Below are 71,630 nucleotides of genomic sequence, written 5' to 3' on the forward strand. Positions count from 1 at the left end.
CTGCAACCTCTGCCTCCCAGGCCAAAGCAATTCTCCTGCCTCAGCCTCCCCAGTAGCTGGGACCATAGGTGTGCACCACAATGCACGGCTCATTTTTATTATTATTATCATTTTTTAGTAGAGATGGGGTTTCACCATGTTAGCCAGGCTGGTCTCGAACTCCTGACCTCAGGCAATCCGCCCGCCTCGGCCTCCCAAAGTGCTGGGATTATGGGCATGAATCAGTGCACCCGGCCTGTGTATTTCAAAATAGCTAAGAGAGGACTTTTAATGTTCCTATCACAGAGAAATGATAAATGCTCCAGGTGATAGACACCCCAATATCCTGACCTGAACATTACATGTTACGTGCATGCAACAAAATTTCACGTGTACCTCATAGATATGTACAAATATGTATCAATTTTTTTAATTTTAATTTTTTTTTTTAAAGAAGTGTGCTAGAAAGCAAAAATTAGATACTGCACAGCAAGGTTTGAGTTAAGGGCAGTGCTGGAACACAGAACAAACCCTTGTGGCCATGCCTCTCAGCCAGGTCAAGGACCTATTCCTGCAGTTAACAGCTGGGAAGGCGTGGAACCTGGAAGGGGTAGCCTGGGGAGGGAAAAAGACCGCTTGGAGGTAGAGGGGAGGCCTCCGTTCTCACTACCCAATGGCAGAGATAAGGCGTTGGAGCAGCCAGAGAGGAAAAGTCCCCGTGACTCAGCTGCGCTCTGCCAGTGCGCATGCGCACATGTCGGTGAAGCCCCGCGCTGGGTTTGGGTCTGTCTCCCTCAGCCTCGCTGAGCTGCAGAAAGATCGGTATTCAGGCAGACAGCATATGCAGTTTGAAAGAAAGCAAAGTGCTTTGAAAGTGAAGGGGAGCGGAACATGCTACCCCAAAATCTGCCACTTTGGCATAAGGATTGAGTGGGGCTATCGGCAGTTGAGAAGAAGCAGATACAAGAGAAGCTCTCCGCCGTCCCCTATTTACCAAAAAGCAGGACACAAATTTGTCAAGGTGTGCCCCCGCCCCTCTCTACCGGGAAGGATGGAGTTAATCACCAGACACAACCCAAGCTCCTCCTCAACCTGGAGAGGGCACCATAGGAACCTGTACAGCACGTCCTGGTCCTGCTGAAGCCCTTCCCTTTCCTCAGCTCCCCATAGGGTGGCCTTCCCGCTCTGCGCCTCCCCAGAAACTCAAGCCCTTCTCTGTCTTGTCACTTCTCTAAACAAGCATTCTCTTGTGAGGTGCTACGAAAACTCGAGCTCTGGCCGCCCCTTGGAGTTACTCACTGCGGACTTTCCCACGGGTGTGCGTGATGCACGTGGTAATAAACTCGTGTCTGTTTTTCTCTTGTTGATCTGCCTCTGTCAGTCTCTTTTAGAGCCCCAGCCAGAGAACCTAGAGGGGTAGAGGAAAAAGATTTTCTTCTCCCTACAGAATCAGACAGGCCTGCTCTCGAATCCCAGGCATGCTGGGCACTCGCTGGGTGCTGCTGGCGGAGCCTCTTTCTACCTGTGTCCGACTGTCCTCATTGGCAAGCCGAAGGCAGCAAACACCGCCTGGAACAAGCCGGCTCTCCACAGGCTCAGCTGTTTGCATCCTCTCTCATCCCTGTCACTCCCTCATCTCTGAGGGTGTCCCGGGGACGCTGCTGCCCTGTGGGCACCTGGGACGGTTCTGCCTCATTCCCCCCACTCCTCATGCCCAGGGTGGCTCCAGGGGGCGTCCTTAGAGAATCTTTTCCCCATCCACACCCGAGCCCTCAAATTCCCCACACGAAGCTTCCAGGGCTGCTCTGTCCAGCTCAAGGGACTTCCCTAGGACCACCTCCCACCCAGAACCACCTCCCACCCTCCACTTCAGACCTTCTCATGCCTGCTGGGTTTCCTGAGGTCTAGCCACGACCTCAAATCTAAAGTCTCCCCTTTTCTCCATTCTATTCCCTTCTTTCTTTCCTCCCTCCCTCTCTTTTCCTTCCTTCCTTTTTTATTTATCTTACCTCCCCCACCTTCCCCCTCCCAGTTGAACACTTGCTCAGGAGATGACCTTCCTAGCTCTGATTGCATTTTACTCGCAAAGACCCTGCCCACTGCCTGTTTCTCCTCTCAAATCCTTCACCCTGGATTCTGGGAGGTTATGCCCTGGGGCAGGCTCTGCCTCTTTACCTCTGGACACTGTCGTGCAGTTGGCAACTCTAGTGGACACCTGGTGTGACACAGCAAAGTTGGGCAGATGGGTTCGTCTTTTCCAGGGAGCCCCTCACTGCCTGTCAGCTCCAGGCCTGGCTCGCCAGCCCTCTGCAAATCCACCAGGAAACTCACACACTCTGGTGTACTCCTGTCGCTCACGTTATCAGAATAGGTTCCTAAGACTGTGAGTGAGAGAGGGCAAGGCACCCAGGGCCACATGGAGCAGGGACACCACAGCAGGGGACCCGTCCAAGATAGTTTCAATGGTCATGGTAAGAAATGATCAGTGCCTGAGGAGTGGCAAGAGTGAAGAGAAGGGAGGGATGAGAGCTGGGAGGAAGAAGGAGCCACTGGAAGACAGGTGTGTGGACAAGCTCAGCAGCAGGCTCTGATCAGGGTGTTGTGTTAGAGGTGGGAGTCCAGCAAAGGGAAGAGCTGTTGATGGGGGAGATGGTGGGGTCGCTTTCAGGCAAGGAAGGACAGACATACCCGTGGGACACCTCGGTGAGGACATCAGGAGGTGGGGGATGGTGTCGTTCTGGAAATAAGCCCAACCGTACCCCAAGTACAGAATATTTCCCAAGGGTGCTAAGAAGACCTTCCTGCTTGGTCTCCTGGTAGAGAGCAGGTGTCTAATGGGGAAATCAGGGATGAGGCTGGATGAGGAGTCATGGTGAGGTGGGCAGAAAGCCCAGATCCGCGATCTAAAGACCTGGCTGCAGCCAGGCTCCCCACCTCCCCTGTGTCCTCAAAGCCAAGCGACAGATGCTCGAGCCTCATTCTGCCTGTCTACAGAAGGTGGGAAGAGCCCCTCCCTCATACCTCCATCTGGGGGAATGAGGAACTGGGAGGCCAAACAGACCACGAGTTCTGAAGGCAAAGCAGGCCTTAGGATAGAAGGGATAGCTTCAGAACAGGGTGGAGGCTCCAGGATGAAGAGGAGGAAGCTGAAGTTTCAAGACATGGATCATTGTCATATCATTTTACTCAGCATAGTTGCCTTGAGCAGCCAGACCCATCCATCCCGGAACCTGGGACAGGATTCTGTCTCTTCTTAATCACATGTGACAGCTTCACTGGACACTTGCTATAGCCTCTGAGTCCTCGTGGACCTGCTCCTTTCCTCTTCAGAAATTCAGACTTAAATCCCAGCTGAGGAAAGTCTTGTGAGAGACAGGTGTGCTCTGGGTCCTGGGACCCAGAAGGTCACAGGATGCGGCAAGGACCCACCAATGGGCTGGGGATGTTTCCTTCCACGGCTGGCAGGCTGAGACATGCCCTATCGGGGTGACCACACAACTCCCAGGCCCAAGTGTGACCAGGAGAATCTGCAGAAGGCACAGAACATGCAGCAAAACAGAGCATCACCTGCTCCTTCAGTCACTGGAAAACAGTGCCATCGGTGAGACCAAGATGAGCTGCCCACACTCCAGGTGCACAGAAGGTCAGATTGAACGACATCAGCCCAAAACAGCAGTGTTTGGTATTCACCCCTTTTCAGATCCCCAGCAAAGTCCAGAGGAAGTGGAAGTGCATGATTCAGGGCCACCCTTCACATCCCCCACAAGAGCAAAGGGGAAGTGGCCTTTGGTGACAAGGGACGAACATAAACCAGAGCTGCTGACAAACACTGGAACACTGGCACTGGAAAGGACCCCCGAATCCAGTGGTCGTCTGGACAGTGAGAGTATGCCCAGCAACCTGGATCCGATGGTGGACAGCACTTGCAGTCAGAGCCCCCAGTTCACACTGCACATGCCCCCTCGCTTCACCTCTGACCTTAGAGATCTCACTTCACAGACCCAGGCTCCATGCCCTTGACCCTCAGGGCTGTGACTGCCATCAAGCACTGAATGGTGCCGGCCCATGGTCAATGTAGTTTTTTCTTTTCCTAAGGCATCACTGCTCTCTTCCTCTCCTCTCTTTCTAGAGGCAAGGTTTCTCCACAGCCTTCACCCAGCACAGTAACAAAGGCCCAAGGGAGTAGGTTCCCCCTCTCCTGCCTGTGGCCAGCCAACAACTTTACCTCTCCAGGCTCAGCTTTCCACCTGCCAGTGAGTGGTGAAACAGACAATGTGTGCAGCAGCTTCTTTCAAAAATCTGACTGACTGTCCCACACTGCACAGTTCTCTAGCAATAGACGCTCCCGTTTCCATGTGATCTCAATGCCCAGGAATTCCCCAGCTGCTTTCCTGGGCAGGTGATCCTGAGCAGGTCAGTGTTCTGGCTGAGACACCTCTTGACAAAGTTGGCTTCAGACTCTAACCTGCAGCAGACTCCAAGCTCAACAACTCAGAATGAAAGAGGAAGTCCTAGGCATTCTGGGAAAACATCATTTCTGGAAAAATTCAGACTAGCAAGTGGTCTAAATAACGATAATGGATATGCTTATTACGTACAAATAATGAGAGACCAGAATTGTGATAGGGTCCCTCTCTTCCTGTTAGCAGTATTTTCAAATGCACAAAACATCGTAAAATGCATAAAATGCCTCTAAGCAACACTCCACTGCCATTTAGTCTCCCTCACTGATGCCATTTACATGTCCATTAAAGGGTTCTTACGCAACTTCTCCACGCCACTTCTGCTCACACGGGCGGTTTATGCTTTCTGCCTGCCCTCCTGGGCTCTGTGACATAGTCAGGAATGCAGTCTTTGTAAGAGTCTGTGCTGAGAAGATTGGTAAATTGCGTCTGGCAAATCCATGGAGATGCCTGCTCACACCTTGATTCTGTTGTTTTCACTGGAGCATCGCACACGCCCCAGGCCTCAGAGAAGGTCTTTCTTGCCACTCTTCTGTCCCAATGCCAGCAGGTCCCGTTGTTCAAAGAGCAGCTCAGAAAACAACTCATACAGAAAACAATGAGCAGTGGAAGGGGTGCTAAGAGTGAGCCCATGTGGTTTTCCTAACACCATTACATCTTTCCAACACCAATTCTCTGACACCAGCTGCGTGTCCAACAATTCAGTTCCATTCTGACACCGAACACCTGGAGTTACTCAGCCCCCACAGGGTGAGACTCCATCCCACAAGACTGTCCTCATTCAGACCCAACTGCAAATGCAATCTCCAGGACACCCACACTTCTGCCTGGCTGACTACAAATTTGGGGGTACCCATGACTCCCCCATAGGTTTAACAATGCACTTGAATGACTCACAGAACTCAGGAGGACACTCCTTATATAATTACAGTCATATTCTAAAGACACAAATGAATGGAAGAGGGGCACCAGGCGGGCTGGATTGGGAGTCACTGCACGGAGCTCCCATACTCTCTCTGGGTGCACCTATGTGTCCCCCAGCCCTGAAGCTCCATTAGCCTCCTGCTTCCTAAATTTTACTGAAGGTTTGTTATGTAGGCATCATGGTTAAATCATCAGCCACGGGCGACTGCACTCCATCTCCAGATCCTCCTCTTTCCCGGAAGGTCAGCAGACGGGCTACAAGTTTCTACCCTCTAATCCTGTGACCAGTCCCTCTGGCAAACAGCTCCATCCTGAGGCTGTCTTGGGGCCTGCCAGGCGTTGCCTCCTTGGAATAAACTTGGATATAGTCAAAGGGGCTCATTATGAAAAACAAAAAAACACTCCTGTCAGGAAATTCCAAGAGTTTTAGGAGCTCTCTGCCAGAACTAGGGACAAAGACCAAATATATATTTTCTATTTTGCCACACAGGCAGAGCTGGGTTCGCCTGGCTGATTCTGAAGGCATTGGCTCTCAGTGAGCATCAGGGTCCTGGTCTCTGTAAAATAAACATCCTGAGACATCCCAAATGCACCCAGCAGGAAGGCTGTGCACACCCAGGATGGCGTGAAAGGCCATAGGGTGCCAAATAAGTGTGCACCCAAACAAGTGGTCAGACAGCCCACTGTCCAGGATGAGACACCCGCTCCTGCCCACCAGTGCTGCTGGGATCAGAGCCCGAGGGGGCTCCCCTGCCCCACCGGTAGGAGTGCAGGATAGCGCCCCCACATTAGAGCACAGTTCCTAGTTTCTGTCAAGCTAAACATCCATCGGCCCTGTGACTCAGCAATCCCACTTGTGCATATTCACCCCTGAAGAAATACAAGCCTGTGTCTACAAAACAGAATTGTACCTGAATGTTTGTAGCAATTTTCTTCATAACAGTCAAAAAAAAAAAATCCTAGAAACAATGGGTGAATGGCTAAATGAATTAAATGAATTATGGTCTAATAAAAGGGAATGAACTACTAATATGAAAACCTGAATGTGTGAATCTGATCCAGGAATCCCACTCCTGGGTTTATAGCAGCACAATTCACAAAAGCAAAATCGTGGAATCAACCCAAATGCCCATCAAGTGGATAAAGAAACACAGCCATAAAAAGGAATGAATTAACAGCATTTGCAATGACCTGGATGAGATTAGATATTATTATTCTAAGTGAAGTAACTCAGGAATGAAAAACCAAACATCATACATTCTCACTGATATGTGGAAGCTAAGCTATGAGGATGCAAAGGCATAAAAATGATACAATGGACTTTGGGGACTTGGGGGGAAGAGTGGGAAGGGCTGAGGGATAAAAGACAACAGATATAGTGCAGTGTATACTGCTCAGGTGATGGGTGCACCAGGTTCTCATAAATCTCCACTAAAGAACTTACTCATGTAACCAAATACCACCTATACCCCAATAACTTACGGAAAAATAAAATGTAAAAAACGAACTCAATAAATATTTGAAGATTAAAAAAAATTAAGAAGCCAGACACAAAAAGGCACTTTTTTTTTTTTGAGACGGAGTCTCCCTCTGTTGCCCAGGCTGGAGTGCAGTAGCGCGATCTCTGCTCACTGCAAGCTCCACCGCCTCCCAGGTTCACACCATTCTCCTGCCTCAGCCTCCCTAGAAGCTGGGACTACAGGCACCTGCCACCACACCCGGCTAATTTTTTTGTATTTTTAGTAGAGACAGGGTTTCACCTTGTTTGCCAGGATGGTCATGATCTCCTGACCTCATGATCCGCCTGCCTCGGCCTCCCAAAGTGCTAGGATTACAGGTGTGAGCCACCACGCCCGGCCAAAGGTACATATTTTATGGTTGCACTTATACTAAATCTAGAATCATCAAAACTAATCCACAGAGACAGAAATAAAGCATGGTTGTTGGTGGCTGATTGGAAAGGGGTAGAAAGGAGCTTCTTGGAGGCTGACAATGTTTCATATTTTGTTTTGAGTATAAACAGTTGTAAATGATTATCAAAATTCTGCAAACTGAAGGCTTAAATCATGTGTGTTACTGTGTCAAAAGACAAAATTACAACAGATATAAAGATCTCAATTGGCTTTACTTATGATTCTAGAATCAGGCAACGCTTCATTCTATAAAATAGAATTAAAAGTGTTCCCATAATCTGGGCAGAGGAGGTTGGTTTTATAGACAGAGAAAGAGCTGAAAAAAACAGAAACAAAGGACAAAAAGCACATTGCTCATTTCAAGGTTACTTTCTTATAAGGTGGGACGTGGACAGAATAACAGAAAAATAGCAGATTAATTAACACCAGGTTGCTTCAGGTTACTCTGTTTTATGAGGATTGAAGGCATGAACTTCATCATCACGCCAGTTGAACACTGAAAGCGAACCTGTGTGGGAAATGTGGATGTTACCTCATCTGATTTCTCAGCCCAGATAATGACTCAGTTTCAGTTTTCTGAGCATGGCTGACTCCATTTTGATTTTTAGTCTGGCCTTTTGGGGCCTAATGCAGTTTAGTCCAAAACAATGGCCTCCTATAATTTTTGTTTGACAATTGTGTGCTGTACGTACTTCGATTTTTTTCAAAACTCTCTCAGTGGGGATCATGGGTCTAGGAACCATATGGAGGTCTGTGACTCATTGGGAAGGGGTGGCCCTGGCCTGTGAAGACCGAAGGGGGTCCATACTCCAATCCTACAGGCCCTGAACTCCAGAATTGAGTCAGATGTGGTGACTTGCTGAGGAAGGGTTTCGAAGCCCACACAGACACTGCTCTATCCTTGCCTCTCCCTGAATCCCCTGAAGGCAATGTCTATGCAGTGCATCCTCGGATCAGTATCCAGTGCCTGCCTCCCTCTAGTCCTGAGCTCCTAAATCAGAAACTTCTGGGGCATAGGGAGTCAAGCCATTCGTTTCACCTCTGTGTCCCCCAAGCCTGACAGGGGCAGGCTGACCAAAGGCGTTCTGTGAATGCAGAATTGTTCTAAATTGCTAAATACCAACATCAGCTATGGATGACTCAGAAAACCCAACCTTATATACCAAAGTATCCAGGTAGTCAACACACATTGACTATATTAGCCACATAATTATACCATTTCTACACCCCAGCGGTGCTGGAGAGGGAATGATTTCCTATGCCACACAACAGAGAGAGACAGTAGATGCAGGCCACTCACTCAGGAGTTTTGTTGTGAGGGCAGCAGAGAAATGCGGCAGGGACTACAGGGTGATGTTTCTTTTTTTTTTTTTTTTTTTTTTTTTTTTTTTTTTTGAGACGGAGTCTCGCTCTGTCGCCCAGGCTGGAGTGCAGTGGCCGGATCTCAGCTCACTGCAAGCTCCGCCTCCCGGGTTCACGCCATTCTCCTGCCTCAGCCTCCAGAGTAGCTGGGACTACAGGCGCCCGCCACCTCGCCCGGCTAGTTTTTTGTATTTTTTAGTAGAGACGGGGTTTCACCGGGTTAGCCAGGATGGTCTCGATCTCCTGACCTTGTGATCCGCCCGTCTCGGCCTCCCAAAGTGCTGGGATTACAGGCTTTAGCCACCGCGCCCGGCCCAGGGTGATGTTTCTTAATCTCTCTCTCTCTCTCTCTGCCCTCCCCCTTCTCTCCTGCAGGAAATTCTAATCATGTATGCATTTTATGAAGCAATTGATTAGGGAGAAAAAATGCCACCTGAAATCCTCTCTAATCCACTAACTTCTACTTTCTCCAACTTTCTTTTGCAATGAAGTACAGGGAGACGAGGGTTTCAGACCTGAAACCTTCAGACAACTCCTGCTTCAGACCTGTTGGCCCCAAAATAGACCTGCATTCAGCTGGCCCTGACAAGTCCCTTAGGTAGGTCAGAGCTGAGGGTCTGTACGATTTCCAATATCACTGTGGAAATGTCTTGCAATGGTTTGAGTATGTCCCCTCCAAAATTCATGTGTTGGAAACTTAATCCCCAGGGCAGCAGTGTTTGGAAGGTGGGACCTTTTGGGAGGTGTTTAGGTCGTGAGCACTGCACCGCTATGAAAGGGCTTGTGACAGTCGGTTCTCTGTCCTGCTCTTCTGCCATGTGAGGATGAAGCATTCAAGGTGTCACCTTGGAAGCAAAGAGACCAGACCCTCACCTGCCACTGCCTTGAGCTTCGCCTTCCCAGTCTCGAAGAGCTGTGAGAAATAAGTTTCTATTCTTTATAAATTACGCAGTATAAGGTATTTTGTTATAACAGTAGGAACAAAGACATCCCCCTCTCATGGGGTACATATATTGAACTTTGATTTTCCAAGTATACCACCCTAGGCATGTGAGTGAGACCCCAGCTGGGCAGCAGAAGCACCCACACCCCATGGCACGCCCCGTGGCAGCAGGAGCAAGATCAGCACTGGGGCCACTCCACAGGAAACAGCTTCTGGCCCCAGCCATGGAGTCCTCCAGTCTCAGCCCATCGGGAAGGGAGAAGAAACTGCGCTGAGCTTGCAGGCCTAAGTAAGCGTCCTGTGAGTGCACTACATTTATTGCAGGAACATGGCCCTCGAGAGGAGAGAAGGGCCTTCTTGCAAAAGACAAAGGACTAAAGCCGTCATTCAAGCAGTAAATAGAAATGAGATTGATTTTATAAAACACATGGTTACAAATCAATTGATGTAAGTTCCTGTAACAAATACGTATAGGGGCACCTACTGTAACTCAAGCATTGTGGTAGCCACCAGATAAAAGGGACTGAGTTGTATTAAACATGGCCTCCCAGGAATTCACAGAAGCAGGGGCGGAGGGAGTCAATCACACAAACAGCTGAAACTGCTCAGCCCTGTGCTTAGCATCTTGTGAGTATTCAGAAATATTAGCGGCACATGTAATCCCAGCACTTTGGGAGGCTGAGGCAGGCAGATCACCCGAGGTCAGGAGTTTGAGACCATCCTGGCCAACATAGTGAAACCCCGTCTCTACAAAAATACAAAAAAAAAAAAAAAATTAGCCAGGTGTAGTGGTGGGCACCTGTAGTCCCAGCTGCTCGGGAGGCTGAGGCAGGAGAATGGCGTGAACCCAGGAGGCGGAGCTTGCAGTGAGCCAAGATCACACCACTGCACTCCAGCCTGGGCAACAGAGCGAGACTCCGTCTCAAAAGAAAAATACAAAAATTAGCTGGGTTTGGTGGTGAGTGCCTGTAATCTCAGCTACTCAGAAGGCTGAGGCAGGAGAATTGCTTGAACCCCGGAGGCAGAGGTTGCAGTGAGCCGAGATCGTGCCACTGCACTGCACTCCAGCCTGGGGGACTGTCTCAAAAAAAAAAAAGAAATATTAGTGGTTACAATGAGATAATGATGATGATTACAATGAGATAAGGGCAACCATAGCAAATGGATGAGATTTTTCTGGCAGCATAGAAGATAAATGGCCATATCTATTGGGGTCGTTAGGGAAGGGCTCATGGGTGCTGGGATGCTCACACTGGTAGGCAGACAAAGAGACAAGATACAGAGGGCCGGGAGAATGTCTGGGCAGATTGCAAAGGGCCTACCAGTTCTCCTGGGTAGTCAGAAGCCCTTCTGGAGGACTGAGGAATACACCAAGGACCCAGAATCCTGGCCCAAGGACCAGGTCAGTTCACATTAAAGCTTGTGCTGGCACCATTGCTATAAACAATCTTCAAGAAAAGCTATGTTGTTGTTTTTGCCCAAGCAAGGGTCCCTTCCCATTTTATCATCACATATTTGAAGTGAATGTCAGAGATGAAGATTAATTAATTGCAAAGAAAAATTATTATGCAATGATCTGTACAATGTCCACCGTAAGTTTTACCAATTCCTTGAATTTCTCCTAATGGAAAACCATATAACAATTTCAAATGGCATTTTACCAGAGTCCAGGGGCTTTTCCAATTCATCTGCATTGTGGTTCCTCAAATGAAAAGGGTACACGAAGTAGAGATGAAGTGTTGGGTGTGTGATGTTTTGTATTTCGATTCCACGGATAGCTGACTCCATGCTGGTGTCCAGGATGGCCTGTCCTCCAGGTTCTCAGGCTCTGGAGTGTGCCTCTAGCACTCACTTCAGTGTGGATCCAAATCTGAGGATGGCTTTCCCAAGCGTGCACAAGCCCCTCCTTGGGAGAAAAAGAAGTGATCTCGATTCAGAGGCTGGATTCTTCTTGAGCTCCTTAGGCAGGTGTGAAGGTCGCTGGGGCCTGTTCTGACTCCATAAGCAAAAGCAGCAGTTCTCTGAGCGCCTGACCTCATAAAAGGATGGGCATGGTGGGAGACAGGCCTCTCCTTCCCTCTTCCTTCTCTTCCACTCATTAATCTTCCTGGCCTTTTCTAACTTCGTGCATTTCCAGAAGACAATACACCTGATGTGCAAGCTCAGAGCTTCTTTTGTTTGATTGGGCTTTGGTTTTGTTTCTAATACACTTTCTTCTGCAGGCAGAAGTCTAACTCCACTAATTTCTTCTAGGGAGCCATCAAGTGACATCCAACAGTGTTCATTCAGCATAGCAAGAGGGCTACAGACACACAGCCCAGGCCACAGGCAGTCTAGCCCACCCCACCACACTGGTTACAGGACAGAGCTTCTGCCTTCCAGCTCTGTGAGAATGATGGTGCCAAGGAGATGGGTGGTCAGGCAAAGCACAGCCACATGGAGGGCATGGCCTGTGCACCCTGCAGAGGTCATGGCAGGGCCTAGCTCCGGCTGCTGCAACTATATCACAAACACACACAGGAGTAGAGAGACTCTTGAAGTTGAAAGAAACTGAGAACTGCAAGACAGGACCACTTTATGGAGGACCTGAGATTCCGCTCAAGAAACTAGAGTAGGACAAGACCTACCATGCTGGACTTGATCACTGGAAACCAGAGAAGAGTCCATGTGCAAGTTAACTCGACTGGACTCCCAAATCCATGGCCCTTCGTTCGCTATACCCCCAGTCAAAACGGAGACAACCTTGGTCACAGGCAGTTATGCACTGCAGCTGACTTGTGCTAGCTTGTGAGAGCTAATGGTTAAATTTTCAGCTAGTTTTAGAGCTGGATGTTAAACAAAGCCATCATTAAGTTATTTTCAATTAAATACATTAGATAAAGTGTAATAAGTACCCCAAACTCATCACATCCTAATTATTTGACTACATTTTCTTTCCTCTTATCTCTGCTCTTGGTCATTTAGCGTCCATTGTACTGCACGGGGGAGATGCTGTCTAACATTGTGATTCTAGGCATCTCTTCCCAGCCCTTCACTCAGTGACATCATGTGGATGACTTGAAATCAGCCACAGTGGGGGTATTTATACCACAGAAATTGGCAAATGCTACATATATGTAAGGGCTTTTCCCCCGGACAGTTTTTGTTAAATGTATACCAGCCAGCACACTATTGCCCCAGAGCCTGGTGAGGGCTGCCTACATGACCCGCAGGAACTAGAAAGCTGTTGAAATCTTACACTGGGGAATAATATGGTTGTTCTGTGTTTTTTGAGCCACCCCCTGGCTGTCGTGTGGCAGAGAGTCAGTCAGCGGTCGATGGCACCGCATCAGAGGATAAATAGGCAGACCCTGGGGACCCAGCAGCCACTAGGGTGGTAGCAAGGGAGGTGGAAAGGGCAGGACTTCTGTTGAACTGGGAAGCACTAAAGGAAAACTAGGAGCAAATGCTGGCCCTGAGATTTTAAGCCTGAGGTATTGGCAGATGCCAATGTTATCAGCCAAGTTAGAAGCCTCAGAAGGCTTAAACCAAGGACCAGGACTGAGAAGAGATGAGCCACTTTAGGCTCTTTTGAAGCAGAAGAAACTGATGGTGTCATAACCTTGAAGACAGGGTGCAGGCTAAGAAGAGACTGGAGGACAGATGCTCACATGCTTAGCTAGCAAATCATGTCTGTGCCCAGTAGTTTTTACAATTTTACAAGCCTGTCACTCCCTGCCACTCTTAGAGCCTGACTTCATAAAAGGATGGGCGTGGTGGGAGACAGGCCTTTCCTTCCCTCTTCCTTCTCTTCTACTCTTTACCCTTCCTGGCCTTTTCCACACCACACCCAAAAAGCAGAGGTGTAACTGGGTCCACTAGGGCAGCAATTGCAGGCTCAGCAAGGAGCCTCTGGATCTGTGACCAGCACCGACCAGACAGGCACACTGTGCCAGGGTGGGGAGAAGTGGAGTTGCAATGGTAACCCCAGGCACAGGCCCCCCTGGGAAGAGGATATGGGAGGAAAAGGCTGCACAGGTGAGGGGTGAGCCTGGGGTCAGGCTCCACCTCCTCATAAAGTGTGCCCGGCCAGCCACTGGCTCTTGGCCACCCTGGGAGGGATGAGGTCAGCTTCCCACTCTGGCCCAAGACTGGGGAAGCAGAATACGCCTGGGTCCAGAGGTCGGGAGACAGGAGAAGAGGCCACACCTTTGTGGGCACACCTGCCAGCACTGGGACAGGGTCTAAGTAGGGTGGAGTGGGAGGCTGGGAGGAGTTCCAGCCAATAAAATGGGGTGACCCCAAAGCAGAGGCCTGTTGTCCAAGTGCAGCTGTTCAGAGGCCATCTGCCCTGGTTTGGGGTAGGAAGGTGCTTCATGTGTATGGTGTTCCCCCTCACCCTCCAGGCAGCCTGAGGCATTGGAGAATACAAGGCCAGAGCAGGAGGACTGGGCAGCATTCTGGGCCTGCTCCTTACTAGCTCCAGGGCCAGCCTCACACAAAGTGTGCCATTCACTTCTTCATTCAGTGCAAATATCTTCTATGTGCCAGGCCCTGAGAACACTGGGGTGAGCGGCCCCACAAGGTCCCTGCCCTGAAAGAATGCACACCCCCGTGTAGGGAGGCAGACAATGAACAGAAGTGTGAATGAGAACACACAGGTATGTCCCTGTGACTTGTTTGGTCATCTATAAAATGGGACCAGCGATGCCACCAGCCCTACCCACGCAACAGGATTGTGGGACATCACAGATGGGGCCTGCTGGAACTCAGGAGAAACGCCATGAACTCACCCACAGCTGCCTTTGCTCTCCTTTTTTTCTTATAATAAAATGTACATAACACAAAATTTACAATTCTAACCATTTTTAAGTGGCACTGGGGACATCTACAATGTTGTGCAATCACACCGTCGTCCACCCCGGGAACTGTCTTATCTTCCCCAGCAGAAACTCTGTCCCCATTAAATGATAACTCCGCATCCTCCCCTGCCACAGGTCCCAGCAGCCTCTATCTGACTTTCTGTCCCTAAGAATCTGCCTATTCTAGGTAGCTTCATATCAGTGTAAACACATGATACTACATCTGTCCTTTTGTGTATGACTTATTTCAGTGAGCTTCACCTAGAAGTGGGATTGCTGGATCCCATGGTGATTCTGTTTATTGTTTAACTTATTATTTTTAACTTTTATGGATACATCAGGGTTGTACATATGTATGTGGTACATGTACTATTTTGATATATGCGTACAATGTGTAATGACCAAATCTGGGTAACTGGGATATCCATTACCCCAAACATTTGTGTTGGGAATGTTACAAATCTTTTCTGCTCGGTATTTTGAAATACAAAATAAATTATGGTTCACTAAAGTCATCCTACTGTGCTATGAAACACTAGAACTTATTCCTTCCACCTATCTGTACTTTTTTAACCATTGACCGATCCCTCTTCATCTCTCCTCCCCGCTACCTTCCACAGTCTCTGGTGTCTATCATTCTTTACCTCCACGAGATCAATGTTTTTAGCTCCCACATATGAGTAAGAACGTGCAATATTTGTGTTTCTGCATCAGGATTATTTTGCTTATGTGTTTGCCTTTTGAATAACTGCTGCACTGTTTTCCACAATGGATATGCCATTTTTCATTTCCACCAGCAAAGTTCAGGGCTCCAGTTTCTCCCTGTCCTCACCCACTCTTGCCTTTCCCATTCTTCTGATAGCAGCCATCCTAATGCATGTGGACTGGCCTTTTTCTGTCTTCTATGTGTATTGTCAGATGGCATCCCACATGCATCCATCTCACACCTACATTGCTCTATAGCGTTCATTTATGGTGTGCTATTTCTGGACTATGCACTGCTTCTGTACTGTACACCAGCCTGTGTACCCTATACTTTAAGGGCAATGTAAGGCATTGCCAAAGGTAATCTCAACGAATTTGTAACTGTCTGTATGTTTCTTTCCTTAGAAATAGAGGTGACAGGAGCTACCAGCCTGTCTGGAAAGCTTGGTAATTTGTCACTCTCGGACTAGGGATTCTGAGGGTCAGTCCCAGCGCTGTCACACTGCCAATCTCCTCAGGCCCCAATCTGCCTCTCCTGTGCACCCCAGAGGAGGAGGCACAAACCAGTACCAGGGAGGACAGCAAGGCTCAGGGCAATGCACCCAGGCTTTGCTCTCATATTTATGGACCATCGTTCATTTTCAAAATAATTGGCACCAATGTGAATGGGTAAAGAACAAGAGAAAATAACCCAGGGCCCTGTAATCTGTCCCTGGCCAGACTCACCCAGTCCACATCCAATCCTCTACATGTATTAACCTCAAATAAAAAGTAACCTAAGCCCTAGAGCGGGACACAATCACAAGTATAATTCATATCTCAAAATCCAAGCAAGTGCCAAACAGCGGCCAACATTATGAATATAAATTCCAGCTTGTTCATATGCTGACATTCTAAAGTCTGACAAGAGTGAGCAAGAAGGTGTTTTTCCTGGCTAACAAGTTGCATGCCTTCAGATCTAGAACTTTTATAGAGGTACACTCTTGGGAACCTCGACAAGAGCTAAGAGTTTGGGAGAAGATGTCCATGTCCTTGCTAATGGATCATTTCCCTTGCCCAGCAAGTTTTCACCTCATTTTACAATCTCAGGGTGTCCGAGCTGGAAGAATGTTTGTGATGCTCATTGTACAGATGTGATCACCAAGGCCCAGAGGGTTGATCCGAGGTGAGCAGGCCCCACACCTGTCACTCCCAGGCCTGCAAGATGTATTAAGGGCAGCACCTGCCATTTCTCAAATGGGAGAGTTTAATTTGAGGTCATTGACAAATCTGTTCAAAGAAACTGACGTTTGAGTCCAAGCTTACTTGGCAAAAAAAAAATATATATATATATGTATGTGTATATATATATATGTGTGTGTGTGTGTGTGCATGCGTGTGTGTGTGCACTAGTGTGGGGGCTGAGACATGACACACCTTCCATAGAAATATGAAATATATCATTGTGCCATGGAGGACCCAGAAGGAGGGGAGTCAGGAGGGACTGGAAACTGGGAGGCATGAGAAATGGCCCTAGAAGATGGCACCATGGCCAGCTCCCAGGAGCACACAGCCTCCCGCCTCAAGCACAGGCACCCCAAGCTCCTAGGACAAGAGAGAGGGAATGGCCCCCAGGGAGGGCACACAGTCACCCCGAGTGGCTGTTCCACCTCTGCTCCATGAGTCATGTGTTCCTGTCACTCCAGGTCTCGCTCAGTGCCCTGGGCACCTAGACCAAAAGAGGCCCTGAGAGGATGAAGAGCTGAGTCCCATGGGCTCAGGTAGCACCAGGGCTGTCACTTTGTGCAAGCTGTGCCTGATGAGGAGCAGGGTCAGAGGGCAGAAGTCCCCCACATCTGATGGGCTTGGACTGGGATGCAGCAAGACTCCCCCAGGCCCCCACTCTCCCTTTGACAGGACAAGTGGGAGAGCAGCTGGCATGGGGGCAATAAATATTTTGAGCACAGGTGCCAGTTGCTTAGGCAAGGACAGAACTTGGGACACCCTCCTGAAGGAGGTGGGGTTGGGCACAGCCCCTCAAGCTGGTGGTGAAGAGTCCCTGGCCTGAGTGCATTCCTTGCCCTGGAGAGAGATTATCCTGCCTGTTCCGCAACAGCAAGAGAGGGCAGGCCCCAGGCAACAGGAAGGCCAGAGCAAACCTAGTGTGGACAGGGCAGCAGTGAGGTAGAAACAGCCCTGCCCCACCACTTCACAGTGACAGCAGGCCTAGCACCCGCACATTCCATCTTCATTTACAGTGACTGCAGGCCCAGCACCGTGCCCAGCACCCACATATTCCGTCTTCATTTAGTAGTGACCATGGGCCCAGCGCCATGCCCAGCACCCACATTCTGTCTTCATTTAATAGTGACTATGGGCTCCATGCTGTGCCCAGCACCTGCACATTCCATCTTCATTTAACAGTGACCGCAGGTCCAGCACCGTGCCCAGCACCGGCATATTCCATCTTCATTTAGCAGTGACGACGGGCCTAGCGCCGTGCCCAGCACACACATTCCGTCTTCATTTAGCAGTGACCACAGGCCCACCGCTGTGCCTGGCACCCACATATTCCGTCTTCATTTAGCAGTGACTGCGGACCCAGCACCCGCACATTCCGACTTCCTTTAGAAGATACTGGCAGGCGCTGCTCCTGCTTTGCCTACAGAGATGGTCCTTTGCTTTCCGGGCTCTAGGGACTACAGAGAGAACAAGAATGAATGGTATGATGCTGTCTCATCTAGAGAGAGGACCCACTGTGTGTTCTGACATAGGAGTCCCCTCCCAAGGGAGCTGCAACTGGCATTCGTGTTTCAGGAACAACACCTCAAGTCACGCGGTGCCCAGGAGAAGGATGCACCTGCTGCACAGGCTTTAGTTTGCTGAAAGCAGCCAAGGCTGAGAGGTAATTAGCAACACTAGGAAGGAGAGAGGCTGGGGATGGTTGGGGTTCCTTTCTATAAGTAACAGCAGCTTGGTCTCCCTTCTTGCAGAGAACCCAGAGAGGATAAAGACTGCTCTGGCGGAGTAATAAATCTTCTAAAGCTAACGACTTAAAATGCAGCGACTTATTATCTCCCAATACTGCAGATTGGCAATTTGAGGCAGACTCAGCTACATGGTTCTTTTTGTGCCTCTGCTGCTGGGCGGGCAGGGGCTGACTGGTCTCGGGGGTGCCTTGCAGTTGGGCCACCTCCCACAGTCTCCTCCCGGCTCCTCCAGCCAGCTAGCCGGACTTGCTCCAGAGGTAACTGGGTGGAGTTCAGGGAGAGAGAGAATGCAGGGCATGGAGGCCTTGCAGCCAGATGCAGGTCCAGAGCCAGCCCCTCATCACTCCCATGGCATGCTATTGGCCAGAGCCAGACACAGTCCAGCCCAGATTCAGAGGGGAGAGAAGCTGCTGCAAAGTCACGTTATAAAGGGTGTGGACGTGCGAAGGAGAGGACTGTGGCCACTTGTGCACTCTGCTGCCATAGGCCTATGAAGTGACCCAGTCACTGTCTTCAAGAAACCTCTGTATTTGCAAAGAGGATTTCAGAATTTCAGTGTGGAATGAATGCCAGAGAGCCTCTTCTGAATGTTTGGGCCTTTCTTTCTTTCTTTCTTTCTTTTTTGTTTTTTGTTTTGTTTTGTTTTTTTGGTTTTTTGAGACAATGTCTTTCTCTGTTGCCCAGGCTGGAGTGCAGCGGTGCGATCACAGCTTTCTGCAGTCTCAAGCTCCTGGGCTCAAGTGATCCTCCTGCCTCAGCCTCCCAAGTAGCTGAGACCACAGGCACATGCCCCCATGCTCAGCTAATTTTTTAAAACTTTTTGTAGAGATGGCGTCTCACTATGTTGCCCAGGCTGGTCTTGAACTCCTAAACTCAAGCAATCCTCCTGCCTCAGCCTCCCAAAGTGTCGGGATTATACAGGTGTGAGCTACTATGCCCAGCCATGTTTGAACCATTTAAAACTCTTGATACTTGCTCAGCTGGACAGAGTACATTGTCTTCCACCAGCTCTGTGATTGGAAACTAGAGCAGTTATCTGATTTGGAGAATGGGACAATTTTTATACTCCAGTGTTTATAAACTAAAATGCATACCCACTAAAAACAGATAACCTGACCTAGGCTAAGAGAAGCTGAGTGACTTGACCAAGGTCATGCAGCTGGTAAATAGCTGAAACTGACCAGCCCACCCACCCTGCCTTTTTTTTTTTTTTTTTTTTTTTTGAGACGGAGTCTTGCTCTGTTGCCTAGGCTGGAGTGCAGTGGCGCAGTCTCGGCTCACTGCAACCTCTGCCTCCTGGGTTCACTCCATTCTCCTGCCTCAGCCTCCTGAGTAGCTGGGACTACAGGCGCCCGCCACCACACCTGGCTAATTTTTTGTATTTTTAGTAGAGATGGGGTTTCACCATGTTAGCCAGGATGGTCTCGATCTCCTGACCTTGTGATCCACCCACCTCGGCCTCCCAAAGTGTTGGGATTACAGGCAAGAGCCACCGCGCCCGGCCCCACCCTGCTTTTAACAACCACATGACATGATACTATGGGTGCCTGGATCTCAGGAAGAGTGGCCCACTGACATTGGAAGCCACAAAGTGAACCTCAGGGGCTGAGACCTGCAGAGGGGGTATCTTGTGAGAAGTACTGGCTGCCCATCAGGAAGAGCGGCGTCCAGGAGCAGAGCCTTCAGTTTCTGCACTGGGGAGCTGCTGCTGCTACCTCACCTTCCTTCCCAATGAGGGACCTGGAAGGCACATGTGGCCACTGTGTTGTCATACCTGTGTTAAAAACAAAATTTAATCGGGAGGCCATTGGGCTGAGGCCGCTGCAGTGCCCCCCGATTCCTACGTTAGGAATCCACAAGCCAACTCAACATGAACAGTCATATTCTAGGCCTATCAGAAACTGCTGACTAACCCCTAACTGGCGACTTTCTACTAGTTAAGCTTAACCAATCAGAAATCACCAACTACTCTCTAACTAGGGACTTTCCATTGGAATGATCTGAATGAAATTACTGCTTCACTGTAAACAATCATGTATTTCCTTTGCCTTACTCCCACCTCTGCCTTTTAAAAGCCTTCCTCTCGCATGCCTTCCTCGGGGTCCCTAATTGCTTTCTATCTAGAACTGCCCAATTCATGAGTTGCTCATGAAAATCTCTTTGATATTTTATTATGTGCCTCAGTTTATCTTTGAACAACAGCAAGTGCTGAGGAGTGGTCCCTTCTTTATTCCTTTGTCTGGTTTTTCTCTGTGGGTTATACAGAACTGCAAGAGCAAAAAGACAAACTAGGAAAATCACTCTGTAAGCTATCAAAATATGTGTCCTAGATCTTTGTTTTTAAAAATAATCTCTAAAGCCAACCCAGACCTACACAGGCCACCTCTGGGGTGACTCTCAGGTCTCATGTGTGGGGCTCAAGCCTTCCTTCTGCCACAGGTTTCCTTGAGGCTCACAAATAAGAGCCAGTTTGCAAACAACAAAGGATGCAAAGGAAGGCTTACTGGGCACTGTCATGCCTTGGAGTTTAAAAATGGCAATCCCACCCTAGAGATGGTGGGGCTGAGCCCAGGGACCGTACACAGCCAGCAAGAGATAGCACCACAGCCCATGGTGCTAGGGTTTCAACCCTGCTGTACTTTACAATCATCTGGGGACTTTTACCACCTGCAATGCTCAGGCCCCCTCCCCAGAGACTCTGGTTTATGGCACGGGGGCAGCCTGCTTTATTATTTTTTTAATGTTTCCCAGTTGATTTTAATGTGCAGCCAGGACTAACAGCCACTTTTAGACAAGTAGTTTTCAACTCAACATGCCTGCACATTGTGTACACATTGAAATTACCTGGGGAGCCTTAAAAAAGGTACTAAGCCTGGGTCCCACCTCACTCATTCTGATGGAATTGGTTTGAGGTGTGACCTGGGCATCAGGACTTTTGAAAGCTCCCAGGTGATTCCTATGGGCAGTCAAGTGTGAGGCCCAATGTCTTAAGTGACACTTAGGTGAAGAATGAATCTGGGATTCTCAGAAAAGTTTTTTTGTTTGTTTTTTGTTTGTTTGTTTTGAGACAGAGTCTCACTCTGTTGCCCAGGCTGAAGTAGAGTGGCATAATCTCAGCTCACTACAACTTCCACCTCCTGGGTTCAAGCAATTCTCCTGCCTCAGCCTCCCCAGTAGCTGGGACTATAGGCACACACCACCACGCCCAGCTAATTTTTGTATTTTTGGTAGAGGCAGGGTTTCACCATGTTGGCCAGGCTGGTCTTGAACTCCTTACTCAAGTGATCTGCCCGCCTTGGCCTTGCAAAGAGCTAGGACTACAGCGGTGAGCCACTGCACCAGTTGAAAGCCCCCCTGCTCTGCCGCTCCCCTCGCCCGCCTGGGTGCTTGCTAACCCCAAGGAGTTCCATGCACATCATCCTCCAAGGTTAAGATCTCTGGTCATGGAGACAGACCCACATGCAGAGAAGCCCTGCAGCTGGCACCACAAAACTCAGGTCACCCAGGTCCTGCATGCAGCTGTCTTGAGGCTCCTCCCCTGCAGTCCTGCCTTCCTGCATCCCCGTCTGAGCCAGGAGCCAGGCAGGCTTCCCTGGAGACCCTGCCAAAGACTTTTCAGTTCCTGCTGGTCGATTTTCTGGGTCATGTTACCTTTTCAGGGCATTAGCAGCCTGGCTTCTGAGGAAATTGAGCTCCCAGTCCTCCAGGGGTGGCACAAAGTGGCTGGGAGGCACCAGCGGTCTAAAAAGAACTACTTGGGCCAAGCACGATGCAGAGGACCCTACCTGCAGTTTCCCTGATGGGCCCACCAGAACCAAAGCAAGAGAAGCAGGGTGATTGTTCTGGAGCAAAGGATCTCATCAGAATCTCCTAGAGGGCTTGTGAAACCAAGACTGCTGGGCCCCACCCCAGAGTTTGTGATTCAGTGGGTCTGGGTGGGGCCATAATTTGTCTTTCTAACAGGTTCCTGGTTGGGGTGATGCTGCTGGTCCTGGAAGTCTCCTTGGAGAACCGCAGGCCTAGGCTGCTGCTTTCTGCTTTCCCACAGTGTAGCTTTTTCTCTGGCATGAGCATTCTCTGCAAGGCTAACTAAAGCACTCTGACTTTTTGTGCTGAAGTTCCCCACCCCAGTCTTCAGCAGAGGCAGAGTGTGTGGAGGAAGGATGGAGAGTGGACGGGGCAGAATAGTGTCAAGGTCCTAATCCCTGGCACCTGTGAGTGTTGTGTTGCTGGAGAAAGGGAATTCAGGCTGCAGACAGAATTAAGGCTGCTAACCAGCTAACCTGAAGATATGGTGACTGATTAGCCTGGGTCATCCAGGTAGGCCCATTGTAATTACAATCGCACTCCCTTCCCAGCTGCAAGAAAGAGAGGAGCAAAGAAGCAGAGACTCACAGGTGAGAGTGACTGGGTCACATTTGCTGGTTTGAAGACAGAGAAAGGAGGCGGCAAACAAAGGAATGTGGGTCCCTCTAGAAGCTGGGAACAGCCCTACCCTGACAGACAGCAAGGAAACAGGGACCTCGGTCCTATAGGTACAAGGAACTGACTCTACCCACAGCCTGAATCAGCAAGGAAACATGAAAAGCAAAAAGGCAGAGGAAAAGTGAGAGCCTGGCTTTTAAAGTTGGGAACATACAGACAGGAGCTGACTTGGTAGGGTCAGAGCTGGGGGCATCAGCCCACATGGAAGGTCATGAGGGCATGCCCTCCACCCCAAACTCAGAATCGCTTGCCAGCAGCACAGAGAGGCAGCCTGGCCTCTCCCAAAACCTCCAGCAGCAGGGACCTCACCATGCTCCAGGTCGTTCAGGTCATCAGTTCCTGGCTCACACTGATGGAACTGCTGGAAACTTCTCAGCAGAGAAAGCTTTGAGTCTGCTACTGCAAGGCACGTAATCACTAACATGGGCCCATGTTTCCAGCAAGACTCAGACAAGCGCTTCAGTGACTGTGGGCGGCAAGGGCTGGAATGATCCTGGGCTGATTTCATCCTCTTGGGTGCTGAGGCCTCCCATTTGTGACTTGGGGTGATTCCCAAAAACACCTCCTCTGAGAAGCCTCCCTGGGTCAGCTCAGCCTGCTTATTTCTCCCTCGTGGCACTCAATTCACGTAGCCTTTATTGCTGTGAACTGTACAGGGCCTCATTCTTTTCTGCAGTATCTATAGTGAGACTTCCATGTATGAGCACTCTGAATATTTCTGTTGGCACACAGATGATTTCAGTATTTAGGTTAAATAAATCATTTAGCAACATGCGTATTAACTTTATGGTAAGAAAATGTTTTTCTGTATATGCATAAAAATATATCTAGAAGGATGTATTGTAGTATATTAAAATCGGAATGTGGAGGCAGTATTTTCTTAATATTTATGCCTGTTCCTTTTCTTAAATACTTTTTTATTTTTTTCAAAATAATACTAAGTTTAAAAAGTCAAGAAACAGTAAGTCTTAAAAAGACAACAGTAATACAGAGCTGTCCCATTTCACCCTTTCCACCCCCAGTTCTACCCACAGACAAACATTGTCATTAACACTTCTAGGAAATTCTTCTCACCTTCACTTTCATATTTTTGGTACTATATTCATGTTGCAATTTTTAATTGATTAGCTGTAGGCATTAACTTTTGAATTTCCCTTCACTAACCCTCTTCCCATCTTCCTAAGACATAATCACATTGAAGACCCCTTTTCTTCAGTTTTGGGAAATTTTCTTGCATGACATCTTTGAAGCTTTCCTCCCCCCATTCTGTTTCTGGAACTCTTATAGGTCAGCAGACTGGCCTTGAGAATAAATCCTATAATTTGTTTTATGGTTTCTCTTCTATTTTCCTTTACCTTTTTGTTCTACTTGATTTTAGCTTCTAACCATTCTGTTGTTTTCTGGTTTTATTTTATTTGGTTTTTTTTTGTTGTTTTTTTTTTTTGCCTGCCTTTAATTTTGAGATTCTTGTGGTCTGGTTACTTTCCATGGCATTCTGTCCTTGTTTTATAGATGTAACATTTTCTCATATATCACTCAGTATAGTATCTGTAGGGTATATTATTTTTTAAAGTTTTCTGTATGTGTCCTACTTTGGCTGCACTGCCCTCTCTGGGTCCCCTTTTTCTGTTTGTCCTGGTTTCTGTGCTTCATGTTGGATCCTTTCCTCAAATGCCAGCTGACTTTGGGCTGTCCTCATACCTAGGACAATGCTCTGAAAAACTGATTGAAAGTATTACATGTGAGTGTTGAAGATTTCAAAGACTTGTTGGCTTCACCAGGGGGTCATAGAATTTTTGGTCCCCCAAATGTTAGTATCCCTGTATTAGTCCATTTTCACACTGCTGATAAAGACATACCCAAGACTGGGCAATTTACAAAAGAAAGAGGTTTACTGGACTTACAGTTCCACATGGCTGAGGAGGCCTCACAATCATGGCAGAAGGCAAGAGGGGCAAGTCACATCTTATGTGGATGGCAGCACAAGCAAAGAGAGAGCTTGTGCAGGGAAACTCCCATTTTTAAAACCACCAGATCTCATGAGACTCATTCACTATCATAAGAACAGCACAGGAAAGACTCACCCCCATAATTCCATCACCTCCCACTGGGCTCCTCTCACGATGTGTGGGAATTGTGGGAGTTACAATTCAAGATGCGATTTGGGTGGGGACATAGCCAAACCATATCGCTGTCTTTTCTGGGGTTACTGACACTCTCCAAGAAGAGTTCTCTAACTACCTGGGATAGAGGTGCCCTGCTGCTGTTCTGGGGATGGGGACTGAAGAGCCACTGATTGGCACAAGTCTGGCTTCAATCCCTGTCTCCATCTTCTGTGTCACCCAGCCTGCCAAGGCCTGGTCCATCACCACTCAGTTCATCTGGAGAATAAACCTCTGGTCTGCATTGGATGAGGAAGCAGAAGGGCAAGGAGGGGGCAGGGAGGAAAACAGGGATGGGGGTCCCCAGATTGGGTGGAGCGGGAGAAGGAGATTGGGGTCTGACTGCTCTAGAGGTAGACTTTCAGCTATCCCCTCATTTTCAGACCCAAGCCCAATCTCTGCTTAATTTCTGGTGTCTCTGGGTGCAAAGCCCTTCAAGTGGGATCAGGTGAAGCACTCATTGCTCACAGGAATAGCCTACTGCCGGCAGAACCCTCCGTGTTCCGCAAAATCAGTTACCCCCCAATCCTTAACCAGAATTCCTGTCTGCTCTTATCTGTGTCCTCAGAATGAATGTTTTTAAAATTCTCACATTCTTTTTCAGTGGGGAAGAGCCAAATGCCGATCACTGAGCAACTATATGTATCTGGAAGTCCCTGAGTTTTCAAAAATAAGCCTGTTTTTGGTTTTGTTTTTCAGTTATGCCAGGAAGTATATATTTTTACTATGTGGATTGGCAATTTGTTGATGGCAGGTGAATGAACAGAGCCAAATAAATAAAACACAATTTTAACACTTAGGGAAGTTACAAATGACTTTTACTGACTAAATTCTCATTTTTCCTGATAGAACTTTAGCCATCTTTTGAGAATTATTTTAAACTGAAAAAATCAAATGTTCAGAGACATTATCACAAAAAGCACTGACACAGATGGGAGGTTGTAACTTCCCTCCAAAGTCTACTCAGCCCTACACCCCTTGAAGAGCGCAGCCCAGCCCTCACAGAGGATCCTTTGTGCTTTCTCCTGAGCCAGGCCCTCGCCCCTAGAGGCTCTGATTAATGAGGAAACCCCTTCCTCACAGCAACAGCAGAGGGGGACCCTGTCCACAGACCCTCGGTGCCTTCGCCTGAAATATTGCTTCCTCTGCATGTTGGAATCTGTTCCTGGAGGCACTGGGGACTTAACCTCTTGAATGCTGTGTACTTAATCTCCTGGGTCTCTGGGGAGGACTGACGTCAGACACCAATTTACAGAAGTCTGCCTTCATCTAGAAGGCCAGGCCCGGGAAGGTTCAGACTCTTCCGTGGCCAGACATTGTAAATCTGCCTCGCGACATCTCATTCCAGGAGACAGAGCTACCCGGCAGGGCCAGGAGACATTGAAGGATGTCCAATGAGCTTGCGCAGCAAAGAGGCAATCCCTGGCCTGACCCCGGCTGGCACAGCAATCCCTCACTCTGTCAGTGCCCTCTTTCAAGGAGGCTTAGTTGAAATGGAGCTCATGGTGATAAAGACCTCAGCTTCAGTGACTCACAAGGATCTGAAGGGTTCAACTACCTCTTTGTGAACAGAAAAACCAGTGCTCAAATAGTGTGGCTGCACAAGCTCACACTGACCTTTAGCTCCAATCAGGATTCACCTCCAGGTAATCTGGCTGGAAAACCACTGCACCATCCCCCTACCAGAAACCAGGTGGCAAATGACATCTGCTAAGTCCCCCATATGAGCTGCAGGGGGAGCAGAGCCAGCTGTTCCACAGCCCCATTGTGGAGTAGGTATCTCACCCGACCCCACACAGACCAATGCCCAGTGGACTAGGCAGTTCTAATGCCCTGGAAGCTAAAGATTGACTTGCTGGGCAATGGTCAGGAGAATCATGCACAATAACAGGGCCTTTCTGCTTTGCTGGGAACACAGGCTCTGCACATACTCTAGATACTGCCCACGGTGTGAAGCAGGAAACAGGGACTGCATCTAACTCAGAGAAGGAGGGAGAGGTGAGGGACAAAGGTGAGCCTGAAAATGTATCCACTGCACCTTGTTCCACGGTTGGCTGTGTGGCTTTACCTGCTTCATGGATGTTGGCCAATTGATTCTACGGAAATGAATCTAAATAAAAGGGCCCCCTTGGACAAGTCTCCTTCATTCATTCCATCATCTACCACCTCTGATTTTACAAATCTTCCCATCTGGTGGGAGATCCCAGCATTAATTTAGGGAATTCAGATACAAAGGGGCTGGGCACGGTGGCTCATGCCTGTAATCCCAGCACTTTGTGAGGTCAAGGAGGGAGGATCGTTTGAGCCCAGGAGTTCAAGACCAGTCTGGGCAACATGGCAAAACCCCGTCTCTACTAAAAATTTAAAAAATGTTGGGTGTGGCAGCACACACCTGTAGTGCCAGCTACTTGGGAGGCTGAGGTGGGAGAATCGCTTGAACCCAGGAGGCAGGAGCTGCAGTTAGCCAAGATCACGCCACTGCACTCCAGCCTGGGTGACAGAGAGAGACTCCATCTCAAAAAAAGAAACAAAGCAAAACAAAACAAAACAAAAAAAACAAAGGGATGAGTGCTGGGGGCTGGAGGGCAGGTAACGAACTCTGATTGTGGGGATCAACAACTGTCGGGGGGCAACTGATCTGGACTTTGAATAATGTGTGTGATGATGATAAGCAGAAGAAAATGTTGAGGGGGAAAAAAGGAGAAAGAAGTAACAAAAGAATAAGGAGAACATGACAAAGGTAACAGGAAAGCATTTGTCTGCATGGCCTTGGAGTCAGTCTGGAAGAGAAGGAGAAGGAGAAGGATGGATGCTGGAAGATAGAGAGGTGGTGCAGGGGAAGCTTGCAGAAAGCCTGGGATATGGATGAAGGAATTCAGACTTTAGGCAATGGAAAATGTCTGGGAGTCTTAAGCAGGGATGTAATGTGTGAAGACCTGCTATTTCCAAAGTGAATTCCCGCAGGTGGAGGACAGATTGGAGAGGGATGATGCTGGAGGCTAGGAGGCTCATTAGGAGACTGGGGCAGCATCTGTACAAGAAATGAGAGGGATGGGAGCCACAGATGAAAGATGGCAGATGTGGAGCAATGAGGATGAGGACTGGCAGAACGGAAGAGGAAGAAGTATTGTCAGAACTTATTTTGTTTCCAGATTTGGTGGCAAGGGTAATAATGAAACCAGTAGCCAAGATGTAAAGTCCAGGAAGTGGAAAGGAATTGAGGTGGAAAGAAGGTTTGATTTGGAATACATTGAGTGTGACACAGAGGTGACCAATAGGTAGGTGGAAATGGAGCTCATGGCTGAGGAGAAATGCTGGTGTTAAATCCCTGCTAGGAACAGTCCTTCTGCTTATGGTGCTCAGGCCACAGAGCTTCTTATCAATAACCAGGAAGAGAGCAGAGAATGGATGGGAGAGAGAGGGTTGCAAATGATGCCTTGGTGTATTGCTGAGTAACAGATTACCCTGACACCTGGCAACTTGAAATAACAAGCAGCTATTATCTCACAGTTTCTGAGGGTACCTGGGAGCAGCTTAGCTGGGTGACTCTGGCTCAAGGCCTCTCGTGAGGTTGTAGCCACGTGGTCAGCTGGGGCTGCCAACATCTGAAGGCTCAACTGGGGCTGAGGCATCAGCCTTTAAGCTTCCTAACATAGCAGCTGCTGGCAAGAGCCCTCAGTTCCTCACTGCATGGGCCTCTCTTCAGGGCTCCTCATGGAGGCAACTGGCTTCCCCCTAAAACAGCAACCCATGAGTGAGAGAGTGACCAAGGTCATAACTTTTATAACTCAATATTGGGACTATTGCTACCACTTCTCCTGTGCTCAGTCCTATAGGCAAACCCAGGTGTAATGTGGGAGGCGACCACATAAGGATGTGAATAACAGGAGGGTGGTTCATTGGAGGCTGCCAACCATAGATCACCAGCCCAGGAAACAGCATAGAAAGAGGACTCTGTAAAGGATGCACAGAAAAAAGAAAGAATGCAAGCCCCAGTGCATGTAGGATGACTACCAGAGAATAATATATAAGGGAGATTGTCCAGAAGGACAGGGTGGTTTCAAATGCTAAAAAGTCCAGGCAGTGGGAACTGAATGAGCATGGAAATTAGGCCACTGGACCTGGTGACCAGCTTCCAGGCTGGCATGGCCAGCCACAATGCTACAAAAGCAGGTAAAAGTCACCTCTTAGCAGATGGAGAAGTGGGTGGAAAATGAAGACATAATGGCAGGTCGTGGTAAAAGTAAACCACTTTCCGGAGTATTGGTGGTGATGTGAGGAGAGGCTGAGAGTGGTTTGCAGGGGAAAGCTGTTCTGTACACAAAAGGTTTGGCTAGTGGGAAGAGGAGGAGGGGAAAATTGGAAGACATGGGACAGAGACTTAATTGATGATCTAGAGTCCCAGAGGACATAGGAGGACAGTGACTGGAAGCACAAGCTGAGAGAATTAACTCCCCTTCCTCTAGTGGAAGGAAAGGACAGGTGAAGGATGGTTGCAAGGGATGCGAGAGGTATGCAGGGTGCTCATCTGAGGGTCTCTATTTTCTTCTGCTGACATTGAGTTGAGGGATGAGGTGGTGGAGGGGGTTCAGAAGAGATCAAAGGCTTAGGTTAGCTCTGGTGACTTGTCTCTAGGGACAGGCACTGGCGTTGAGTAATGCCCATGACCTTCCTGCTGTGTTGTGGAAAATTCCTCACTCCACAGCTGAAGAGTAGCACACACCCCTGTTTCATCCTCCCCTGACTTCTCATGCTCCCCAGAGCCACCCAGGCATCTAGAATTTGTGTGCTGCTATCAATGGTGTATAATTTATGTCCATCCCCTATGGCTTGGAATGTCTACAAAGCATGTATTTATAGTAACAGAAGCTCCAGGCAAGGCTGGGGGACCTGTGGTCTTGACTGCTGGGGGAGTTTATTCACCTGGACCACCTGGAAGGAAGATGATGCGAGCCTTCCCCAAATCCAGCATCAGCTCTGCAGATCTAGGAGCAGTGAGATCAGCACCTCTGCTTCTAGTCCTCCCAAATCTTCTGCCCTGAGGCTGTGGAGACTCTCTTCTCACTAGGCAGCTCTATGCCTGGGGCACCTATGAAACTGAGTGTCAGCAGAGGGTCAAGCCTTGGGCAAGTCCACCTAACCTCCCATGACTCTGCTCCCTCATCTGTAAAACGGGAAGAATAGAGTTATTCATATATCATTTAGCACACTACCTGGAATGCATTTAACGTTAAGCAAACACTAGCTATTTTTCACAAGCCCTGGAGGCCAGACATTGACTGCCAAGGGACTCGATTATAGTTTTATTGAGTCAGTCTGTCCTTCTATTGCTCCTGCACACAGACACTCTGCTTAGTGTACGGTGAAATGAAACAATATGGTGAATATGGACTTTGGATGAGCTCGTCCTTCCAAAGAAAAGCTACTCCCTTTAGCCCAATTTTCCATGGCCAGGGGTCCAGGCTCTGTCCCCAGTTTGGAGTGTTGGTTCAGTAGGTGGAATCCTATAACAAAACCTATGCAGGATTGGTCAGGGTGGCCAGTTTTCTTTGTTCTCTTATGATATTAGCACCCATTTCCTGGCACCCTCTCTAGACACAGTACATCTGACCCAGTAAGACAACTTCTAGACCCATTTTATAGATGAGGAAATTAGGACTAAGAGAGTAAGGAATGACTCAGGCCACACAGCTGCTAACTGTGAAGCTGGGCTTTGCTCCCCTCCCCTCCTCCCTCTTCCAGCCTCCTTCCCTTCATACATGGTTGCTCTGCCTGACCAAATACCCAAGGACCATGGACAAGAAAGAACTGGCAGCGAGGAAGCCCCAGCTGTGGTTTTTTGCATGCCGGGGTCCAGCAGAGATTGCCTTCCAGAGTCCTTTTCAACTTCTCAGAGCTCTTCTCAGAGCTCTCAGGGTTCTTTCAGGAATTGCAGATGCCCAGAAACACAGACTCCTGGGTCCAAATGGTTGAGTCAGTGTGTGAGAACTGTCTGGGACATCCTCCCCCACCCAGCACCAAAACAGGTTACAGGGCGTCACTACCTCCCGCAGCAGCTCAGCCTAACACCAAGTGGCGGTTGGGGAGCGTCTTCCCTTACGTTGAGCTAAAACTCCCCTACCCCAGCCTCCCCTCACTAGCCCAGATTTGGACTCCTTAGGATGCAATGGCAATTGTGCTTTCTTTGTGTAATATCCACATCGCACCATTTTCCCCTGGCAGCCGGGCCCCTGTCCACTCTGCTTCATGAATGCTGTAACTTGAGACTCCCTTCTCATAGTACTTTTCCGCACTTGGCAGGTTTCCACCTCCCTCACTGCCTTGGGGCTCTCTGTCCTTCCCTCTGTCCTTCCCCCTCCTCTGCCTCTCACAAGCCTGTTAGAAGCAGAGCTTCCCGGGTGTGTGCTGATTTCTCCAGGAAATGCCCCTTCTCTTTTTCCTCTGGGTCCATTAGCAACTGCTAGGTCAGACGTGGATGTCTGGGGCTTCACCACCATCTCTTCCAAGTTCTATTTTAGGCTGTGGCCTTTTGTTCCTGGCAACCTCTTCTCTAACTCCGGAGAGGTGTAAGGAGCACACCCGCCCAGCCAGACCTCCCCCTCCTCCGGGGGCTCCACAGATGGGCTTAGATGGTAGTAGAGGAGTCGGAAGTTCCACAAGAGCCCTCTTTGTGGGTTATTCAAGAGGGGCCTTCTCTGAGGTTCCTCCATATTTTGCTTTTTGCCACAGGCCCTACTTTCTTTCCACCATCACCCAACACCTGCCTCTTCCCTACCTCTTATGGGGGTAGTCCCAGGATAACCCTCAGCCTTGTTAGTTCCCAGTTCCCCTAACCTGAGCCCAGTGCACAGAAAAAAAAGCCTTCTGCGGGAAAGGCTGTGGGGAGAGCACAGCTCAGACACAGTCCACCGTCAACAAAATGCTCTTAGCTCTAACTGGAAGCCTACACCACCCATTTGACAATTAGGAACAGGGAAGTTTAGCAGCTCCAAAACATCCTCCGCTGCCCAGTGCTGCTCCTGTCTCATGGGCCAGGCCCTGAGCTGGTCATGGCCTTGGCTGAGCCCTGCCACAACAGGAGACAGCTGGCCACCTTGAGCAGGTGCATCCAAAGGGAGGGCGTGCAGCTGGTCCTCTCCCTCTTGTTAAAAGCGAGGGAGGCTTTCCCAGAAGCTCCTCAGCACACACTCTGTCTGGGCTATTTGACCAGAACTGGGTCACACCCTCTCATTCCTAAAGCAGTCTCTGGGAAGGGGAGACGGTGGACTAACCTGTGGACTGAACCAGGCCCAGAAGGAATTCATATCTTCTGAGCAGGTGGCCGTCAGATACAAAACAAAAATAAGTGACTGTTAGCCAGCAAGAAGCAAGTGAGCACTGCAGGCTGGCCAGAGCTTCTCGACCCATGCAGATCAAGGGTTCCTAAAGGACAGGGAGCTGCCAGCACTGCTGAAGCCCGGCCCCCGCAGCTCCATCTGTGCAATTCAGTGTGTGCCACAGAGACCGGAACACCTGCATTTGGGGGAGTGGGTGTGAGTGGGTGTTTAAAAAGACTGAAGCTGATAGAGTCTGCTAATAGACAACAACAAACCCAGGAAATAAGTATGTAAATCATACACTTATAAACCTGATCTTGAAGATCACATGAGCACAGAGATTCCTAAACTCATTCAAGGCAGAAAAATACAAAAAAAAAGGTAATCTTTATGGAATGCCAAGATTCTTGATCAAATTAATCAATCAAATTAAAATAATTTTAATAGCAAAAATATCTGTTCATTATATATGTTGAGGATGTATCATCCTCAACAAAGAAAAATGCAAGCCAGGTATGGTGTGCACCTGTAATCCCAGCTACTTGGGAGGCTGAGGTGGAAGGATTGCCTGAGCCTGGGAGGTTGAGGCCACAGTGTTTGCGTGACTGTACTCCATCCTGGGCGACAGACAAGACCTTATCTCAAAAAAAAAAATAAAGAAAGAAAGAAAGAAAGAAAAGAGAAAAGGAAGGGGCAAGGACAGGGGCAGGGGCAGGGGCAGGGGCAGGGCAGGGTAGGGAAGGGAAAGGAAGGACCCAAACTAACTGTCCTTGAGTTTTCCATTATTATTGGCAGTCCCCAGCTTTCCATGGTTCGACTTAGGATGGTGTGAAAATGATGTACATTCAGTAGAAATTGTACTTTAAATTTTGGATTTTGATGTTTTCCTGGGCTAGCGACATGTAGTACAATATATTCTTACATGAGATATTCCACACTTTATTACAACATAAACTTTGTGTTAGATGATTTTGCCCAACCATAAACTGAGTGTTCTGAGCACGCTGAAGTAGGCCAGGCTAAGCTATGATGCTCAGTAGGTGGGGTGGATTAAGTGCATTTTTAACTTAAAATATTTTCAATGTCTGATGGGTTTTTGGGACATAACCCCATCGTAAGTTGAGGAGCATGTGTATTGGGTTTGCTTGGAGTTGTTTTTCCTTATTTGGTTGTTTTGTTTTCTATCTTATATGAGCAAAGGGGTAAAAGATTTCAGAAAAACACCTGAGAGGTAATACCATTCATAATAAGATTAATGAATCTTAATACCATTCAATCCAGCATATCCATTAGTAAATTAAGAATGAGTGAAAGCCCCCCACTGGCCAAGTGTAAAGGCTGGACTCCCTGAAACAGCTACAAGGACACTCCAAGTACTTTGAAAAACACCAATTCAGCCAAAACCTCACATTTATTTTCTCCAAAAGTTACCAAGGCTCACAGATGCCTTTGGGTTTCCCCAAGGTCACCCAGTTAATTATTGACATAGCAACTCCCCTCGCAAAGCAAAGAACCAAAATGAATTTCCAACATCCCATGTTGAGATGCATGTTAATGAGGAAGGAAGGCCTCTGCATGGAGGGGCCTGAGCTAAGTATGTCTAGTCAGAGTCCAAATCCGGGACAAACTTGAAAAGCTTCCTAATCCACCTATATGCAGAAGAATGAAGCTTGGAACTCATTTCAAAAGTTGTTTCTACTGGTGATTTAAAGACATACTCCTCTCTCCCTCATGCACACAAGCACAGACCTGCAAGAGCACTGTCCCCTCCAGAGCCTGACGCTCCAGACCCCCAGCAAGTGTGAAATCCAGGTGTGACTTTCTAGGCATGGCCTGGTAAGAAAGGGCCTGGCCTACTCCTTGGCTCCCTCCTCCCCGCCAGAAATGGTTAATTGCCAGCTCCAGGCTGCCTCCAGCCCAGCCCTAATCGCCGATCTCAGACGGCTGGGCTGCGCTGGGGCTGAGCGGCTCCAGCCCAGGCTGGGGTTGTGTGAGCAGCAGGAGCATTCTTCCAAGGTAATGATTAAGCTGAGTCCCTGGCAAGGGCACGGGCTGAGCCGGGAAGGTGAGCCCATTTCACACCTCGGCCAGGCTGCGGTGGCCAGGACTGGTTTGGGAAGGCAGGGCCCCGGTGTGCAGGGGCCCCGAGCCAGCAGCCGCAGCCTCCTACCTGTACAAGGGTGTTCGGGAGCATCTCAGGGCCGGAGACTTTGCTGCCCGCCCTGCCGGGACTTTGTCCTCACCCCCAGCACCATGAAGCTCCAGGTGTTCTGGACTGGGCTGGAATATACCTGCCGGCTCCTCGGCATTACCACTGCTGCAGGTAAGACCCCGCCTCCTGGCTGCTGATCCTTGCACACTGGCACGGCAGATAGGGCTGCCTGAGGGGTGGGAGGTGGCTGAAAGACAGCAGGCACATCTGGCCACTTCTGTGCTTCAATTTTTTCCCAAGACCCCCAGAAACACTGCTCTGTAGAGCAGCAGCAGGTGCAGTGGGGTGAGCCTCAGGCCGGGGGCCAGAGGGCTGGGTGCTGGATCTTTGCTTGGCAACTCACCCTCCCTGTGACCTTGGGAAGCCTCAAGATCCTCATCTGCAAAATGATTCCAGGGGTCTACCCACCTACTCAGAGAGTTGTCATGAGATGGAGGTAGAGACAGAAGGTGAAGGTAGAAAGGGCTGGGCCTCGCTGTGCAGCTACAAAAGGTCAGCTGAGCTCATCCTGCTTTACTCAAACCATAACCCTACCTCATGGAGAGAGAATTCCGAGTCATGAGCAGCTCTGCCCAGTGGGGACAGCCTGAGCTAGGCTGGACATGGAGATCACAGGCTTCCCTCGGGCCCGTGCTGGACCCTGTTAACAGAACACCCTGTAGGAACCCAGACTCCCGTCTGAGGTCTGGCTGCAGGAGTGAACTGTGGTCTTAGCAGCAGAGATGCTTCCCAGAGATGCTGGGCTCCCCTCCCTCACCCAGCAGAATCACAGGGCTGCTCAACTGGCCAGGAGGGCAGATTGTTAGAGCAGAGCCCACAGCCACCATCCTGAGCCCTGCCTGCTCACTTCCCCAGGGCAGGCCTGACCCTTAGCCCCATGCCCCCTACAGGGCCAGGATCTGTATTGGGGAAGTGAACGGGCAGCACTCTGAGCCCTTAACTCTGAGCCACATTGTCCCCTGGGGACAGAGAGGAGACACATCCCCTATCAAAGCCCTTCCCCACCACTGGGCAAAAGCTTACCCACAGGTCTTGCCAAATGGGGAAGTTCTCCTAGGTCAAAATCACGCAGTGCTGGTTCCTGCCCCAGCCCAGTCACTTGCCTGACCTTGGGGAGCCCCTGCCCCCTCGGCGGCTGCACTTTCTGATCTGTATGACGGAGATGCTGGACCTGCTGGCCACGCGTTCGGAAAGGTTAAGGATGCAGGAACTGAGCATGGCTAAGTGGAACTGAAGATGAAAACCTCTCAGCAGAAGCCCCCATGACACACTCCTGAGCTCAATGGGAAGCTGGGTCATTTCAGGAGCACTGGGCTGGGTTCAGCCATGAGCTGACCAGTAGGCTCTTCCAGCATCTAGGCCGTGAGTTAGATCATGAAGGGCTGCTGGATGGTTTAACCCCACCCCTCCTGCTATAGGATGGAGCACCTGAGCTCAAATGCGAGTGGTGACCTTGCCCAGGGTCATGCTGCATGTCAGAGAGACAGCCAGCCTGGAACCCTGGTCCTTCAACTTTCACAAAGGCCAGAGCTCTGGCCAAAACCTTCCCTGCCTTGCAGAGTAGGAAGCCCTGCCCAGCAGGCAGCAGGAGGAGGTTCAGAATTGCTCTGCTGAGGCTCTGAGTGGAAGCGCTGATGGAGGAGCCAGATCCAGCCACTTTCAGAATCACGTTGTCATCTCCACTGAAGGGAATGATGGGCAAGATCCCCAACAAGCAAACAAGCCATCCTGGGGAAAGGAAGGCCACCCTAAATAGGTTTCCATATCTGTTGATCTGAGTCCACCCTGCTCCCTCTAGACTTTGGTTTCGAAATCTGTAAAATGCCAAGAATCCCACAGTTTCCCTAGCCACACTTCACCCAGAGCTGAGGCCCACCTCCTGTCGAGAGGCTGTTCTAAGATGTATGTACCTATCCTTCTAATGGATTAGCTAGAGACAGTTTAACAGTCTGATTTATCTCAGTCAATGGAAGAGTCTGCGGCCCTTGACACTCCCATGTGCATGCGCGTGCGCACACGCACACACCCACACCCACACACACATACACACACACACACACGTGCACGTGCGTATAGTGCTCTTCTTAACCACAGCCTTTATCTCCGTACAGGGGACTGCTGTTATGCTGAGAATGGGCCTCCCTCTTGGTTTTGATAGGAGATTCAGACTAAAAATAGGCCATGAGTTCCCTTCTAATGGCCAGGCTTTCAAATGATCTTGCTTGGGCTTTCTAGAGTGCTGGGAGTGAATGGGAAACTAGAGAGAGGGGTTTGGTGTTCTTGGGCAAATCTCGAGTTTCTTCCAGCATCACTGAACTTCTGGTCTATTTCCAGTACACAAGATTTGCAAATTCCTTATTCTCCTAAGCCTCTTTTTTGTTGAAATCCTCTGTTGAGAACTCCAGGCTTCATTTACAAGGGCACTGCTGCTACAGAGGAAATAAGACTGGAAATAGAGGGCCTCACTTTGCAGAAACCCTAGGGAGGTAGGGAGTGCGGATTTCTTAAAAGCTAGGAAGACATGTGACTCAAGGGTACTCACAGTGTCAGCTGCAGGGACCAGGCAGCTGCTAAGAGGCTACAACCTCTCATTAGCAGCCTCCTCCCTGGACCCCCTGCAGACAGGATCAGGGCTGTCAAAAGCACTGAGGGTACCTGGTGGGTGCTTCTGCCAGCATGTCAAGGCCCTATGACTGTGGATGAAGCCACAGCCTTCGGATGATGCCTCCTTAGGATTCCTCGAAGTCCCGCAGGCCATTCTTGCCCAACCTCAGTGTCCAGCCCCACATCATGAGGGGTCCTAGAGCACAGATGCATCATTGCCGCCACCAAATGGGGATAAACAGGCCTCAGGTAGTAGCACCTGGGTGGAAGTGTTTCTAAAATTAGAAAATTCGTTCCCTCTGAAAATTCCTTCCATGTGGTTTCCAGGACATCACAGACCACTCTCACATTGTTTACACCGGGCTCATTTGCATCACCTCCCTGGCTCGGGATGCGGGGGTGGGGGGCAGGCGCACGTGCGTCCATGTGCATGCATGCACCAGTGTGATGTCTAAGTGCCTCAGTTGCTGAGACGCGGCATCCACTGCTGCCCATGGAAGCAGACCCAGCTGGGAAATGGCACACAGGCTGTGAGCACTCCACATCCCCCTGTGCGGATGCCGGGGCTTCTGCCTGTCCATCCCTCAAAGCAAATTCTCCCTGTGTCCACTGCAGACAGGGTAAAGGTGTCCTGAGTGCAAGACTCAGGCCCCAAAGTAGGCTTAGCCCTGTGACAGGTTCTCAGCACAGACCAAATGGCAGGAAAGGGGGCCTGGGAAATGGGTTTAACTGAGCCTGGAGCATAGCGGTCCAGGGCGCTCCTCCTCTGTGAGATGAGAAAGGACCAATCCCACAGCATTGGTCCCGATTGCAGGCTAGGAAGGCAGGGTTGGCTTCCCTTAGAACTTTCGCCATCCTCTTACCCTTTAACCTCAGGGGAATCGCGAATAACTCCCTCACCACTCCCTAGCTCCTGCCAAGGTGGCCAGGACGAGAATGGGAAGAGCCCCCTGTGTGGGGCAGAGGGTGCACCTCTCAGGCTGTCCAGGCTGGGCATGGAGGGAAGGGGAGGCATGTCCCCGGGCCCCGCCTCGTAGAGAAAGGCCTCCCCTCCAGGCTGTGTCCTCACACACAGATGTGCGTGGGCTTCCCCAAAACAGGCTTGCTCAGAAAATGTCTCTGCCCGCTTGAGCAAGGCCTCCCAATTTCCCTCAGAGCAAAGAGGCTCCAGCTTGGGGCCCCACTGCCCCATCTCCAGGGCTGAATTTCACTCTTCCAGCCTCTGCCCAGAGCAGGGATTGCTGAGAATGAACATGATTATTTGAGTGTGTATTCACATAATACTCAAAGCCCAAGCTTTGCACTACATATTTTAAATGCAGTATCTCATTGCATCCTCCTGTCCTTGGAAGCATCATCATGTTCATCCTCATACCCACTGTACAGGAAGGGAAACCGAGGCCTGATGGGGTGAAGAATCTTGCTCAGGGTCTCACACCAGGAAGTAAGAAGACAAAGTTCCACTTGATGATGGTCTGCTCCTGAGGCCCCACTCCTAATTGCTATTTCCTCCACCTAAATCAGGATTTAAAAGCATGTCTCATAGTATTTTGATGATCCCAAGATGCAGGATGAAAAACACACAGAGCAGAGCAAGAGAGGCCTGATCAGAACTGCCCGTCCTCTACCCTCATGCTCCTGCCCTTGGCCAGTTCTGATCAGGCAGGCGGGGTCATCGTGAGGACACACGTACACTGAGGCACATAGTCAAGGGTCACCAAACACTTCCTAAATCTCAAGACACCGATATTCATTGCACCTGTCCATTCTCTGTCTCAAGATGCTTTAACCAGCACCACCATGACCTTCTCTAGCCAAACCTGCTTCTGGACCCCATCTGGGGACAGAGAGATCTGCACACATTTCCAGAGGGAACTATCACGGTAGGGCTTGCCTTGATGGGTCCAGAGGTGCAGGGCTGACTGCATGCATTATGGTCATTGTCTCGCTCCAGCCCCACAAATGCCTGTGAGGCTGGAGTGCTGGGCTCAGTCCCATTTTACAAATGAGGAAACTGAAGCTCAGAACACTGAGGTAGCCTGGCAGAGCTCACATGGCCAGGGGACAGAGATCTGGTGTTGGAACTCCACTCTGCCCAAACACAGGACTGTGCTATGGCAGCTCCAAAGCAAAGGGCATAGCAGAGCCAGCAGGGACATGAGGGGGATGGAGGCAGAGCCATCCTGAGCGACCTCTGCTTGTCAGGCTGACATGCTGTTTCTCACAAATTGAGTGCTTGGGAACAGCCTGGGATCACTGAGGGGTTTTGTTTTGTTCCAGGTTTTGACCCATTAACCTGTTTCTCTATATAATAGATGTGGCCACATTTTCAACTGCTCCCATACTTTCCACACAGTTAGAGCATTGGCTTATTAAAATAAATTAAGAGAAAAGAAGTGTTTAAAACCCAGCTGTTCTCATTATATTTTAAAGGATACAGCAAATGTATAGCTGACCTTAGCCCTGTTCAAAGCCTTCAGGAAAACAAATGCTTCTGAAGCGACCATCTTGGGCCCTCCATGCTAATTTCACCCCTCTTACATGTATATCCCCATGACCACTTCCTGCCGTTGAAGAAAGCATCACGCACTCCAATGCCTCGCAGGTGATTTATCACCCAAGCAAGCCCACGTTGCGTTTTCAGACCTTCCAAGTGAATATTGACTGTTTTCCTCTTCTGTTACAATTGGCTCCACGAGTAAATGGAATCTGCCTCCTTCTGTTCCCCCCACCTACCACCGACACGCAATAGGATTTGGTTCAAACACTTCTTTCTTCACAACTTTGTGCCTGTGCCTTGCTTCTAGCTTTATAACAAGAAATCTGAAACTTCAATTAGGTTTCATTTACTCGGCAAACTGTTGCTGAGTCCTCAGTCATGCAGTGTAGACACTTGGATTAGGATGGCAAGACCTCGCCCTGTGAGAGCACATAGGCCAGACAGAGAAGCAAACTAGTAAATGCACATCCGAGCACCAAGCACCACAGCGTAGTGTTTGGGAGATGGGTCTGTGTCCTGGGACAACCACTGTATCTACCCTCTGGAGTTGTGAGGACTCAATGAAACAATGGCTAAAGTAGCAAGCTGCCTGGCACATAGATTCTCACTCAACATAGGCTAATTTTAGAGGAACGTGCAGGGCATGGAACTGCATAGCATGAGTTATCGGCTCCTTTTGTAAGATGGAAGAAGTAGGAAAGTCTGAGGAAAGGAGCAAAGCAGTATGTGACCCATGAGGCTGGAAGGAGGAAGGGGCTACACTGTAAAGGACATTATACTGGGAAACATTTCTCATCACATTCTGAGCTTGGGTTGTGAAGATCAGCCCACAGGAACTTGGCTATTTCTACACCACATATAGTAAGCCAACCAGAAGGAAGATGGCAGCCCTGTTTTATTTTTCATGGGATGACAGCTCTATCAAGATTGTCCTGGGTTCTATTCAGCCTTCTGAAGAGGGCTGTGAACAAAAAGAAATGTTGTCTGACGTAAGTGGCTGACACTGTGGAGAAGGGGCTCAGGAAGCCCCCCAGGAGGCCAGGTAATGGTCAGATGAAGAAGCCTGGTGTGTGTGGAATAGACAGAGAACAAGGGGGACATGGACAATGCTTTCTGGAAACCTGTCATGTGGATGAGTGAGCAGATGCATTCTACCTAAACACTGAGAAGGAATAGGAAGTGAATACCTCGGTTCTCCCTGACATTGAGACCTAGAAGAAATTTATCCTGTGGGCCTGTATAAGTTTGTTTTCATGCTGCTGATAAAGACACACCCAAGACTGAGCAATTTACGAAAGAAAAAGGTTTAATTGGACTTAGAGTTCCGTGTGACTGGGGAAGCCTCACAATCATGGTGGAAGGCCAGGAGGAGCAAGTCACGTCTTACATGGATGGCAGCAAGCAAAGAGAGAGAGCTTGTGCAGGGGAATTCCTCTCTTCAAAACCATCAACTCTCTTGAGATTTATTCACTATCATGAGAATAGCATGTGAAAAACTTGCCCCCATGATTCGATTACCTCCCACTGGTCCCTCCCACAACAGGTGGGAATTCAAAATGAGATTTGGGTGGGAACACAGCCAAACCATATCAGAGTCCTTACAAGGGAGATGCTATTCTACGTGGGAGACTCTATCCTCAATACTGCCAATGAACCACGTGGGTCTGCAGAGTACTTCCTCATCACCAAAGAGTGGGGTATCAGCCCAGATGGCCTCACAGGTGAACTCTACCAACACTTAAGGAATAAATAATATCTATTCCACACAAACTCTTCCAGAAATTTGAAAGGAGGGAATACTTCTCAATTCATTCTATAAAATCAGTATTTATGTGAATACCAAAACTAGACAAAGATATTACAAGAAAATTATAGATTAATATTCTTCATCAACATAGATGCAAAAATTCTAAGCAAAGTTTTAACAAATACAAATATATTGAAAGAATAATATATCATAACCAAGTGAAGTTCATCTCTGAAATGCAAGCTTGTTTTAATATTTGAAAAATCAATCAATGCAACTTACCATGTGATATGGACTAAATGTTTGTGTCCCCCCCACCCCCAGTCAAATTCACATGTGGAAATCTTAACACCCAAGATGATTGTATTGGGAGGTGGGGCCTTCTCTGAATGGAAATAGTGCCCTTACAAAAGAGACCCGAGAGAGTTCCCTAGGCCCTTCTACTATACAATGTGCGGTAATAGTGAGAAGACAGTTTTCTACAAGAAAGGGGTTCCTCAGACACCGAATCTGCCAGCACCTTGATCTTGCACGTACCAGCCTCCAGAACTGTAAGAAATAAATTTCTGTTATCTATAAGTCACCCAGTATATAGGATTTGGTTATAGCAGCCGAAATGGACTAAGACATCATATTTAAAAACTAAAAAAGAAAAGCCATATTATCATTTACATAGACACAAAGTTTTAAATAAAATACAACTTTTTTTATGATTAAAATAAAACTATCATCAGCAAACTAGTAACAGAAGGAAACTCCCTCAACCTTAAAAGGTCATTACAGAAAACATATATCTACTTAAATGTAAAAGGCCAGGTGCTTTATCCTAAGATTAGGAACAAGGCAAGCGTGTCCACTCTACCACATCCAGCCAGCATTGTACTGGAGGTTCTAGCCAGTGCTAGAAACAGAAACAAAATGCATACAGGTTGTCGAGGAAAAAGAAAAATTGTATTCACAGATGACATTATCATCTATAGAAAATCTAATAGAATCTACCCCCAAAGCTACTTGAGCTAATGGAGGGAATAGCAACATTGCAGTAGACAAGCTCAATATATAATAATCAAATGTATTTCCATATATTAGCAACAAACAATTAGAAAATGAGATCTTTAAAAATACAATTTATAATAGCATCAAAAATCTGAAATATTTAGGGATAAATCTGACAAAAGATGTAAAACAAACTACACCAGAAACTAGAAAACATTGCTGAGAGATAATAAAGAAAATCTAAATGAATGGAGATTTATCTTGTTGATGGGTCAGAAGGCTCAATATCGTTAAGACATCAGTTCTCCCCCAAATTGCTGTACAGTTTCAATACGAGCTCAATCTGAGGTCTCTTCCAACTGAATGTCCAGAAATATCTACCATGAAATCCTTCCCTTTTCCCACACTGTCTCCGAACCCTGGCTCATGTATGTCAGCTGAACTGATCTCCACATGCAGGTAAACCTCCCCACCATGCTTACCGTTTACCACAACTTCTGAGCTAAGAAGCCTGTGGCTACTACTTACTGTCCCAGTGAATTCACAGCAACCGGCTCCAGCAACTCCATCTTGGAAATGGTACAAATCTACCTTTTCATCTCTACCCTGGCGGTGACCACCTCTCCTGGATCATCCATGCCCATTGTCATCAGCCTGGAGCATCTTTCCCTGAGATGTCCTTGGAGATCCTGAGTCCAGCAGGAGATGAGAATGAAGGGAAGCAATAAATATACACGGTGGGCTCTGAGGCTGCCCTCAGCAATGGTGAGTACAAAATTCTCATCCAGTGCCCAGGGCATCCAGTGCCAAGGTCACTGCCTGATACTAAAATCCAGTTAGTGTGGCCTCTGAGGACTGTGAAGCATCCCATGTTGCCACCATCACAATGAATGCAAGACATATGTCACAATTCAACCCATGGAGTCAGAATGGATAAGCAACAGTGGACCATGAGGTCAGCCCTATGGCAAGAGCAGCAGCAGCCTGAGGCCAGGAGAATATCCCCTCAGTAGGCAGTCCCACAGATGGCCCCAGCCTCAGGAACATGCTGGCCTGAGCCCCGTGGGAACCCTAGCAGGGTTATGGAGGGCTAACACAAGAGATGTGGAGATAGATGGGAGTTTGGGTCACTTATATCCCAACTGGGCTTTGAGAAGGGACCTCAAAGTAAATTAGTGAACAACAAACAACATTGGTGCACAGGGAAGAGCTTTTTGGATACACACACAAAAAACCACACATGTGTTAATGGAAGCAAAGAATGAGAATAAACCCTCTCCTTTCCCTGGAGAATACTGATGGGAACCGCCTGCCTCTTATAATAGCTTTCCTAGCCATCGTCTGCATTTGTGCAGCACTCTCATTTACTTAGACTGAGCAGTGGTGGGCACCAGTTTGCATGTTTTTATTTTCCCCATTTTCCAGAAGAAGATGCAGACCAGAGAGTAAATCACTTTCCTGAGGATGCAGGACTCGGCTTTTCTGATGCAGGCCCCGTATTCTTTCTGCTCCGGTGCAGCCCCCTCCTAGCTTTCATCCACCCATGCTGAAACCAGAGCTCCAGGATGACAAGGATACTCACACAGTGGCTGCCCTGCCCAGGGCTGCACCACAGGTTCTTGGCCCAGGATCTCTGATCTCTGCTAAGCCTGAACTGCAATAAACAGCTCCAGAAAGCAACACAGAAGCAAGCCCTGGCCCCTGAGAGAGGAAAATTCTTGTACCAAGGTTGGATCTGGCCCAGACAGGAGGGACAGAGACTGGAGGGAAGGAGCTAACGAAATGAGAGAGGCCAGGCTTGTCCATGTGGCTCCATCAAGGTGCAATGCAAGGCACCTCCTGGGATCATGCAGGGAGTGAGACAGAGGTGTGGGGTGAGCTGTGCTGGAGTGGGCGTAAGGTACCTCTGTTGGGCTGGGGTGAGAGTAGCTGGGGAGCCTGAGGTGGGATAACAGGGAGGGATGGAAGGAGTCAAATGCCACTAATGGCCGTGTCAAGCAGTGCTGTTCAGTGCTCCCGTGCCCCTCCATCTGGGCAGGAAAGACAGCACAGCCAGATTGAAGCAAGTCTCAGGGTGATTCTTTCTTGCAGAGAATTTGGTGTCATGAGGCTCTGATTCTGGGGGTAGCAGGGCTTTTGTGCCATTGTTTGTCTCCATTGATTAGCTCCTAATCATTGATCTGCTAATCCAAAGATCAGCTCTTCAGTCCCTGGTCCCAGATCCGGGCAATGCCCCAGGGGTATCTTTTCCAGTGAATTGCTAATTCAGGTCAACCACTTCCACATTGGACTAGCATCCTGTGAAGGCAGAGTTTCCAAGACACAAGCCTCACTGCCCTGTGAGAAGGATGGAAGGCCAGAGCGCAGGCCAAATTCCACAAGGAGCTAGAAGCCCTCAGACCCTGGGCCACCCAAATCTCTGGATGCCAGGGCCAGGGAAGGATACCACTGTCAGGGCCAGGGAAGGGCCTACACTGCCCCTGAGGGAGGGAGTGCTGCCTTGGGCTTAGAGTGAGGGCCACATTAAATTACAATGAGGGCCTCCTTAATTTTACAATAAGTACCCCCTTTATTTTAAGAGGAGCACCTCCTTCATTTTAGAATACCTCCTTAATTTAATGGCTAATACCGTCTTAGTTTTAGGGAGAACACCTCCTTAATGAACGAGCACCTCTGTAATTTTAGGAGGCGTGACTCCTTAATTTTGAGCCCTGGTGTCTTTCTGGGCCCACCCTGGTCCTAGTTCTCTGGGTGCCATAATTTCTTTGTGTTTAACAGAGAGCCCCGCCTAAGTCTGGAAACCTGGCAGAAACCTAAGGTCCAATTCCACAAAACAAGGATTGGGCCACCCTCATCCATGGGTTGAAGTGAGGCCTTTGAGAGGGCGGGGGCCCACCTATGCAGTCTCTGGGAATAGACGCTCAGGAGACCAGAGAGGAGCTCCTTCTTACCTGTGCCAATCCTATCCTTCATTCAAGCCCACACTGAATTTCAGGCCACATTTCATGTTCACCTCCTGCCAATTCTGGAGACTAGTCCCCTGGAAAAAAAACTTTTGGGAAACTCCAGGCCCTGAGTGAAAACACTTTAGAGTCCTATATTTGCGTCATGTGGAACTGTGATACCTTCCAAAATATTTTGTTCCCAGTACAGTCTAGTCAGCACACCAGGCTAGGGGCTTCCACAGCCAGGCCCAATGTGGCTGTCTGGGGTGAGTGTTGGATACAGGTCACAAAATTCCTACAGCAAGGAATCTCACTTCTTGCTTTCTTCACTTTTTCTACTGGGAATGTTTGCAAAATGCAACTGTGGGAGGGACCTGCTTTAGATGATACAGTGTTCTCCTCCACAGCTCCTCTATGAAGTCTTAAGATATGAAACCCCCAATAGGATTCCATGACCCAGTGGAAGTCCCCAGACACCACCCCTATTCCTTGGAGTCTGAATCTCCAAGGCTGTGGGGCAGGTGCTGCAGGACCCGGAAATGCTTCCTCCTGAGGAGTCAGAATATAATGTTTACTCCTAAGAAGTCAGACCAGACACAGAGACTTCCACACCAAAAACCTCAGGTGGCTAGATGACAGAATAAACTGCTTTTCCAGTTACCTGTGTGTGGCTGCACAACAACCCACTCTAAAACGTAGTGATGTAAGACTACAACCATTTGATTATGCTCAAAACATTGTGGCTTGGGAATTCTGGCAGAACGCGGTAGAGGCAGCTCACCTCTGCTCCATGATGACTGGGGCCACAGGTGGAGTCACAGGGTGGCTGGCATGGCTCACGTGGCTGAGGTGGCTCATCTGGTGCTTTGGTTCTGATTGTTGTCTGGGTCCATCACTTCCAGTCTGTGTCACATCTGCTGGTGCCAGAATGTCAAAGATAACTTCTTCCATCATTTGATCCACATCCCACAACCAGCTGGGGCTGTTGTGCCTCTCTTTCTCTCTTTCTCTCTCTCTCTCTTTTGCTTCCTTTCTCTATTTCTCTCTCTCGCTGTCATTTCTCCCTCTCTCTTTTTAGAAGTCTCTCTACAAGGCTGGCTTAGGCTTCCTCACAATGTCAGTCTCACTCCTCAGGGATTAGCAGGCGCGTCTTCACAGCAAAATCATTCTTAGCCAACTTTCCTGAGAGATGGCAGCCAGCACATCGCTGAGAAAACTGGGAGACTTTAGGGTTGGCAGTTGCCACTTGGGAGATGTGCAGATGAAACAAGACGTACGGAGAGGGCCTACTGTCTATATGGTGTGTGGTGGCACCTGGGTGACAGGCAACAGGGCTGACATGCCCAGGAAGCTTCCAATCCCAGACACCTCCTGGCCAGCCCACACCTCTGCCCCCCACTGCCCGGATAAAGCCCAAACATCGACATGCAAGGGCAGGGCATGCCTTCTGCTTTATGCCTGGGAAACCTCCTTCTCTGGGTCTCCAGACAGAACAGACCCTCCACTCTCCTGAGCCGCTATGCCAAGCGCCCTGCTGTGCCACTGGACAAGAAAGCCACCTGCACCACACCATCAGGAGCCACAGCCAGAACAGTGCTTCAAGCCCAAGTCAACAAAGAAACTAGCAGATACCGTGTGCTGGGAGAGGAGGTGACCAGGAGCACCTGGAGCTTGTCTCTGTCCCTCAGCCACCACCAAATATCACCGAAGTCTCTCACCGTCTGCACGGGGTCAGGGAGCTTTCTGAAATACCAGTCCAAACATGAGTCCCTTCTGCTCACGCTGTACAGCCCAATATTTAAGAACCCTGCAGTCACCTTGATCCACATACACTGCCCATTGCCCCCGAGGGTGTCCCTGCTTCTGCTGTTAGGGGCTCCCACCCCCTGCAACGCCTGGCCCCTCCATCTGCACAGGTCCATTCCTGCGGCTTTTCTAGTCCACTCTGCCTTCATCTTTATTCATCTTCCCTGATAGTCCCATGGGCGGCCCCTCCTGTCTGGCCCCAGAGCTCCTGGGTGAGTCCCTCGTCCAGCCTGGGTCACTGCCCTCGCTGAATGCACTTTTCTCAGTCCACATCACATCTCTCCCACTGGACTAAGCCTACCCCAGCCGTGAGCCTGGTGCCTGGCCCAACCAGTAGCCACAGAAGACCAGGTGGGCCTAGGAGAAGTGGCCAGGAGCCGCCCCCCAAGGAGAGTGCGCCTGTCGCTCCCAGCAGAGCGGCCTGAACATCAAGACCAGAGGCAAACAGAGCGGAGGACGGAGGAAGGACTCAGTGTGAGTCCATATTGTCTCAACCTGGCATGCTCTGCATCCAGGAACACGCACCCCACAAGTGGGAGGATTGAGCAGAAAGCAGTGACCCCCTGGCCTGGATATCAAAGGTCTTTACAGCCTCCCACGAGCGCCCCACTGATCCCCTTCCACCTTGCGTACATTGAGGAGCCATACTCCTGGCTCCCCACACTCTCCTCCTCCCGCCAACTGGCATCCCTCAGTCTCGACACGCAGAATCCAGCCGACTATGGTTGGGAGGGAGCTTGTGGGAGTGACTCCACACTCCTTAGTACAAAGTGACTGACTGGATACTGGGAAAGCTGCCAGGGCCAAGTTGGGGGGAAGGAGTCGCCTCTTTGCATTGATCACCTGACATCTATCAGGCACTAAGCCATGCATTTCAGACTCCAATCCAAGCAATTTTCTCCAATCCAAGCAATTACTCTGAGTTATAACTTATTCTGCTGCTTCCACAGATGAGAAAACACAGCTTGGATGAATTAAGTACTTATCACTTGTGTGTAATAACACACAGAACTGGAATTTCCATCCAGCTCTCATTTCTCTGTTGCCATTTTTTGATATTTTTTTAATGCAAACCAGCACTGTTTCTACAGTGTTCCTCAAATGCCCCTCTGACCGCTGACCCCTTGTTTGTCTAAAGAGTACAAAACAAAAGCATCAAAATAGCCCTCCACATGCTAAATGGGTGCAGATCAGGGAAGAAGCTGAGTTCCCAAGACCCTTTCCTGCCATCTGCTGGTCGTCTGCCACTAGCCCCTGCAAATTGGCCAACATGACTTGCCACGTGAGTGGAGCCCACACCTGCCCTACAGAGTGCGCAAAGCAGACATCAGCCCTGAGTCGAACACCCCTTCCCGGGCCCAGGGCAGCAAGCACTTCTTCCCCATCCAGTGATTCACTGAGCACCCGTGACATGCTTGGTATCAGTTAGCTCATGACCACTGTGTGCGGGAGGTATGATGAGGAACAGACTCAGAGAGATTGGGTGACTGTGCTATGAACTGGAAAATGAGAGACCGAAACTCAGGATCTGACCTGGGCCTCCATCCGTAGTTGATTGGTTGGTTTGACTTACATTCTGTGTGCCTCAGTTTCCTCTATGTAAAGTGGGGATAACAAGAGTACCTTCTCATAGGACTGCTGCAATGATTCAAAAAGCAAATGAATGCTGGGTGCTGAGAACAGGACATGGTGAAAACCATATAAGTGGCCATTTGCCTGCACGACACACGTATACTCACATATTCACACATGCACATTCACATGCATACACTCACATACACTCACACACATTCACACACACGCACATATATACTCACATACACTCACATTCACACATACATTCACACACATGCACTCACATACACACACATGTACACACACATACACTCACACAGTCACATATATACTCACATATACATATACACTCACACACTCACACATACACTCACACATACGTGCGCTCAAAAGCCTACCCACACACATACACATGTGTCCACACACGCATAAGCACATGCTGGCAGGCAGTGGATAGCAGGAAACTGTGCACCACCTAGAGCTGGCTGCCTCCATCTGGTCTCTAGGCCCTCACTTTCCAGCATGTATCCTTGAGTGAACTACACAGGCCACTGAGCCTCACTGTCCTCCTCTGTAAAATGAAGAGAGTGGGACTCCTGTGCCACGGGCCTGCTGGAAGGGCCGGGATGTGTGCACCATGGTGTGGAAGCTCTGAAGTGCTCTGTAAGTTTGGACCCTTCAGTTAGGCTGACACTGCAGGGGTATGTGGCCAGCTAGCATCATCCGTCCTTGCCCCAGGTGAGCCAGCAGGGTAGCTGGAACCTGGAGAGGGTGGGAGACTCAGTGTCTGCCTCCTGTGAACCAAGGGGCTGGTGGCAGGTTAGTATGGGCAGTCGCCCATGAAGCACAGCGGAGCCCCAGAGCCCTCCATCCATCACTCAGAAAATATGACCGCCTCTTCTTGCCTGCCTAGATCCAAGTGCTCTGTCCCCTTTCCCCGCCCCATATCTCCACCATCACCCCTCCCACCCCCTACCCCTGGAATCGAGGAGTGGAGTGCTGGTCGCTTCAGTGCAAGGCTCTTCCCTGCTCTCTGGGAGGGGTGTTTCAGCATTGGATGAAGCGCCTTTCAGCTTGAGACACCAGGGGATGGAAGCCCACACAATGTCTCTGCCAGGGAAGAGAGGAAGCATCAGAAGCCAGGAAGCAGCCCCATGAGCAGCAGGGAGGAGGGGCCACCCCCAGGTTGCCAGGGACGACAACCCAGCCCACCATCTTTGACTGGGAGGAAGAGAGGATGAAGCCACACTCCAGCCATCATCAGAGCCCAGAGAGAAACAGGGTGCCCAACAGTGTAATCAGTTAGGGACAAAAAGATGTCTGCTCAGCAGGCCAATGCACTGCCCCTGGAATGTTTCTGTCAGGGACTCCAAGGGTCAGTGCTGTGCTGGTTGTGGGAAGCCATGGGAGCCAGCAAATCCCTGTGAGGAGAGCACCCAGAGACAGCAAGTCTGGAAAGGCAGGTCTGAGATGAAATTCACCCAGGACAAATGGAAGGTCATCACCAACTGCCACAAAAGGGGAGGAGGAGAGCTGAGGCTGAGCAACATTTCCTTGTCAGGGCGAAAGCCCAGGGGTTTAGTCAGCACTGGGTCCAAAGAAATGAGCAATGAGTATGACCTTCAGCTACCCCTCAGCAAGCAAGACCAAGGCCACACAACAGCAACCAGTGACCCAAGCAAGAGAACAGGGCTGGGGCAGGGCCCATCCATGGCTAAGCACTGAAGCCAGACACACAGCACACACTGGGGTGGGCCCCAGCACGTGGCAGAGAACAGCTGTGAACCAAGGGGCTGGTGGCACATTAGTGTGGGCAGTCGCTGGGGGCACTAAGGGTGGCTGCTCTGGGGAAGCTTAATCAGAAGACCTCTGGGCCTTTGCCTGGAGTTCCAGGGACCAATCCAGCAGGCTTCCTGCTCTCTTGCACCTTGCTGGTCATAGCTGCCTGTGTCATGAAGAGAAGAACCTACCTTGGCTCTCAGTCCCTGGGAAGAGGACTCACTCCAGAGCCAAGGTACCCCCAACAGGGCAGTGCTGTAGTGTAGAGCTCCAGGCCCACTCTTCCTTCTTCTCTTGCCCCTTAGTGTTGATCGGCGTGGGCACTGAGACCTTCCTCCAGGGCCAGTTCAAAAGCCTGGCTTTCTATCTGCTGTGAGTATGTGTGCATGTGCCACTTTTGACCTGTAAGTTCTGCTCAACTCACCCTACATCTGTCTATGCAGAAGGATGGAATGGATGGAGAAGTCCCCTTCCCATGCTAATTCCATCCTATCTCAGGGGTGAAGGGAGTCGAGGGGGGCTTTAGAATAGCTCCTGGTTTGTGCAGACCATCCCATAAATCAATGAATTATCCTTTCTACCCACCCATCCATCCACCAATTCATCCAGCCAGCTGCCCATCTATCCATCTATCTGCCCATCCATTCATCAACCCACCCATCCATCCATTCACCCACCAATCTATTCATCCATCCACCCATCCATTCATCCATCTATCCAGCCATCTACCCATCCATCCAGCTACCTATCCATCTATGCTCCCACCTCTTCATCCACCTGCCCATCCATCCATCCATTCCTCCATCCATCCACCCACTCATCTATCCATCTATCTACCCATCCACTCACCTATCCATCTATTCACCCACCCATCTATTCATCCATCCACCCATCCACCCATCTACCCATACATGCATACATACATATACACACCCATTTACCCATCCACCCACCCATTTATCCATCCATCTTCCAATTCATCCAGCCATCCACTCATCTATCCATCCACCTGCCTATCCATCCATCTATGCACCTACACATTTATCAGTCCATCCAACTACCCATACACCCAACCATCCATCCATCCACCCACCTATCCATTTATTCACCCATCCATCTATTCATCCATTCACCCACCCATCCATCCATGTACCCACCCATTATCTGTCTACCCATCTATCTATTCATTTACCCATCCATACATCTATCCATCCATCCATCCACCCACCTATCCATCCATCCATCCACCTACTCATCCATACACCGACCCACCCATGCATCTCATCAATCATGTATTTATTCAGCAAATATTAATTGAACTCTTGTTTTAGATAAAGGGGGATCGGGTCAAAGGAATATGTATTTGAGCTTCTCTACATGTCAAACACAGTTAAATGTCTTAGTTGCATTATGTTCTTTAGCTTTCACAGCACTGTAGGAGAAGTGCATATTGGCCTAGTTTTACAGATAAGAAAATTCAGAAGGAGTAAGCAGGTTAGCCCACATCACCAAGCTCATGAGCAGCAGGATTCAGATTCGAACCCAAGACCCTTTTGTTTCCCAGACAATGTCCTTTCTTCTCCACCACCAGCTACCTCTGTAAATGTGCCCTGACAGGAAGGTGACCCCTGTGCAATGGTGTCCCAGGGGGTTAGAAGAACCTGGGTCTCTGCCACAGCATCTCTGCAGCCCCATTCTGAGGGGCTTCCAGCAGTTTCTTCCTAATGAGATAGGAAGGCTGTGTGTTCTAGCCCCACAAATCCTGAAGAACTTACTGAGCTGAGAAGCAACAGATAACAATTTGCCAGGCTGCCCCACAAATGTCTGGTTCTGTCTACAGGGTCCACCAGGCTGTGACCTCCACTCCCCTCCCTCCTCAGGATCTGCCTCCACCTTCAGGTGGCAGCTGACCTGTGTTCTTAGCAGTCTCCACCCTCCCGCCTGAGAGCAGGCCCCTTGCTGTGTTTGGGGGCTCACACCTGCCATCTCCTAGATGCAGGCCACCCTCCAAGCCCATTTCCACACTGTCTTCTAGACACACAAATCTCTCTGACAGCCTTCAAGGGCTCCCACCACCTCTGGTCCACACCCTGTGCCATCTTTTGGCCTCTGCCTCACTTCTTGCCACTCATGTACAGCCCGGAGCTTCTGACTCTTTCAAACTCACCAGCATGGCCTCGCCTCCAAGCTTCACTCATTCTGTTGGGTGCCCAAGTACCTTCCACCCGTTTCCACCTGCCCAATGCCTGACACTCCTTCCTGGCATTCCGCCCTGGCCATTGTGCCCTGAGCCTGGAGCCCCTGCTGGCTGGCAGTGACTTCTCCTTGTTCTGAACACCCTCCATGTTTAACTGACCCTGTCCCTGGCCACTGTGCACCATTGCCCTGGGATCCAGAAGCAGGCAGGCCTTCCTCCTCTCCAGTGGGTACCTAATTCTTGGGTCAGGCCATGGCAGGTGAATGTAGGCTGCCTTCTGCCCAGAAACCTGTTCTGTCTCTGTTTTGAAGGGACCCTATACCCATGTGGTCTCTGGGTGGTCCAGTCCAGCCTGGGGTCCCCTGCCCCTCGCTGTGTCCTGCTCTCTAACACCTGCAGGATCAGCACGCACTGCCTGCCCTGTCTGTCCCTCCCTGCCACTCAGTAGCACCAGACAGGAAGTCTGAATGGGTTCCTTTATTCCTCAAGCCTTGATATATCCCTTTGTCCCAGGGTGTAGGAAAAGTCAGTGGAAATTATTTTGCGAAGCACATGTATTGATGGGCCTGCTAGCCACCCAAGCTCTGAAGCCTGAGTGCTGGGTTCTGATCTTTCCCCTGCTGCTGATAAGGGGCCGTCAGTGATGGGGCAAACTTCTCTGTGCCTTACTTTCCTCATCTGTAAACTGACAGTAATTGTAGTGTTTATTATAAAATTGTTGCGAGGACTAAATGAGTTGATATTTGCTAAGGCCTTTAGAACTATGCCTGGCCCATGGCAATCATTACATAAATGTTAGTGATTATCATTTTAAAAGCAAGGGGTAACTTGGGAGGCATAAAGAGTGAGACACTGGGAGGCATAGAGAGTGAGAGGAGTAGAGATCACTAAATGATGTAAATAATCACATGGAGAGAGAAATGATAACGAGAATTGATATAATTATTGTGTGCCAAGCATGGTCCTAAGTGCTTTACAAATATCGTTTAATTCTTAGAACAGTTTTACTGTTGATGCATTATAATAACCCCAGTTTACAGCTGAGGAAACTGAGACACAGAAAGGTCACACCTCTCACCTGTGATCATACAATCTAGAATCACAGAGTATTTCTAGACTGGTAGAAACACCCATGGCTCTGAGGAAACCCTGGCCCCGAGCCACCTTCTGCACAACACTATCTACTTTCATTCCTTCATTCATTGCAATGCCCATTAATGGAGCCCAGTAAACCCAACCCACTGCGAGCCTGGGCTGTACAGAAGAATTAGACAGGGAACGCCCCCTGGGAGTTCACAGACTGGTGGCTCTGGTCATATGGTACCACATGGAGAAGTAAGAGGAGGTCACCAGACAGACTGGAGAGGGAAGGGGTAGGCCTTCCAGGAAGAGCTCACTTGTGCAAAAGCCCTGTGGCACCTGATAGCTTCTTGAGTTGTCAAGGGAACATGGAGGATAGGCAGTGAGACCCTCTGCAAGTACATATTCCCATTCCAATGATTCTAATGTGAGTTCAGGAGCGGCCTAGGAGCCATGAATTCTACACATTCTTCAGGAGATGCTGATTGCAGGATCCCTGGATCACACTGGGAGCATGAGTAGACTTTGAGGCATTCTGTATCAGGAGGAACATGATCAGATTCAGGTGTCGCACAGCCCAAAGTGACATAGTGGAGGAGCAGGAGACAGGGCTGGGGTAAGTGAGTAAGTGGAGCTGGTGCAGGGGTCCAGGAGGCAGGGCCTAAACCCAGGCAATGCCCATGAGGTCAGAGAATAGAAGCGATTCGGAAGGTATTGAAGGAATGTAATCAACAGCTCCTGGTTACTGTTTGGACAATATGGAAAGGATGAAGGAAAGGGTTAGGAACAGGTCCAGCTTTAAGGCTGGAACACAGGCAGTGGGTGTCCATCCTGGTGACCAGCAGGTAGAAGGACGTGCCTGCCAGTGTCACACAGGGTACCAGGTGAAGGCCATGTCACCTGCTGGCCACGGTGCCCTCCCCACCCATCTCTGAACCCCAGACCCCACCTCTCCCCAACATGGCCCAGTACAGAACAGGCCATGGCCTGGAGACAGCCCCTGGTGAATGTTGTCTGGGGGAATCCAGGTCAGTCCACTGGCTGTAGATGTGATGTCAGGAGGCCACGTGTGAGAAGACAGCCCTCAGGAAAGCAAAGGAGGACAGAGGCGCCAGCCTCCCTCTCACCTGTCTTCACCCGCAGGTTTACAGGAGCCGCTGTCTCCATATGCGAAGGGGCCTACTTTGTGGCTCAGCTGTTGGCCATCTGCTTCCAGTAAGTAGTCTCCAGAAAGACCCTCCACTGTTCACCCCAGCCCCAGACACCACAGATGTCTCCACCCAAGAACCCTCAACCAAGGAATGTTCTGCTCCTGAAGCCACCGTGGACAGGATCCCCCCACCGAAGTACAGCCAGCCTGGCCTGGAGGTGGGCGCAGGCCCATGGGCTCCATTGCCTTCTTTGCCATGGTCCCAACCAAGAGAACCAACCGACACATTCATTCGGGGCCTGTCCTTGCTCAGAATCCCCAGAAAAGTCCAGCTCCCCCTCACCAGGAGCAACCAGTCACTGGGCCCCAGTGTCTGAGCCATCTGCCACGGGATGAGGACCCTTCAGAAGGCCCAGCTGGGAGTGAGCAGACCTGGGTTTGGGAACTGGCTCTGTCTCTTCCTAGGGCCTGGGGGCAAGTCAGGGGTGGTCCATCTCTACACCCCTCCGTGGGGCAGGAGTGCAGACCCTGCAGGATCTCGTGAGGCCCTTGCTGCTTCCCAGCCTACACTCAGTATGTGGAAGCTGTCATCGGTGAGACCAAGGACTGTGGCTCTCAGAACCTAGACACTGGTCTCTGGGTGGTCAGTGAGAGAGCCAGTGTTCAGATCCAGCTGTTCCAGCACCTTGCAAGGCCACTGGCTGCCTCTCAGGCTCACCAGCCCTGAGGCAGAAAGCTTTCCCCCTTTCTGCTGAATTCCATTGCCAAGGTGTGCTTGAAACTTCAGCTGGAGGGAAGGCTGGGGAGGAATGGACCCTGGATGGACTCCACCGCACGCCCCCCCCCACCATATACACACAGGAATGGGCACCAGGGGGCACCAGTGAGCCATGGCAGTCCAGCCTGCTGAGCATAAGAAAGCAATGCTTTGGGCCACCTGGACAGCCTGAGCACTCCCTCAAAGCTAGAGAGGCAGGATGCGCCTGTGTAGAGCCCCAGCTCTAGGCCAATTCAGAGGATGAAGGTGCTGGGTCTAAAGGCAGGCACTTGCTGCCTGTGAAACCTGGAGGCAGCATCCCTGAAGGAAGCTACTCAACATCAGGCTTCTGCCAGGGCTATGTGTGGTCCCCATGTATACAGTTAGGAAAGAAGCCCTTTTGGGCCGACACTGTCCTATGCCTAGGCAAGGCTGGGTGAATAAGGCACAGCTGGATTCCAGCCTGCTCACTCACCTGGCCAGGCCTCTTGTGCAGTGCACTACAGGCATAACTGCCCCAGCCAGGTGGCTCCCGACCTGCACACTTTCTCTGCATTGGTGCAGACTTCCCAGGGAGCCCTCAGCCTCCAGCTCTCTTCCTCACTAACTCATGCAGCATCCTGAGAGTTTAACTTGCTTCCCCCTCGACCAGAAAGACAGGGCTGGGCAGCCTTTCAAAAACTTGTGGGCCCTCTCGATAGACTCAGGCAAGTCCACTCATTGTGGAACCCACACCAAGGACTGCTAGGGCCTCCTGTTCAGCCAGGGCCCACTGCAGAGCATGCCCACAGCAGGGCCCGGCCCAGACTCCATGGCATCCAGTCTTGCTGAAGTTTTCCTGGGACACATTCTGCTAACCTGGGCTCCCTCTCACCAGGTGTCAACCAGGATCCCTGGCAGACAGAGTAAGGGAGAAGGCTCACTGGCTAGGCTGCTTCCAGAAGTTCCTGGCCTACCTGCTGCTGTCGGTGGCCTGCTTCCTCCACCCCGTCCTGGTCTGGCACGTGACCATCCCAGGTAAGAACATGGGGTAGAGATATGCAGCCCCAGCACAGGTGGGCTCTGAGCAGGAGGGGCTGAGCCCCTCAAAGTCTAGCTCCAGTGGTGGCTCCAGGGCCCTTACCTGCCCCACTGCCCTCTCTAACCTAGAGGGTGGGCATGAGGAATCACAGGAGTGCCAGACATCCTCCATGCCGATCAGATGGCAGGAATGTCCCAAGAAGTGCATCTTTCCTTCACAGAGCCGTCCAGAATTGGAACCGCAAAGGGGACCTCGCCTTTCCTCCCACTGACCGTGTGTGGTCTGAGTTTCCCAAGGGTGTGACATGGCCACTTCCCTGCCCAAACCCTTCCAAATCTCCTCAGTGCCTACCCATTCAGGTCCAAACTCCTCAGCCTGGGTTGAAAGGCACTTCAGGGTGGGATCCCAGAAAATCTTCACACCCTCATCCACTTCCACCTCACCAAATGCACACCACTGGCCAGCCTGCTTTCTGATCGCAGAATCCAGAATTTCTTGCTCCCACCTCTTCAGCTTCATCCACGACTTTTTCTGCTAGTGTCCTTCTCTCTGCTCCCTGTCTGTGAAAACTGTGCCCCCTCCTCATGAACCCGTCTACAATACAGGGAAGCCAGCCCTCCAGGGAGACCATGTTGAAAAGCAGAACCCCCATCCTTCCTGCCATTTAGCATCCCCGTCCCAGCCTCCAGGTGGACCTCCAAATCTGATGTGGGGTGTGAGGACAAGCCAGGCTAGAGAGCCAGGGCCACAGGGGCCTGTGTGTGGCCACACAGCGCAGGGTTACAGGAGTCCTGCTGCACAACATGCTCTCAAGGGCTCTGGATTTTCTCCGCAACTCATCTAATGTCCTGATCTCTGGCTCTTTTCCAGGCTCCATGCTCATCGTCACCGGCCTGGCCTACTTCCTTCTGAGCAAGCGGAAGAAGAGGAAAGATGTCCCCGAGGTGCTGGCCTCCCCAGAGCAGTACACAGACCCCTCCAGCAGTGCCGTGAGCACTACCGGCTCTGGGGACACAGAGCAAACCTACACCTTCCATGGGGCCCTCAAGGAGGGGCCCAGCTCCCTCTTCATCCACATGAAGAGTATCCTGAAGGGGACTAAGAAGCCCAGTGCTCTCCAGCCCCCCAACACACTGATGGAGCTGAGCCTGGAGCCAGCCGACTCCCTGGCCAAAAAGAAGCAGGTGCATTTTGAAGACAACGTGGTCCGCATCGTCCCCTCCCTCGCCGAAGGTCTGGATGATGGGGACAGTGAGCCAGAAGAGGAGACCACCTCTGACACGACACCCATCATTCCCCCTCCCCAGGCCCCAGTCTTCCTGTCATCTCTTACAGGCACTGGCCTGTTCTGAGCGCCTGTTCTTGCTCCAGCCTGGAGGACACTCAGTGAGGGGTCTACCTAGCTCAATGGCCCTCCCTGGAGTTTCAGGGTCTTCTCAGGTCAGCTTTTCAAGGGGTAAACAGACACCCCCACGCTGGCTGGGCCCCTGAGGCCATCAGGAGGTGTGACTGGCCAGCGTTTCTGCAGAGGCCTCGAGGGAGGCACAAACAAGGCTCATGCCACCTCAAGCCAGCACAAGCTCCTTCCTCCTGGCCACAGGTGGGGAAACACATGCTTCCCCAATGAGACCATCACTCCCACTGCGCACGAGGCTGCAGGTGCCATTGCCTCAGCCCAGAAAGGACAGAGGATGTCTGCCCAGCAAAAACCTCTGGCCTTTTCTTACTCCTGATCCAGGGCCCAGCACTTAGTGAGGAACCCGTGATCCACCCATCTCTGAAGGCCCAGGGAAGTGTCAGCAACTTAAGCATCTCTAAGGCAGGAGAAGGTGGCCGTGGGTCTTGACCAACCAAGACTGCTCAGGGTCGGGAGGGGAGACTGTAGGACTCTGGTGGGAGCAATCGGGCCGTGGGCCGCATTCTCTGCATGCTCCAGGGCTGGGGCTGAGTTGCTCAGGGAAACAATGCCGCGCTGTGCTGACTGTGGGAAAGCCAGGCCAGATGAGCAAAGCTCATTCCAGAAACATGGCTGGGGGTTTCCAGCCTCCACCACCACATGGCCTTTCCAAGATTCCAAGTTGATGATGCAAACTGAAAGCAGTGAATGCCAGGGCCCAGAAGGCAGTGCCTGCTGTGTGCAGGACCACAGAGGCTGCCCAGGGGTGGCACAGCACAGGGAAGTGGCAGTGCCATGTTTAGATGTCTGGTAGCAGATTAGGTGATAAATATAAATTTCTTCAAAATGGAAGGAAGTGAGTGGGGAGGAAGAGGAGGGAAAATGGGAGGACAGGAGGAAGGTGGACAGGCAGGCAAGTTCTCTGCCATGGGACCACGGAAGTGACAGTTAACCCAGAAGGAACAAAGACATCTGAATCAGATATTCCTCTGTAAATCTGTAGAGGATTTGCAATATAGGCTTTACTTCTAAAAATTGCTGTCGGGTCCATGAGGCTGTTGCCAGGAAGAGCAGACACACCATTCTTCGTGGCAACCGCAGTGAGGGAGCAGTCAGGAGGAAGAGTCCTGTGGCTTCCCAGTCCCTGTGGGGACTAATGCCAAGCTCTGTAGAATGAACCTTAGAGCACATGCTCTATGGTCTAATGAGAAACTTGGGTTTGTGCTTTCACACATTTCAATGTTCCCTACGGGTTATTTTACAAAGGGATGAAAATAATGGCCAACAAGAAGCTAGTATCAGTTTGGGGCCTAAATGCGGCAGGTGTTCCTGATAAGCAGATAAGTAGAACTCTTCCTGCAGTAGCCCAGGTCTCGCCAGTCAAATGACAAATGGCTAATCAAGACATTCCGGCAAGCCCTTAATGGTGAGAGCGGCAGAGCTGCTTCTTCAGCTGCCATCAAGGCAGGACCTCAGGACCTGACTGTCCACAGTCAGAAAAGAGTGAACAATATGAGATATGGGTATAGGTAGGTGGTAGGCAAGGATGGTGCCCCATGGTTGATGGGTTGGGTGTCTCAGGCAGGCCCCTGTGCATGGAAAGAGCCTAAGTGCAGAGGTGCCAGGCGTCTTTCCCATCATCCATGGAAGGAGAATGCGATGGCCACAGACACCCTCATGGCACAGACATGACCAGCCTCTGACGTTCTTGTGCATCGGAATAGCTCTGTCCTCAGAGCCCCAGTCAGCAGAGCTGGATGGCCAGGTCGCAAGAAGCAAACCACAAAATGTGACGTCAGAGCTGTCAGATCTCGTTCAATAAACACTTCAGTAAACCCAAGTGCAGAGTGTTGTTTTGGGTGTGTCTTAGAGATGTGTGTTGGGAGCACCCTTTTGGAGGTGTCCTAGAGTGTGCGCTGGGAGTTCCAGTGACGATGCAATGGAATTCTGAGGCACCTAGGCTTCCTGGAGATTACCATCAGTTAAGAGAGTGTCTGCTGGTGTGCAGCATTACAGGACAATTATGACCTTACCTAGGTCAGTAAAGTTCTCAAACACTCCTATGGCTACAAAAAAAAAAAAACCAAAAAGCTGGAGTGAGATCATTAAATAGGCCAGAACTTTCAACCATCAGTGGACCAAGCAAAAAAGTGGCACCTTTCTCATAAGTAGATGAGCACCACGTGTCTCCATTGATTCTCAGCCTGTGACCTCTATGACCACATCCTTGTCCAGTAGGATCCCTGCAAAGCAGATGTTGTAATGATCTGCATCCTTGCGAAGAAGCAAAGACTAGAAGGGCTGGCCCTGCTGCGATCCCCCTCCCTGTCTCAGCAGAGAGGGGAGCATTTTGTGGATGCAGAACAGAGTGACCGGTAGAAGAAACAGCACCAGGCTGAGCACCATTCGACCTCCACTGATACACATCTGACCTTTCTCAAGCCCCTTCGCGTCTCTGGCTCAGGTTCCCCTAGTAAGTGGGAATCACAGCAGTAACTCAACAAGACAGGGGCCAGTGCTTTTCAGAACTACAAACAAGTCACTGTGACTGCACCACATCCCTATCCCCTATGGGAGACTCGCTGTGAGGGGGCACTGAGGAAGCACCACCCTGACTTGCATCTGTGGCAAGGGCAGATCAGGTCCAAGAGCTCCTGTCTCCACTCTAGTTTCCAGGGCTAGAGCCTGGGGACGGTACAGCCCCCAACGCCTACCTCAGAGGAAAGCCATAGTGGACCCCACATTTGTTAACAGCTGCACCATGGGGGTCACACATGGGTCCTCTGTCTCCCTCTCCCATCAGCCCTAAGGTGGTTTTTTGTTTTTAGTTTTCTGAAATATCTTTATTGAGATATAATTCATATAACAAAATTCACCAATTTAAAGTGTACAGCTAGGCCAGGCGCAGTGGCTCATGCCTGTAATCTAAGCACTTCAAGAGTCCAAGGCAGTGGATCACTTGAACCCAGGAATTTGAGCCCAGCCTGGGCAACATAGCAAAACCCCGTTCCTACCAAAAGTACAAACAATTAGCCAGGCATGGTGGCACACACCTGTAGTTCCAGCTACTCAAGAGGCAAAGATGGAAGAATGGTTTGAGCCCAGAAGGTCAAGACTGCAGTGAGCTGAGATCATTCCGCTGAGATCATTCCACTGCACTCCAGCCTGGGCAACTGAGTGAGACCCTGTCTCAAAATAATCTTTAAAAATTTTTTTAAATTAAAAAAAAAGGTGTACAGCTAAACAGTTTCTAGTAGATTCTTTCTTTTTCTTTTTCTTTCTTTTTTTTTTTTTTTTTTTTTTTGTAGATGGAGTCTCACTCTGTCAACAGGCTGGAGTGCAGTGGTGTGATCTCAGCTCATTGCATCCTCTGCCTCCAGGGTTCAGGCAATTCTCCTGCCTCAGCCTCCTGAGTAGCTGGGACTACAGGCATGCACCACCATGCCCAGACATTTTTTTTATTTTTAGTAGAGGTGGGGTTTCACTATCTTGGCCAAGATGGCCTTGATCTCTTGACTTCATGATCCACCCGCCTCAGCCTCCCAAAGTGCTGGGATTACAGGCGTGACCCACCACACCAGGCCTCTAGTAGATTCTTAAACTATGTTCATCACAATATAAATTCACATTTTCATCATCCCCCAAAGCAAACACAACCTAGCACCCATTCATACTCACTCCCTACCTCCCATCACCTGCTCTAAGCAACCATTAATCTACTTTCTGTCGTATAAATTGAACCGTATAATAGTGTTTTTTTTGTGACTTTGTTCACTTAGCATGACATTTCTGAGGTTCATCCATGTTGTAGCATGTGTCTTTATTTTATTTCGTTTCATGGCTGAATAACACTCCATTGTATGGATATACTGCCTTCTGTTTTTCCATTCATCTGTTAATGGACACTGGGGTTGTTCCCACTTTGTCCCTATAAAGAATAACACCGCTATGAACATTCATGTACGTGTTTTTGCGTGAACATCTGGTTTCATTTCTCTTGGGTATAAATCTGGGAGTGGAATTGCTGGGTCATATAGTAACTCTGTGTTTAACTTCTTGAGGAAATGCCAAACTGTTTTCTAGAGGGAGTGCACCATTTTCCTTTCCTGCCAGCAGTGTATGAGGGTTCTGATTTCTCCACCTCCTTGCCAACACTTGTCATCATCTTTTTATTATAGTCATACATGCACTGTGGCTTTGTATTTCCTTAATGACGAATAGTGTTGAGTATCTTTCATGCAATTATTGGCCTTTGAAAATCTTCTTTAAGAAAGTGTCTATTCAAATGCTTTGCCTTTTTTTTAAATTGGGTTATTTGTCTTTTTATTTTGAGTTCTAAGAGTTTTTAATGTACTCTGAATACTATACCATTTTCAGATACATGATTGTCAAATGTTTTCATCCACTCTGTAGGTTGTCTTTCTATTTTTTTATTTTTATTTATTTATTTTTTTTTTGAGACAACGTCTCACTCTGTCACTCAGACTGGAGTGCAGTGGCACGATCTCGGCTCACTGCAACCTCCATCCCCCAGGCTCAAGTGGTTCTCCAGCCCCCAGCCTCTCGATTAGCTGGGATTACAGGTGCATGCCACTACTGCTTGGTTATTTTTGTGTTTTTATAGAGATGGAATTTCGCTATGTTGGCCAGGCTGGTCTTGAACTCCTGACTTCAAATGATCCACCCTCTTCGGCCTCCCAAAGTGCTGGGATTACAGGTGTGAGCCACTGTGCCAGCCCTTTTTACTTTCTTGATAGTGTCCTTTGAGGAAGAAACAATTGAATTTCAGTGAAATTCAATTTATCTTTTTTTCTTTGTTGTTTATTCTTTTGTGGTCAAATCTGAGAAACCATTGCCTAACCAAAGGTTATGAAGATTTATTTCTATATTTTCTTCTAAGACTTTTATAGTTTGAGTTCTTACATTTAGATCTATAATTAATTTTGAGGTAATTGTTGTACATGGTATGAGGTAGAATCTAACTTAATTATTTTACATGTGAATATACAATTGTTACAGCACCATTTGTTGACTTGAACTGTCTTGGCCTCTTTGTGAAACATTAATAGACTGTAAATGAAAGGGTTTCTTTCTGAACTTGCAACTCTAGCCCATTGATCTATATGTCTATCCTGATGCCATTGCCACACCGTTTATTACTGTAGCTTTGTGGTAAGTTTTGAAACCAGAAAGTCTGAGCCCCCTCCAAGTTTGTTCTTATTTTTCAAAATAGTTTTGGCTATTCAGGGTCCCTGGCACTTCTATATGAATTTTAGGATCAGTTTGCCAACTTTCGCAAAGAAGAAAGCTGGGATTTTAATAGGGATTTCTTTGACTCTGTAGATAAATTTGGGGAGTGTTCCATTCCATCTGAACAATATTAAATATTCTGATCCAGGAATGTGGGGTGTCTTTCCATGTATTTAGATCTTTAATTTTTTCAACAATGTTTTGTAGTTTCCAATTGCAAGTCTCACACTTCTTTTCTTGAAATTTTTCCTAAGTGTTTTCTTCTTTTCCATGCTTTTGTGATTGGAATTGTTTTCTTAATTTCATTTTCAGATGCTAGAATGCAGAAATATGATTGGTTTTGTGTATGGATTTTGCATTTTGCAAACTTGCTGAACAAATTTAGTAGTTACAGTCTTTTTGTTTTGTATTTTGTTTTTGAGACAGGGTCTTTCTCTGTTGCCCAGGCTGAGGGCAGTGGCACAATCAAGGCTCACTACAGCCCAGACCTCCCAGGCTCAAACAATCCTCCTACCTCAGCCTCAGAAGTAGCTGGGACTACAGGCGCACACCACCACGCCTAATTTTGTACTTTTGATAGAAACAGGTTCTCACTGTGTTACCTAGGTTGGTCTCAAACTCCTGAATTCAAGCAATCCTCCTGCCTCAGCCTGCCAAAGTGCCAGGATTATAGGAGTGAGCCACCATGCAGGATTATACAATCTTTTTTTAATGGATACATTGCTGTTATCTACATACAATATCATGTCATCTGCAAATATAGAAAGTTTTACTTCTTCCAATTTGGAAGCCTTTTCTTCCTTTTTCTTGCTTAATTTCTCTAGCTAGAACATCTAGTACAATGTTGAACAGAAGCAACAAGAGCCAACATCCTTGTCTTTCTCCTGATGGTTGGGGAAAGCATTTCGTCTTTCACCACTGAGTATCATGTTAGTGGTGGATTTTTCACAGATGCCCTGTATCAGATTGAGGACATTTCCTTCTACTTCCAGTTTGTTGGTGTTTTTATCATGAAATGGTACTGGATTTGTCAAATGGTTTTTCTGCACCTATTGAATTGATTATGTGGGTTTTTTTTCCTTTATTGATAAGGTTCATTACATTAATTAACTTTCAGATATTTAATCAACCTTGTATTCATGTAATGCATCCCACTTGCTCATGGTATGTAATTCTTTTACATGGTGCTGGGTTATATTTTATATATTGATATATTTTGTTGAGGATTTTTGTGTTTCTCTATATAAGGAATACTGGTCTGTTTCTGTTCTTGTGATGTCTTTGTCTTATTCTGGAATCAGGGTAATACTGCTCTCATAAAATCAAGAAGTGTCCCCTTCTATTTTTTGAGAGTTCATGAGAGACTGATATCCATTTTTTGTTGTACTTTGGTAGAATTCACCAGTGAGGCCATTTGGGCCTTGGCCTAATTCAAACTCTTTACTTGATATAGAGCTTCAGATTTTTTGAAAATTTCACCTTTGAATCAGTTTCTACAGTTTATGTCTTCCTAGAGTTTTGTCCGTTTTATCTAAGTTATCTAATTTGTTGGCATAGTATTGCTTTATAATCGCTCTTATTTCCATAAAATCAACAATTATGCCCCCTCTTTTTAGTCCCCATTTTAGTAATTTAAGCCTTCTCTTTTTTCTTGGTCAATCTAGCTAAAACTGTGTCCATTTTGTCAATCTTCTCAAAGAAACCACTTGTTTTCATTGATTTCTGTTTTGTTGTTATATTCTCTATTTCATTATTTCTTTTGTAATATTTATTTTTTCCTTTCTTCTACTTACTTTGCAGTTAGTTAACTCTTATTTTTCTAGTTTCTTAAGGTGGAAAGTAGGGTTATTGGTATGAGATATGTTTGGGTTTTGTTTTGTTTTTCGTTTTTATTTTGTTTGTTTGTTTGTTTTTTGAGATGGAGTTTTGCTCTTGTTGCCCAGACTGGAGTGCAATGGCACGACCTTAGCTCATTGCAACCTCTGCCTCCCAGGTTCAAGTAATTCTCCTGCCTCAGCCTCCTGAATAGCTGGGATTACAGGTGTGTGCCACCACGCCCAGCTAATTTTTGTATTATTAATAGAGACGGGTTTCACCATGTTGGCCAGGCTGGTCTCAAACTCCTGACCACAGGTGATCCACCTGCTTTGGCCTCCCAAAGTGCTAGAATTACAGGCATGAGCCACCGCACCTAGCCATGTATTTGATAATACAGACATTTACAGCTACAAATTTCTCTCTGAGCACTGCTGTAACTGCATTTCATATGTTTTAGTATATACTGTGTTTTTGTTTTCATTCATCTCAAAGTATTTTCTATTTTACCTTGTCATTTCTTCTTTTGATATGTTGGCTATTTAGGAGTGTGCTATTTATTAGTTTATACCTATTCTAACTCAATTCCATTGTGGTTGGCAAACACACTTGGTATGATTTCAATTCTTTTAAATGTATTGGATTTGTAGTATGGCCTACCATACTGTCTACCTTGAAGGGTGTTCTACATGCTCTTAAATAGAATGTGTGTTCTCCTGTTGTTGGATGGTGTGCTTTGTAGAGGTCTGTTAAGTCTAAGTGGTTTGTAGTGTTGTTCAAGTCTTCTATATCCTTGTTGATCATCTGGTTCGTTCCACTCATTATTCAAAGTGGGGTATTGAAGTCTTTCTTATTATTAATGTGCCTGTTTCTCCCTTCAGTTCTGTTAGGTTTTGCTCGATGTGTTCAAGGCTCTAATGTTAGATGCAAGCAAGCTAGTAATTTTATATCTTCTTATGCATTGACTTTTTATTATTATGGAATGTCTCTCTTTATCTTTAGTAACTTTTTTGTTTTAAAGTCAATTTTGTCTGATATTACTGTAGCTACTCCAGTTCTCTTATGATTGCTATTTGTCCAGGAAATAGTTTTCCTCTTTTACTTTCAACCTGTTAGTGTCTTTGAAACTAAAGTGTGTATCAGGTTTTCATCTTTTACTTTTGACCTGTTTGTGTCTTTGAAACTAAAGTATGTATCCTGTAGACAACATATAGTTAAATCTTGTTTTTTTTTCCAATACAGTAACCACCACCTTTTGATTTGATCATTGAATTCATTTACATTTTATGTTATTGATATGATAGGATTTATACATCCCATTTTGCTTTTATATATTGATACACAAAATATTATATATTTATGGGATACATGAGAGTATTTGTTACATGCATAGAATGTATAATGATCAAGTCAGGGTACCTGGGTTACCCATCACCTTAGATATTTATCTTTTCTATATGTTGGGAACATTTCAATTCCTCTCTGCTAGCAGCATTGAAATATACAATACATTGCTGCTAATTATAGTCACCCCACTCTGCTGTCAAACATTAGAACTTATATATATTTTTATATATATATATATATATATTCTGCCTAGCTATATATGTGACCTATTAACCAACTTTTCTTCATTTTCTCCTCTACTTTGCTTCTACTTTTCTATATATCTTGTGCATTTTTTGTTTCTGTGTTCCCCTTTTACTGCCTTCTTTTGTATAAATAAATATTTTCTAGTACAAAAATTTAGTTCCTTTTATAATTTTTAAAATTATATTTTTTAGTTATTTTCTTGGGGATTACTCTAGTGATTATAACACATGTCTTAACATATCAAAATCTACTTTAGATTTATACTAACTTAATTCCGTTGAAATATAAAAACTTTACTCCTGTATAACTCTATTCTGTCCCCAACTTTCTATCCTATCACTAATATATATTAGATCTATAAATATTACAAACCCAGAAACACATTGTTGTCATTATTACTTCTTACAATCAAGTCTTATAAAGAAGCTGAAAGGAGAAATGAATATATATCTATCACTTCTTATATTAACCTTTTTATTTACCATTTCCAGTTCTCTTCATTTCCTCCTTTGAGTTCAAGTTACTATCTGGTTTCATTTCATTTCTGCAATGTAGGTTTGTTTCCACCTGTCTCCTTTGTGCTGCTGTTGTCATTGCCTGAAGAGATTTCTTTAGTATTTCTTATTAGGTGGATATGTCTGCTAGCAACAAACTCTTTCAGGTTTTGTTTGCCTGGGAATATCTTTATTTCACCTGTGTTTCTGAAAGAGTTTTGCTAGATATACTCTTCTTGGTCAACAGTTTTTGTTTTTGTTTTTTGTTTTTCCTTTCAGCACTTTGAATGTCCTCACACTGCCTTCTGGTCTCCATTGTTTTTGATGAAAAGTCAGCTGTTATTCTCACTGGGGTTCCCTTATGTGTGACGAGTCCTTTTTCTCTTACTGCTTTCAAGATTTTCTCTTTCCTTTGCCTTTCAACATTTTTACTAAAATGTGTCTGAATATAGGTCTCTGCATTTATTCTTGAAATTAATTGAGTTTCTTTGATGTCCATATTAATGTTTTTTATCAAACTTGGGAATTTTTCAACCATTATTTCTTAGAATATTTATTCTTCCTCTTTTTTCTCTCCTCTCCTTCTAATACTTCCATTATGGATATGTTGGTGTGCTTAATAGTGTTCCACATTAGTTTGATGCTGTGTTCCTTTTTCTTCATTCTTTTTACTGTCATTCAAGTTGCATAATCTCTGTCAACTTATCTTCAAATTTGCTAATTCTTTCATCTGCTACCTCAAATCTACTGTTGAGTCTCTCTAGTGAAGTTTTAATTTCATTTATTGTAATTTTCAAATCTAGAATTTCCATTGGTCTGTTTTTAAAAATAACTTATATCTCTTTTCTTTATTTGGTAAGATATAATCATACTTTTCTTTCATTCTTTAAATGTGGTTTTCTTTAGTTCTTTGAACATATTTATAACAGCTGCTTTGATGGCTTTATCAGCTAAGTTCAACATCTGGGCCACCTCAAAAGTTGTGTCTATTGCTTGCAATTTTCCCTGTGTATCACATTCTCTCATTTAAACATTTTAGAACATAATTGGTATCAATTCTGGATACTGATTCTCCCTCCTTTTTCACCTGCTCTCTTGTTATTGTTTGTTTATTCATTTGTTTGTTTATTGACTGGTATAGGCTAATTCTATAAAGTCAGTCACTTTTTCCCCAATGTTCAGCTTCTGAAGTCCCTGCCCCCTGTCCTTATCTTTTAGACTGGTTACCTCCGAATTTCTCCTGGGTCAGCATAAGCCATTTATTGATCAAAAGTTGTGATTAAGCTCCCTTAACCGGTAAGATACTTACCTTTTAAGTAAGCATCTAACTAGGGGCATGAGGCTTGGAGGCCTCTACCAAAATTCAAAGAGGTTGCATTTATTCCTACATTCATCTAGGGACCAGTAGCTTGGATGTCTCTTCTCTGATCACTTCTAAGAGGGCACAATCTTGAACCTACAAAACTGTGATCTAGACTGCCTGAGATGTATGTGATTTTATTTTTTTGGCCTGGCTTTCTAGGAGTTGCCCCAGTCTAGTGTTTGGTCAGAGCATGTGCTTAAGCCCCTTGTGCCAGTGAGGCATCTACACTTTTTTTAATGGATTTGTGTGTAAATTGGGAAGTGTCTTCAAGTTGCCCCACATTCTGCTCTGATTGCTTCTGAGTGGGTACAGCCTAGTATTTGCCCAGCCTTCCCAATTCCCATAATTGACTGTGATGCCAAGAGGGCTCTTGGGATCTTGGCTGTCTCTTTTCCCAGTTATTTGTTAAATTTCTGGTTGTCCTGCCCTTTTGTTTTTTGCTACCAGTTTCACGGAATTATGAGCACTCTTCTAATTGCTCTCCCCAAGATATTCATTGTTTTCAATAACAGTATGATGCACAGAATTATCCACATCCTGTTCTGAACAAAATCCTTCCTCTCAGGCAGAGCTATAAGCTCTTCATTCTTACTGTCTGCTTTCTCCCCGGGTAGAATGTCTGCAGCACTGCACAGGAGCTGGGAGTGGGAATAACTACCTGTTTCCCTGGAGTGACGTCTCTACTCTACAGGTAGGTACTAGAGGAAGTGACACCTCTGCTCTACAAGTAGGTAATAGGGAAGTGGCCCCTGGTATTCTCAGCTTGACCCTTTCATTATGGAATCTCTGCCCTAGGAGTGAGTTGGGGTGGAGTAATTGAGGCTCCAGTATTCTCAACCTGTTGCTCTTGCAATAGAGCTTCTGCTAAATGACTCGGTGCTCAGAAGAGAAAGTAAACCTCAGTCATCTTGGCCGTGCCTCCCTAGAATAAAGCTTCTGCAACACAGGGCCAAGCGGGATGAGAAACACCAGCCTCTTTCCCCTCCCAGAGTGAAATTATAGCCTAGACTGAGAGCTATAGGGAGAGGAAGCCCCTGTGTTCTTGCCCACACCTGCCCAGAGTAGAGCCCTTAGAGCAGAATTTCCATAAGGCACAGCTGAGAGAGGGTAGGGGAGTGGGTTACGGTTCAAATGCTATGGACTCTCCCTCACTGTTTTTACCAAAATTTAGTAGATTTTCTTAAATGAATGTTTCTCCATTTGCTGTGTGCCCTTAGGACATATTCCAGAGATTTAAATGAATTAATATTTATCATTTTCTCCAGTAAAATAGTTGTTTTGCTAGAAAATGGGGCATCTGAGCTACTGAGTCATAAAGTACCACTTCTAATTTTTACTTTTTTACCATGACCATGAGGAAATGGAAGGCACTGATGAGAACTTTGACCATCAAGTACACAAGACCTAGGCTTGAGCCCTATATCTACCCTTCACCAGCTGTGTGGCCAGCTGGTGGAACTCCTCTGAGCCTTTGTTTCTCCATTTATAAAGAAGCAATAATAATAGTACTGACCTCCACAAATGGCTGAGAATTAAATATGATGACATAAGTGAAGTATTGGCAGGATCCTCCCAGCCCCGGAATGCTTCTTTCCTGAGACATTGGCGCCTACAGCTGCTCTGGGGCCATTTGCTCCCTTCTTGCTGGGATGCAGCTCTCTCTGCAGGCTGGAAGTCACGCTCACCAAGCCCTATTTGCTGCTTTCAGCTTAGCCTAAAGCTCATACCTTGCTGATGGCATGTTTGCCTGAGAAACAAACTTCATCTCCTTTTCCTGGAATTCAACCCCATCTCACTCCTCGCCAATCTCTCAAAGAGAACTTACTCTTTGGTATGTCCAAATGGGAAAATTTCTTGCTCCATTTCGTGTGTGCCCAAGATTTCAAGCTTTCTCTGCAAGCTGGTCACCCATCCAGCTGTCTTCTGTCCCTCAAAGACCCAGGCTCAGCTGCTAGCCTGCTGGTGAACAGTCAGCTGTTTGACTACCTGGAAAGGGGAGCAAAAGGGTAGTATTCTCGGGAGATAAAGAGGAACTGTCTCTGTTGGCCAAAATGGGGATTTCCCATGGGACTTGCTTGACTGGCTGAATGTCTTGTCATTGTCCAGAGAACAAGGAAGAACTGAGTCACGATCTTTGCACAAAAGAGAAGAGGCATTTCGAGAAGCCAAGTTGCAGTTAAGTGGAATGTTATTCCCTGAGTTTCCCATTATGACAAGGATAAGACAGCTGCCAAGAAAGAATAGCAGCATCCAGGAAGTCAAGAGTTCAGGAGTATGGTCCCACTTGACTCTACTGGGATTTGGAGCCTTGGGTCATTCCTCACATGCAACCCAAGGGATGAGGCCATCCCAAAAGGTCCTGCCAGCTCCAAGCCTCAGGGATGCCCAGCTGTGCACATTACCAGGGAGCATTTGCCCAAACTTAAGAGCAAGCCCAAGGAAAATCCAGCACTGAGTCTAAACAAATGCCGTGCAATTCTTTTTACAGTATGAGCTTCTGGAAAGCTTGCATAGTCTCAGGACAGGGATCTGGAGGAAGTGGGGAGCATCAGAACCAGAGAAGGTTGTACTGGGAATAACTGGGGCAGGAGCAAGAGCCCATCTAAGGAGATGTTTACCACCTCACTGATATGCAAGCCTCTGTGAGTTTCAAGTCAAATTTCCCTTTAAAGAGCAGATAAAGAGTAAAGCAAGTGGGCCATGCCTTTGATTATTCATTTGTCCCTAAATAGGTGCTTCTACCTGAGGCTGCACATGCTCCACCAGGGGTGAGGGTGCCACCAGCCCACTATAGCTTCAGTTTCCAGCTTCCAGGAAACTGGGAGGTATTTCAGGCCCTGAGTCTTGAGTTCCTCTTTCCACATTGAAACATGTTCCTTTCTTTTAAACCAGCAGCACCAGCATAAACTTAGGAATAGGTTGCTAAGGGCAAAAGTCAGTTTAACTCAGCAAACGTTTATTAAGCACCTACTGTGTGGACCAGGCATCACACAAGGTGCTGGGCTGAAGGGGTGAGTCTGGCATGCTGTGTGCTCTCTAGACAAGCCAAATGTGTGACTGACATGAGGCAGATATGGCACTACAGTAAAATCACAAACAGTGTGCTATGTGAGAGGAAGTCAGGCAGAGCGAAGTCTGGGAAGGTAGATTTGAGCTGAGTTTCAGAAGCAGAGCTAGAATCTTATCATGCACATCATTGTCTATCTTGGGACAAAGGAAGCATGGCCAAGTCCATCAGAGTCTGAAGCAGGTGGATTTATTTTCCATACATAACAAAGAAGGTGTTTG

General features: G+C 48.2%; 1 protein-coding gene across 2 annotated transcripts; it reads left to right on the forward strand.

Annotated features, from left to right (window-relative positions):
• The first annotated feature begins 34,110 nt into the window (after positions 1 to 34,110).
• On the forward strand, positions 34,111 to 59,667 carry TMEM72 (transmembrane protein 72). 2 transcript variants are annotated; one of them, XM_025397395.1, is made up of 5 exons: positions 34,117 to 34,385; positions 50,532 to 50,598; positions 54,647 to 54,718; positions 56,288 to 56,427; positions 57,302 to 59,667. In XM_025397395.1, exons 1-5 carry the CDS (start codon positions 34,316 to 34,318, stop codon positions 57,781 to 57,783), a joined length of 831 nt encoding a protein of 276 aa, XP_025253180.1. In that variant the 5' UTR covers positions 34,117 to 34,315; the 3' UTR covers positions 57,784 to 59,667. The 2 variants fall into 2 exon arrangements, with proteins under 2 accessions (XP_025253181.1, XP_025253180.1); XM_025397396.1 differs by lacking the exon at positions 50,532 to 50,598 and having other exon boundaries at positions 34,111 to 34,385.
• Positions 59,668 to 71,630: the final 11,963 nt, after the last annotated feature.

Source organism: Theropithecus gelada, chromosome 9 (assembly GCF_003255815.1).
Source record: "Theropithecus gelada isolate Dixy chromosome 9, Tgel_1.0, whole genome shotgun sequence".
Taxonomy (NCBI): Eukaryota; Metazoa; Chordata; class Mammalia; order Primates; family Cercopithecidae; genus Theropithecus; species Theropithecus gelada.

What these genes read in the sequence shown, in the direction of transcription:
- TMEM72 (XM_025397395.1), top strand. Translation starts at nt 34,316, where the DNA reads ATGAAGCTCCAGGTGTTCTGGACTGGGCTGGAATATACCTGCCGGCTC. An exon ending in CGGCATTACCACTGCTGCAG is followed by an intron (nt 34,386 to 50,531) that starts GTAAGACCCCGC and finishes CTTGCCCCTTAG; the next exon opens with TGTTGATCGGCGTGGGCACT. An exon ending in AGCCTGGCTTTCTATCTGCT is followed by an intron (nt 50,599 to 54,646) that starts GTGAGTATGTGT and finishes CTTCACCCGCAG; the next exon opens with GTTTACAGGAGCCGCTGTCT.